This window comes from Pinus tabuliformis, chromosome 4_2 (assembly GCF_031772625.1).
Source record: "Pinus tabuliformis cultivar Carrire ecotype Pingquan chromosome 4_2, CPIR1, whole genome shotgun sequence".
Classification (NCBI taxonomy): Eukaryota; Viridiplantae; Streptophyta; class Pinopsida; order Pinales; family Pinaceae; genus Pinus; species Pinus tabuliformis.
This window is the reverse complement of record NC_142304.1, coordinates 226,102,705-226,174,793: the sequence shown is the minus strand read 5'-3', so window position 1 is coordinate 226,174,793 and position 72,089 is coordinate 226,102,705.

The window sequence follows — 72,089 nt, the reverse complement described above, 5'->3', positions numbered from 1 at the left end:
GGGGACATTGGCTTGACTTCATCTCCAGACACAAGCATCCATATATGTCTTCCATTAAACCTGCAGCTTAAAATTTTAATTTGCATAGTTTTCACCATCTAGCTTGTTAGAGTCAAATAAATAAAATTCCCCCATTACATTAGCCATTGTCTATAAACTTATGAATCCTCAAGTGCCAACCACCAAGATACTAATTTTCACAAATAATGACCACAAGGTTATTTCATGACCACAATTTAATTTTTACTTAGTTAGATATTTCCATGAATTTAGGAACCCATAACAACTACCACAAACTTATTTCACAAACTTATTTGAGGTAGTTCGAACTTGCAGTTGTGTACTAACCATAAATATTAATAAAAATACTTTTCACCAGTTTGTAAAATAAGCCACTTTAAAAATATTGACTCCAATCACCACAAATAACTCCAAAATATAAAATATCACACTTTTAGAAAATCGAATCTTCAAAACCAAAAAAAAAACTTGGATTTTTTTTCCTTTTAAAATACCAAATTTATCACCCAATATAACATAAGTTTTGGATTAAATACTCTGCAGCGAATTTATAAAAAAATTGGGAATATAGTTTTACCCTTACAAACGACCTATACCAGCAAAGGCTTCTTTAAGCATACAAAACATATTGTGATCACAGGCCTCCTTCAGATCTCGCCTTCTTGAAACTTAGTGGAACAAAAAACTCCCCCTCCAGCCAACATGCCCTCTTCTACCAGCACACAAGTAATTTTTCCTTGCAGCGCCACTTACAGCGAAAAGCTCTCACAACAATCTTTTCCTTCGGCGACTCTCTCAAACTTCTGGTCAATGCCCCTACACCCAAACTTCAATCACACTCTGCTTCTCCTTGTAACTCCTTCCTCCAAAGCTTAATTTGCTCCACACAATCCCTTTGCAACATGGACACTCTACAACAGACACTATGCAAGTTAATGTCTTGCACACGATCACTCTGCAAAAGAGACACTCTGCAACACACCCTCAGTGATCTCACACTCTGATCACTCACAAAAGAACCTTACATTCTGACCACTCAACCTCACCTCACTCTGATACCGAATCAAAGAACACAGAACTGAACACAACACAACTTGAACTTTACATGACCACCAGATGACTTTTATACCTACTTTATGAACTTTCTTGATTCTAGTTGTCGGTGATAGTGACTTCTGTTAGAAACTGCTATTAGAAACAGCAAAAGGCTCATTGCTTTTTAATGTTAAAGCAGTTTCTAATCTTAATGTGACCCGATCTAATCTTAAAGCATTTAGATTTTATCCTAAAGCAGTTTCTAATCTAAAGCATTAGATCTTAAGCGTTGAATTGGTATATGATGGACGTACCAGATTAGAGTTAAATAATATATAAAGGATTGGGTCCTCTCTCTCCCACACACAAGAGTTGCATTCTTCTCCATCAAGAAGCACATAAAGAAAGTGAGGGCAAGAGGAGAGAAACCGAATTCTGAAGAAGAGGAACAGTCAAGAGTCAGATCAAAGTAGATGGCAGCCATTACATCTTCCGCTGTTGATCAAGGTATGTCATCTCACATAAAGTTCTGTTTGTGAAATATTCGGTATTGATGATCTTTGGGCTGTAAGTTAAGACTTTTACATTTGGTATCGGAGCAATGTTAGAAACTGCTATTAGAAACATCAAAAGGCTCATTGCTTTTTAACGTTAAAGCAGTTTCTAATCTTAATGTGACCCGATCTAATCTTAAAGCATTTAGATTTTATCCTAAAGCAGTTTCTAATCTAAAGCATTAGATCTTAAGCGTTGAATTGGTATATGATGGACGTACCAGATTAGAGTTAAATAATATATAAAGGATTGGGTCCTCTCTCTCCCACACACAAGAGTTGCATTCTTCTCCATCAAGAAGCACATAAAGAAAGTGAGGGCAAGAGGAGAGAAACCGAATTCTGAAGAAGAGGAACAGTCAAGAGTCAGATCAAAGTAGATGGCAGCCATTACATCTTCCGCTGTTGATCAAGGTATGTCATCTCACATAAAGTTCTGTTTGTGAAATATTCGGTATTGATGATCTTTGGGCTGTAAGTTAAGACTTTTACATTTGGTATCGGAGCCAATCAATAACTGAATATTTCCTATGATTGCAATTGATCTGTTTTGAGCTTTACTCATGTGATTGAGCCTTCGGGAAATTGTGGGGTTTCATGAATGGTATCAATGTTGTTCTGTATGTACTAGAGCACGCCAAACCGTAAACAGCTTTTTGATTATTCCCAACAATGGGTTTCCTTCGTTTGATTTTAACACTATGAATTTTCATGTTTGAGGAAAGGATTTCTCATCAACTGGTTGCTTCCTCATTTCTGTTTTCCAAATGGCTTTGAGAATTCACGCCTTCTTGTGTCCACCCGGTATTCTCCCATTCATAGTAACGGCTAAAGTCGATTCCAAAGAGTCTTGCCTGGTAACAGCAGCGTATTGCTAATGTATGTTTCGACATTCACCCATCAAGGAAATGACTTGAATTTTTATAGTTATCTTCTGCATACGAGTGCGTGTATGACCATTCGATGAGGATAGTCCTTGCAGTATTTGTTTATGAGCTCCCATCCGAGTTCAATAAGGATTAGCTTGAGAACAGCCGTTGCGCCAGTCATTTGTTCGCTACAGAGGTCGCCATACACCGTGCTCTGTTGAATAGATCAGTGCGTGTGTTACTGTCTCTTATCATGTCACTAAGGTGGTCATTTCCTTGAGCTTCTCCATTGTAATTCGTTTGATAGCCCGGAGCACGCTCAATTTAATTCGACAATCATCGCCTCGAAGGAAAACTCATCCTTGGAACTGTATCATTGTTCGGTTGTCACAACCCTATTGCATGTCACATAACCATAACGTCAGAGCCTTTAGCTTCCATACATTGCACAAATTCTTGCTTGGACTAGAACTCTGAATTATGCTCCGCGGTGATCCTTGGGTTTCGATGCTCTTTGTATTTTCGAGATGCCATATAATGATGGATCCAGGTCACCTAGAAAATTGCCGCATCATTGTGTGTTCGCTGTGTATATTGGAATGAATATGCGGTGAATATACGTTATTGAATCCTAGTAGATAGTCAAATTTGTGCACTGTAAGAAGACTAACAAAGCAATCATTTTTGTACAGAGTTGAGTAGAACTCCTGTAGGAAAGTTACAGTTTCGATTGAATTTGAAATTTGGGCATAAAAGTAATTGCTCTATGACTGATTGTTTTGCATAAGGTATGTGCTATAAATTATTTATGCACATGAGATTTATGATCACCAAAGTGGTCAAAATCAGAATAATCATTTAGTGCATAATTGACATAACGATTATTGATAGAAATTGCGAGTTATAAAAATACCAATTAAAGCTGGCGTCACTAATGATAGAACCTGAGAACTTACCCAAAGGAAAGTCTTGTTCTATAACTAGTTGACATGAGGTTTAATAGATATTTTGATTAAATAAATATTGATCATCCAAAGATGTCAGTTCTATTTGATTGAATATATTTATTACCTCCTTATGTTTTGGTATTTAATTATGTTAAGTATAAGATAGTATCTACCCAAAGGAGTGCTATATTATACCATTATGTCTACATCTGAATCACGTTAGTTATGAGCTTATAGTGATTTCATTTTTAATTTGCAGGATTTACCATGAATACACATGCTTCATCTGTTACATTGTTCACTGGTGTTAATTTTTCTGAATGGAAAGAACAAGTCAATTTCCATTTAGGTATTCAGGATCTTGACTTGGCACTCCTTGTGGATAAGCCTGCTGCTCTTACAAGAGATAGTACTGAGGCAGAAAAATCACACCATAAAGCATGGGAACGCAGTAACAGATTGAGCCTTATGTTTATAAAGATGATTGTTGCTAACAACATCAAGTCAACAATTCCACAAACAGGAAGTGCTAAGGAATATATGCACTCTGTGGAAGAGCGTTTTCGTTCAGCTGATAAGTCACTCGCTGGTACTCTTATGGCAGAACTCACGACCATGAAGTTTGATGGGTCGCGAACTATGCAAGAGAACATTATAGAAATGACTAATATTGCAGCAAGGTTAAACTCCCTGGGACTTACAGTAGAGGATTCTTTTCTTGTCCAGTTCATCCTGAACTCGCTACCTTCTGAATATGGACCTTTTCAGATTAACTATAACACTATAAAGGATAAGTGGAATGTTAATGAATTGGCCAGTAGTCTTGTTCAGGAAGAAGGACGTTTGAAAAATCAAGTGAATCACTCAGTAAGTTTTGTGAGTAATAAAGCTGGTAAAGAAAAGAAAGGAAAATCAAGTCATTTCAAGAAGAAAAAGGCACCTGCTAAGAATGGGCAGGATGAGGAAAAGGAGGAACTAAAGAGTGTTCGATGTCGTATCTGTAAAAAGAGACTTATCGTCTAATTCTAGAAAGTGGATATGTATTAAACTTATACAGTACCCTTTATGTACCTTCATTATCTAGAAACCTTATTTCCGCAAGTAAAATGGATATTTCTGGTTTTAGATGTATGATTGGATCTGGTTGTTTCGATTTATATAAGAATGCTGATAATGTTGGTTCTGGTATTCTAATTGATGATTTATATAAATTGAAACTGAATGACACTTATGCAAATTCCTTGTTGAATGTAGTAAATAATGTTGGATGAAAACGTAGCATGTTGAATGAAAATTCTGCTTTCTTGTGGCATAAACGACTAGGTCATATATCCAAAGAAAGAATGATGAGATTAGTAAGTAATGAAATTTTGTCAAATTTGGACTTTAGTGATCTAGAATTATGTGTGGATTGTATTAAAGGTAAACAAACCAAACATAATAACATAATAAGAAAGGAGCCACTAGAAGCAGCCAGCTTCTTGAACTAATACACACTGATATTTGTGAATGTCCTTGAGACGTTTGTAAATGAAGTTGAGAGGCAATTAGAAACTGGTAATGCAAGATTCATTGAGAATGGTGAAGTCAGTGGGAGTACTAGAAGAGAAATAGTAGAAATAAAGGAAACAAGGGTAAATGTTACATTACCTAGAATAGTTCCTCCATCTACTATTACTCCAAATGTTGTTCCAGCTGTTGTATAACAGCATGATGATAATGAACAACATATAAATGAAGAACTACTTCCTGAAGTAAATGACTTACATAATGCTGATATGCATGAACCACAACAAGTAGCATTAAGAAGACCTCAAAGAAATCGTAGGTCAGCTATTTCTAATGATTATGTGGTTTATATGCAAGAATCAGATTATGATATTGGAATCAATAAGGATCCAGTTTCGTTTTCACATGCTGTAGAAAGTAAAGAGTCAAAGGAATGGATTAATGCCATGAAAGAAGAACTGAAATCCATGCAACAGAATGAAGTTTGGGATCTCGTTGAGTTACCACATGGCTGTAAAAGAGTCGGATGCAAATGGGTTTTTAAAACCAAACACGACTCTAGTGGTAATATCAAATGGTATAAAGCTAGACTTGTTGCTAAGGGTTACACTCAGAAAGATGGTGTTGATAACAAGGAGACATTTTCTCCTGTTTCGAAAAAGGACTCACTAAGAATAATAATGACATTAGTAGCTCATTATGATTTGGAGTTGCATCAAATGGATGTGAAAACAGCTTTTCTGAATGGAGATATTGATGAGGATGTTTATATGGATCAACCTGAGGGTTTTTCTGTAGAAAGTAAAGAACAATTGGTGTGTAAACTTAAGAAGTCAATATATGGGCTTAAACAAGCATCCCGGCAGTGGTATATTAAGTTCAATACCATTATTACATCTTTTGGTTTTAAGGAAAATACGGTTGATCACTGTATATACCGAAAGATCAGTGGGAGCAAGTTTATTTATCAGGTCCTTTATGTTGATGACGTCTTGCTTGCTGCAAATAATTTAAGTATATTGCATGAGACTAAGGAATTTCTCTCAACGAAAGATTACATGCTCATCCAATGAATCGGAAGTGATTGGATATAGCGATTCAGATTTTGCTGGATGCATCGATACTAGAAAATCGACTTTTGGTTACCTGTTTATGTTTGCTCAAGGTGCCATATCATGGAAAAGTGCGAAACAGACTATCGTTGCTTCATCCACTATGGAGGCAGAATTTGTGGCATATTTTGAAGCCACAATTCATGCATTATGGTTGCGGAACTTTATTTCAGGACTTGCGGTTGTCGACACCATTAGCAAGCCGCTGAAAATTTATTGTGATAACTCTGCAGCAGTATTTTTCTCAAAGAACGACAAGTACTCTAAAGGTGCCAAACATATGGAACTGAAGTATCTTGTTGTGAAAGATGAGGTTCAGAAACAAAGAATGTCAATCATGCACATCAGGACAGAACTTATGATTACAGACCCTTTGACGAAAGGGTTACAACCAAGAGAATTTAAGGAACATGTTCAAAGAATGGGTCTTGGTTGTATTAATGATAATTGATGTGTGACATTCTGAGCTCTTTTATGTGTTTCTGATATACAATCATGTGTTTCTTGTTTTAATTTAGTAATACATATTTTATGTAATTTTAAACAAGAAAGAGTCTTATAAAGATATTATGTTTAATCATTATGATATAAGACATTATGTGGACCATTATGCTGTTTTATATAAATTATGAGTATGAATTGATGGATTGCTGGTATTGTAGTATATGGAAGGGAATGCATTGAATTAATAGTGCACAACCGCCATAACTCTCAGCAATTTATCATAGTATGATGTTCAACACTTAATATTATGAATAGTCGGGTCAAGTGGGAGAATGTTAGAAACTGCTATTAGAAACAGCAAAAGGCTCATTGCTTTTTAACGTTAAAGCAGTTTCTAATCTTAATGTGACCCGATCTAATCTTAAAGCATTTAGATTTTATCCTAAAGCAGTTTCTAATCTAAAGCATTAGATCTTAAGCGTTGAATTGGTATATGATGGACGTACCAGATTAGAGTTAAATACTATATAAAGGATTGGGTCCTCTCTCTCCCACACACAAGAGTTGCATTCTTCTCCATCAAGAAGCACATAAAGAAAGTGAGGGCAAGAGGAGAGAAACCGAATTCTGAAGAAGAGGAACAGTCAAGAGTCAGATCAAAGTAGATGGCAGCCATTACATCTTCCGCTGTTGATCAAGGTATGTCATCTCACATAAAGTTCTGTTTGTGAAATATTCGGTATTGATGATCTTTGGGCTGTAAGTTAAGACTTTTACAACTTCTTTATGAACTTTCTTGATTCTAGTTGTCGGTGATAGTGACTTCTTCAGGAAGCTATTTGAAGTCTCCAGACACCTCAAGACAATCCTCCTACCTAATTCCATTCATGCATGACATCGGTTGATAGGAATTAATGTTTTCAAAAATTGTTTGGGCACTGTAACTATATGAGTAAATCAGTATAAGGAGATGAGTGGAAGGTTATCCTGCTTACCTCAATTAGTTGGGCAGTGTAAGTATACGAGTAAATCAGTATAGAGGAGATGAGTGGAGGGTTATCGTGCTTAGCTCACCATGGTCGAGAAATATTCACTTGAGTCTGTAAGAGTGAACTAGCGGAAGTGCCAACTAAGACAATCCTGAAACTACAAATAATCAACAAAATACAAACAATTTTAATACTTGTGAGAGGCATCCAATATCTTTACCAAACTAATAAATCTAAAAATCAATAATATTAATTTTTCCTATTTATAACTTAATTTTTTTATTAATTTTTTTTTTTTACCTAAAAACAAAAAGTAAACTACAACTCTAAATATTACAGTTATTTTATTTTTTGTTTTCACATTTCTATCCTCTCAACGCTTATTCGAATTACTCACACCAATTTCATCCATGGAAAGATGTTTTTGGATAGTCCATCATATCATTATCGACCAAAAATCGTGATATGTTTTTGAGAGAGAGAGTACACGGCCAAGAAAACATCTTACATTCAGTTAATTGTCGCATTATTCTGAAAATCAGAGTACGTACTCCCATTTGGAAGAATAATATCATATAATATAAAGGTTTGCATACCTCATAGCGCGTCAGCACCTTAAGTTAAGTTGGAAGAATACCATCATATAATTTTTTTATACATATATATCTCTCTGGTTATTTGGAGGAATTAAGGAAAAGTAAATAATCTAGTCGAAAATAGACCTAATCCGAGAATAAACCACGAATAATACTCAACAAACCCTCAAAGTCTACACGTGGACCCAAAACAACTTGGAATAAATTGCATGGGATGCTTCCTAATACCTCATACGTTTGCTTTACAAACCCTCTGATTATTTCCTTACGCGTTTTACAACTAAAACCCACACAGGTTAACTAAATAGGACTCTGCCTTGGCGAATAATCCTCTGGCATTTTACAACTAAAACCCACAGAGATTAACTAAACAGGACTCTACCTTGGCGAATAAACAAGATAATCCTCCTCACAAGCTTAGTTGATACCTTAGTCGCCTAATTACGAGGGTTTCTACTTGTATGGTTATGGTTATACAGCCCAAATATTTTAGTACGTCATGCCCGAATATTTTGGAATGAATTGGTGAGGACTACAACTATAGGCCGGTTGTGAGTCAAAGTGGACGCCAGCCAAGAACATATGATCAGCTCTTTCTCAAAGCACCAACAACGTATGATACGTTATGAGATTTTATTGCACGACAGCCGACGTCTATGGAAATTGGTTGAAAGTTCATGTTACAATATTCATATGCGATGTCTACTCTCGTGGAAAATTTGGAGATGTCTAAGCTATGGGTTCACAACCGTTTTTTTTTAAATTATTTGGATATGGAATTAGTGGTTTTTCTAGAAATATGTAATAGCTTATAAACCATATATTTCAAGAACTCGTAATTAAAGCACAGATTAACAAACGTATTTTTCTCCCGGCTTACCATGATAAGCTACAATTTTTAAAACTTAAACCCAAATAAATAAAATAACAAGCAACCATCCTTACCACTCAAACCAAACACCTATTTATTATCCTCACGTATACCATATTCCTAAATTAGACGCATCATCTCCCTTTTTTGGAGACTTTTCTGTCCTTGGAGTATGCCTTTTCCCTCCCTCCGGTACCTCCAGGAGGGAATCCGGAGTCCGGGGAAAATCTTTTTACTCGTAAATTATGTTTCAGTTTTATCTTGATATTGGAAATATTTTAAAGTTTAATAAATAGAAGTAACGTCAAATAATTAATTTAACTTTGACTTTTCTTAATAACTTAATTTTATTATAAATTATATTTCAAACAAATAAACACATTAATAAATATTACAAGTAGCGTGAATATATATAACAACATATATTAGAATTTACTTTGAAATTCATTGTTGCAGTTGGTAACAATGTGGCAATACTTTTTATCATATTTTTAGTTTTAAAAATAAAATATATAAGGAATTCTTAAAGTGGATTTGTAGTTTTAAGAGTGAAAAAGTTTATTCAAATTGTATATTTTATATAATTATATAAGTTTTAGAGTTACGTTATGAAGTTCAGTAACATTAATTTTTTATACAAGCTTTTAGGTGTAAAAATAACATGTATAAAGAATTGTTCAAGCGGCTTTCTGGTTTTAGGAATGAAAAAAGTATTATTTTATTGGTAGTTTTTATATAATCATTAATATAAAAATGATAGATAGATTTTTGAGTTGTGTTGTATAGTTCATTAAATCTGTTAATGGTATATGACAAAAGTTCTTATTTTCATTAATAGAATTGAATTTAAGAAAATATAATGGAAGACAGTTGAAAAATGATTGGTGAATTATGATAAGAGATTTAATGTATATTATTAAATTTAAAATAAAGAATATATATATATATATATATATATATATATTATTTTTTGGGTATGTTTTTGGTGAATATAAGTGGTTAGAAATGAGAAAGATGTTCATATAAGAGAATCATCTAGTTTTACCTTGTAGATTTTGTGATTTTCAAAGTTTTCAAAAATCATTACAAAATGAAATATGGGAAAAGCTAATTACTTTATACGCTTCCAAGTGTTTTTTCATTAAGATGTTTATATGAAGAAAAAGATGAAAAATTGAGCAAAGTTTGTTAAACATTTAAATGAGTTGAGCACATTGATTGTAGAGTTTGTTTCATTGGAGATCACTGCATTATGGAGGACCAATGTATTGTTCTCCTCAATAGTATGCAAGATTCAATTGGGAGAATCTGATATAATAATCAATAGAACTTGTGGGGATAATCTCGAGATTGAGACCATTGTGGGATCAATGGATTAATCTCATAAATAATATTTTAGATCCATGGGATAACATGGTATAATAATGAATTTAACTTGCAACAATAATCCCACGGTTGAGGGCATTATGTAATAACAACTGAATGATGAGACAAAGAAATTATTGTAAGGATTTTATTTATATTCAAATGATTATTTATAATAGGCCACTCTATATAGGAAATTCAATGAATTTCATGGAAATTAATGTCCAAACGTAGATCAATGAGTGAATAGGTCGAGGAAAGTTAAAGTGGTGTGCTAGAAATGAAATCAAAAGGGACATGTAAAGAATCACATCCCTCTCTGCAAAAGAAATAAGAAAGAGGATACCATTGTGGTAGTCTCTACTAACAAGGACAATGTGGAAAAAAAAGGGTACGCATTCTACCATATCTTATTTATCTACTCAATGCTACAAATAATCATGGTTTATGTAATCTAAAGTGTCATTCCATATGATTCCACATAGGGAATTGCTTGATTCCTATGAAGAATTAGAAGAAGAGAGCATTTTCTTAAGGAATGATAAAGATCCGTTGTAATAAGATATAAAGATCTAAGAACCATGTATTTTCATGTTATGAGACATGTGCTTGGGATGGAGATGAATCTTCTTTCAATAAGAGAGATAACCAAATGTTGGGGTTGCTATGATTTTCACAAGGCATACATATAAGTGTGTTGGAGGTGCATTAATATTTTTTAAGGGAATCATGGTTGGTGCTCCCTACATATTGGATGTTAGTACTCATGTTGAGCTTAATAATAATTATGAAACCATTGAGAAGAGTCAACACCTAAGGAATTATTTAAATTGTTCACGTCATGCATGCTTTGGCATAGGAGGATGGTACATTTGAATAAGTTACTTAGTCTACAAGACATGTAGAACAAACAAATAGTCAAAGGTATGAATTTTAGTCTTGATTAATTTGAGTTTTTTGATTCATACATATTGAATAACGCATGAAACGGTTATGGTGCTTGCATAATAATTGATCTAGGTGGCTCCAAACACATGCAGAAGTCCAAGAGGGCTCAGAAATGGTCAAAATTCAAAGTGGTCATATTTCTCTCAAACCAAAACCATATCAAATTGCTCGCCACCTTGTTTCCAACGGTGCAAAAGGTAACGAAATATGAGGTTGTATGGAGGAGATACGACCAATCAAAGTTGAGTGTTGCCCTGGACAAGTGGCAGACTAAGGAGGCAGCAAAGTGGTTGAAATATGGCCCCAAAATCTGTTTGGTTTCTAGGAAAAATTGTGGTATCTTCAATTTACCCAGTAACCTCTAGTTTCGATATTTATTTAAATTTGGGCTATAGTTCCAAAGAAAAACAAAAAAATACTTAAAGTTATGGGGTGGTGGGGCACCAACCCCACCACCCCCCCAACTGTCATATGGTATTATTTGATTGGGCCAGCGGGGGTTGAACCTGCCTAACCGATGTAGGTCGGCCCCCAATAAGCAAACCCGTAATACGTGCAACAAACCACCACGGAGACACCAAATTAAACTGTCAACACTTAATTTAAGTACCAAATAATAGGGTTGTTAAGATATGCACCAAGGTAGGCCATATGGTATTAGTTGATGGGACCTACGAAGGTTGAACCCGCTCGGCCCATGTGGGCTGGCCCCTAATGGGTGGCCCCGCAATACGTGCAACAAACAACCGTAGAGACAACAAATGAAACTACCAACACTTAATTTAAGTGCTAAATAATAGGGTTGTTAAGATATGCACCATGGTAGGGGTTGGTGTGGTTGGAACCCCTGACCTTCTCGCCACTTTTCAAATCTTTCTACCAACGGACCAAATGGTCCTCATTGTTATTTCTTCCTCCTCACAGGGAATTAAGTGTTGCATTATTTGCACATAGAAGAGGTGGAACAGAGAGAGAGAACATACAGAGCATGGAGACCAAAATCGAGAGGTGACGGAATGCAGCGGAATCATGGATGAATTTCGAGGTGGAACCATGAAAGTCTACAAAGGAAGAACCATGATGGAGGTAAATTTTCCATGGGGAGGTAAAAGATTCCATGGGGAGGTAAATTTTCATTTTATCAAAAGGATATGAAGTTTACAGTCATTTTTACTAGAATTTCGCAGGGAACGCAATGGTGAAATTAGAATCACCATCTGAGCAGCAAATTTGCAAATTCTAGGATGAGAATAATCTTTGAAGAATCTTAAAGGAATCTTCCAAATTCCTTGAATGTCGAAATTCGCCAGAGTCAGAATGCAGCCAACTTTATACTCAAAAGTCTCAGAATCTCGCAAGGATCATGATGGAAAGATTAGATTTTTTATCTGAGTTTCCAATCTCTAGTCATCCCAAAGAACAAAATCTTTGGAGAATCTAGGGGGAATCTAAAAGATTCCTAGAGGCCCAAATTTTAACGATGTGAGAATTTGACAAATGGATAGTCAATTTTACACATATCGATGGCAGAAACTCAGTGGTGTAGTTAGTTTTTGCAGTTGAGGCTTCCATTGCTTGGCCAAATTCAGAGGTGAAGGTACATGAATCAGTCATATCATGTTTTCCTTAATAATTGTTGAGATGATGTATTATGTTTTGAGATCCCTGTTTGATGTTATGTTGTGGGATCGATTTGCCACATTATGTGAGATGTATTTAGCTTGTCATGTTTCCTATTGTTTATCATGCACATATGCTCTTTTATGCTCTTTAAAATGAAATTCTAACAATAACGCATAAGTAAAAGATCTTTGATGATTCTGATAGCTGAAGGAACCTAGATCAATAATGATGACCCAAAAAGTGGCAATGGGCCCATCAAGAACATGCACCCATAGGAATTCATGACATTCCTAGGGAAGTGTTTGTGTTCCTAGACATCAAGATCATCAAGATCCCCAACTGCCAACTAGGATGTCACCTAAAGCACTAGGTATCCATGACTCAGGAACGCGCACATGTTTATAATAACGCACATGCATTCTGAGTGTGACATATCTTTTACACATATGGGGCCATTTTTCCTTCATTTTGTACCATGGGTCATGTTTTTAGAATTCCACTACGGAAAATATTGCCTCCCTAGTCTGCATTGAGTGCCAATTCAATGACATTAATCTTGTTTGGATTCTCGGTAAGCATTTCAATTAACATTATTTGATTTTTATTTTTAAATTAGGGACAAAAAAAGTGATGCCCTAAGCACAAGCAACTTATTGAATTGTAGGACACTTGGTTAAAATGGAGCATAATGGGAACCCAAACCCACCATCACTAAACCACAACTCAAAACACCCAAAATCTAACCTCGAACAAAGAAACCCCAATTCAAAAATTGATGAGTCATTGTATACATTGATGGCACTCATACATGACCTATAAAAGATTATACATCCCTCACGATGGACTCTGGATAGTTTTCTAAATTCAACCATGTCATCCATTTCTAATTCCAAATACCAACTAATTAATATTTCCAATGACAGGGGTAGGATGTATGATGCTATAGAATGGGTCTATGTAAACATAAAATTAGTCAACAAGAAATACACTTGTATGGAATGGTTCACCTATGAATCATTTTGTGACCATTAAATGGATAGGTAGTTCATGGTTTCTGATAAACGACCTTGTAATACTAGGGAGGCACCTCTATGTTTCTTGAGGAAATTGTGGGAAGGGTTCAAGCTCAAACTCCATCACAACTACTTTGACATGGAATAATTCAAGGTGGTGGGTCATGGGTATGTGCACGATAAAGAGAATGCTACCCCCCCTGCCCCCCCTAACATCCTACCCCCCCTGCCCCCCTAACATCCTCCAATTGTGAATAACATTATTGAAACCTAGACCACAATAGCCACCTTAACTCACACCCTAGTCCAACATGGCACCTTGGTAGCATTATCACGTTAATAGAAAATAATGAATGATGTTGTAAGAGGGGTTGGGCCATCAGATTCCAAAACAAATTTTGACTAAGAGAGGCCACATGGAGGCTGAAGTGAGCCTCATAGATGTACTAGATACAGATAGACTTGTTATGGGCCAATGGAGACTAGTAGACAATATAGTTTTATGGAGGTGGCTATTATATTGACTATCTCTACATTTTTCATTAAAACACACACACAGACACAATTTCTTATGTGTGTGTGTGTGTGTGTCTATATATATAGTATATACATACATACACACACACACACACACACACACACACACACACATATATATATATATATATATATATATATATATATATATTATTTGTAGTTTCTACACTCTTATAGGACTCCCTCTACCATGAAAAATGAATCAATGTCAATTTCCATCATTGATGTTGTAGCGAAGTATGCTTTTGAATTGATTTGCCACATACTCAGGTATGGTGAGCTAAAATCATCCCTCCCTACAAATAATTTCGTATGTTTTTAGTCCCTATTATATATTTTTTTAGATTTTGGGTATCATATTGATGTTTCTTTAATGTTTCTATATATTGGGGTTACCCTAGGTGAGGATTCATGCCCACCTCAGTTGGACATATAATATACTTCCTAGGTATCATGTGTTAGCATAAGTTTTGTCTAAATGTTTATTTTGTTACCATATGTTTGTTAACTAATTAAAATATTAGAAATGTATATGTAGGTTGGTACATTTCCCATTTCTCCACTATGTCACCATAATATCAATCAATACTATTCATTATTCCCCAATTTGTTGTCCCTCATTATTGTGACACTGCCCTAATTTCTTTTATCTATCATACCTCTCTTAAGGACTTCCAAAAATCATAGGGATTAATGTCCGCCCATTTCCACTATGTCCACCATCCCATCTACCCACAAAGTTTGCATCCATAGACCATCGAATAATAGTGTCCATTTTCAATACCATTATTTCAACCTTGATGTTTTCTCCACATAGCCACCCATGTACTCCTGACCATCATCCCATGATGGAAGCTTAGTGGATGCAATAATAAAAGTTTCCTCTAAGCATGTTGTGCATCCAACTGCTCCATCTGTTAGTGAATATCCATCATTTCCCAAGACATTAATAGTGAGATCATTCATTGATTAATTTCATATGTATCATGATTGGAATTGATTTTATGCATTTTTTTTAAATTAACTGCTTTGAATGTTGTAAATGCTACAGGGTGGTATAACAGAGCGGTTCAGGTTATGGTTGAGGGAAACACCCTCACCAAAAAATCTATCATTTGTGGTGAATTTTATTGGGTTTAATTATAAAGTATAAATTTTTAAGTGTGCTAATTTAATGTGGAAAATGTCTTATGATAATTTTGCTTCTTTGTGTTGTATCCAAAGAGATGAAGCATACCCAAAAAGAAAAAAACTCAAGCACCTTCTTCTAGTAAGAGGAGAAATATCAACTTATAGGATGCAAATGATGGTGGTGAGCATGGTATTGGTCAATGAGTGACCAATGAGAGCCATTTTGTATATATGGGATTATATGCCACACTTCCGTGTTTTCACATAAGTTGTCATTTTGTATATTGGGCACATTGTATCATATTATAAAAAAATGTAGGATTGGGATAATTTTAAGTGTGTGATATGTGTGTGCGCGTGTGTGTACATACAAACATTTCATGGAAATTTTTTATGAATTGAAGTATTTAATTATTTGATGTTGAAGTGTTAGATTGATAGGTCAAATTGAAATCTCTATTGTGATGTTGTAATATCACTTATGGTGAAGTGAGAGCTTTCACATGTTGCATAGTTGAAGGGGCTTGGCTTGGATTTTCTAGGACATGTTAGTTAGGCTTATTCCTGGTGATACATGTAGTTGATGGTCATGCAAAACTAAAAAGGTCGCACCAATGATGCATCGTGACTAGGCTTCTTCAATAGTATGGGACTATCAAGTGAAATGAAAAGTCTAACCTCATCCAATAAAATACGTGTTGTGTTTAACTTAAGTTCTTTACTCTTAATGTAATTTGAATTACCTTTTTCCAATAGTCATCATCTAGATCAAATTTTCCATCACTATTAAAATATTTTTTGAATATTTATCACTTATTTTACGACTAAGTGTAAGAAATTAAAAACAGCGAGGTAAGAAGAAATTACATAAAAGAAAAGACTTGATTTCAATAAGAAAATTTGTTTAAAAGTGGAATATATGTTTTATTGTGGGTATATATATATATATATATATATATATATATATATATATATATATATATATATATATATACATATACATATACATATACATATACATATACATATATATAGATATTAGTGCAACTTGTTTTTGATAAAGTAATAATATTCTGTATAAAATTTTCATGTACATTTCATGATTAATCATTTCCACACCTGAAATTAACTTTCTAGGATTAGATTTTATCATAAATAAAATAAATCTAAATTCAACATATGATGAAATAACTATTTGTATTAATAAGCTATAAAAGTTAACTATGTACTTTGTAAAGCGTTTTGAATCCTTTCATATAGAAGCACATTTTCTCTCAAAGAAAAATTGAACTCTCTATGAATTACAAATTGGAATATGATAATTGGTGGATTTAGATATTTCCAGTCCATATCCATGAACTATAGTGATATTTTCTGATGTGAGATATTTACTTCATGATGTTAAAATAAATTGTTTAAAGAGCATCACATGTCGGGGGGTGTAAGATCTGTTTCTCACATGGTTTTGAAAATGGATATGGTTATAACCACTGTAACATACAGTTTGGAAATATTTTGATTTTTAAGATTGGTGCATACAGTGATATATATAGATATATCTATATATATATATATATATATATATATATATATATATATATATATATATATATATATATATATATACACTCACATTTCCATAAGAATTTGGCTCCACATTACCATTTATGACCTTTTTTGTTGGCATAATTCTGTGGTGTCTGATTTTGTCTGCTGAGTTTGGGGGTTCAACCCCTAGGTAGTGTAACAATTTTTTATAATAGGGAAACCCATATAGGCATCTTTAGGGTCCCACATGGTGCGTAGTGATTAAGCCACATGGCACCTACATATTGTCCTACATCAATGCCCAATCAGACTTATGTCCTCCACCATCAACCGCCACTGGGATGCCACATCATGCCACATGGTACATCTAGTGGGTCACATGTGGTGCCTTATGGTTGATGTTGTTAGGTCCCTATAATACTAGTGATTAGACTCTGATATATAGAAATGAGGTTTAGTCATTTGTATCATCAAAATAATTGTTCATTAGTGTAATGTAAAGGAAGTTTCCCCCTCAAAGAGGTTGATTTTGAAGTCATTGATCTATCTTTTCTATACTTTTGTGAGTTGGTTCCATAACATTTGGTATCAGAGATTTGGATTCTAGGGTTTTGTTGCTCCAAACAAGTCATCGTGGCATTTTTTCTGTAAATTTTTTTCTGCGACATTTCAGAAGCTAAAAAAAATACCATTTGCGTTGAAATCTCTATGATCCTCGAGTTCAAATTTCAGATCTTGTCTCGCTATATTTTCCAAGATATGATCTAAGGAAGTTAGGGTTTGTGCAGGCTCCTGAATTACATCCCAAATAGGTGACCTTGGGAAAATTGTCATAACTTTCTCTCTAAGTATCAGATTGAAATTTTGTCCAGAGTTACAGAAAGAGGATGGAATTTAGTTTTTTTTGCATAATTTTCAAGTCCGAAGGTTGAAACTGTGACACGTGGCACTTCGTACAAGTTCTCTCTATTAAAGAAATGTATAATAAAGTCATCTTGGGAGATTGGGCATAAATCGTTCTTGGAGAATCCAAATTTGATAAGATTGGTGGCGTTCAAAATAGGAATCAGAGGGATACCATAGTTCTTAATTTTAGACCTTGGAGATTCGAAGTTTCAGAGATGCATCAGATTCAATATCGAGATCCTACAATGTGAAAAAAGGTGCGTATTTTTTTTTTAATCTTTGCATAAGTTTGATATGAAATTTTTTTGAAGGAATTGAAAGGGCTTGGTCAAGCATAATTATCATTAATTGATGCCCTGAAGAAAGAAAATGGAAAAAAACTAGTAAGCAACCTGAAATCTCTAGCATGACTCATGAAGAGGAGGTAGAAATGCAACATGATATATCAAAATTATGACAGCAAGTGCAACAAAATTCACTCTCACAAAAAGTAATAGAAGCTAAGATGGATGGTTTAAAGAAACACATGGAATCTAAGATGGATGGTGTGGAAGCTAAGATCAATGACATGGAAGCTAATATGGAAGGTAAAATGGAATATTTGGAGACAAATTTGACAAAGTTGCTACAAGAAATGTTTACTAATGGTGAAAGGGTAGTAAAAGAAACTCATGATGAGAACAAAATAAATGTTAATCATGATTCCATAGACACTAACATTGGATTGAAGACCCACCATGTTCCAAAGAAATATATGAGGAAGTTTGATGGCAAGGATAATGTAACATGGATACCACATATGGAGCAATACTTCGATCTCCATAATGTGAAAAACACACAAAAGGTACGCATTGCAACTTTATATTTGGAACCAAATCAGTTTGTATGGTATTGATGGATTTGCTCTCATAAACAAATTGTCACTTGTGCAATTTTTAGGGAAGAATTAATAGAACATTATGAGGATACAAAAAGAAACACCTAGTTTAGCCAATTGATAAATCTCAAACAAAACGGTTCAATGATGGAGCACATTGAGGACTTCCAAAAATTGAATATAAGGGTAAAATATATTCTAGAGGAGCATAAGATTTATGCGTTAATAAGGACGTTAAAGGATAACATCCAACATGAGGTTCGCCTTTGGGAACCTGATTCATTAGAGAATGCATTCAGCTTGGAAAGAAAAATGGAAAGAAAAATTATGGCAACCATGAAGCCTACCACTCACAACTATAAATATGGAAGTGTTTTTGTCCCTAGCCTTCCACAGCCTACAAGGTTGACACCACAACAATTCGAAGAAAAAAGAGCAAAAGAGCTTTGTTACAGTCAATGTGATAGCAAATAATAAAGGTCATAAGTGTGCTGAGAAGAAATTATTTTACATAGATTGTGAAGAGGAGGAAGAAAAGGAACAAGAAACATCAAAAGAAGAAATGAATCTGACCATATCTTGTAATGAATTGGTTGGAATTACCACTCCTCAATCTATCAAGATAGAAGGACATATCAAGAAGAAAAAGGTAATAGTGTTGATTGATTCGGGAAGTACCCATAATTTTGTTCATTGTAAGATAGCCAAGGAATTGAATTGCTTCCTATATCCAGCACCAGAGTTTCAAGTGATGGTTGCAAGTGGAGGAACCATAAATTGGTCTGGAAAGTGTCATAATATCAAGCTATCCATGGGATAATATGTATTGAATAGCCAAATTATTTCCATTCCAATGGGTGGTGTTGATGTTGTACTAGGAGTCTAATGGCTACAATCCTTGGGTACAATAGCTTATAATTTTCAATAACTTTTCATGAAATTTTGTTCAAAAGGAAAGGAAGTTGAATTAAAGGGTATTGTGGGTAAACCAGGAAAGATAATCATCTCTAACAGAATGAAAAAGCTTCTAAATAAAGGACAACAAGGCCTAATTTCACAATTATGTTCACTAGAGGTTCCCACATCGAAATCATTTATTTCTCCATATCTCCAAAAAGTCTTAGACAATCATTCCAAGGTATTTGAGACTCCCAAAGGCCTCCCACCTATTCGTGATCATGATCATACTATTCATTTGATTGTAGGAAGTGTTCCTCCAAACATTAGGGCTTACAGATATCCCTATGCCCAAAAGAGTGAAATTGAATGTATGGTTGCAAAAATTGTAGAGGTTGTTATAATTCAACCTAGTCAAAGTTCTTTCTCTTCTCGAGTAGTATTGGTACACAAGAAGGATGGATCATGGCACATGTGTTTGGCTTATGGGGAGTTGAACAGGCTCACTATTATATATAAATTTCCAGTCCTATCATTAATGAATTATTAGATGAATTACATGGATCAATTTACTTCACCAAGTTGGATCTTCGTTCAGGATATCATCAAATCAGAATGAAGACTGAAGACATTCCAAAAACAACATTTAGAACTCATGAGGGTCATTATGAATTTTTTGTCATGCATTTTGGCCTTACCAATGCACCTTCTACATTTCAAGGTTTGATGAATTTTCAAACCCTTAGAAAAAAATTGTTAGTATTTTTTTTATGATATACTAATCTACAATAAGTCTTGGAAGGATCATGTTCAACATGTTGACAGGGTGCTCAAACTATTGGAGGAGAAATAATTATATGCACAAAGCTCCAAATTTTTCTTCGAAGTACAAGGTGGAATATATGGGTCATATTTTACCTCATGAAGGTGTTAAGGTAGACCCTAGAAAAATTAAAGCCATTACGGAATGGAAAATACCCACATCCATAAAACATCTGCGAGGATTTCTCGGGTCGACATGGTATTATCGCAGGTTTATTAAGATTTATTGGAGAATAGTAGCTCCTCTAACAACATTATTGAAGAAAGATGCATTTTCATGGACTCCAAAAGCAACAAAGGCCTTTGAACATCTTAAAGAGGCAATGTGCCAAGCACTAGTCTTAGCTATGTTGGACTTCACAAAAACCTTTATTATGGAATGTGATGCCTTAGGAAATGGAATTGGTGTTGCTTTAATGCGAGAAGAAAGACCCATTCCTTTCAAAATTCATCCAATCAAAGGAAAGTATTTACACAAACCTATTTATGAGGAGGACATGTTGGCCATACTACATGCACTTAAGGTATGGTGACCCTACCTAATAGGAAGACACTTAAAGGTAAAAATGGATCATGATAGTCTTAAATAATTTTTAGAACAAATATTATCTTTAGAAGAGCAGCAAAAATGGGTGACAAAGATGTTGGTTATGACTTTGAAATAATCTACAAAAAAGCGAACCAAAATGTTGTGGCAGATGTATTCTCAAGAAATGATGACGATGTGGAAGCATTGCTTTGTGCCATTTCTATTATCCAACTAGATTGGATAAACGAATAAATGGATGAATGGAAGAATGAAGAAGAAGTATGGGCACTCATTCAAATGTTACAACAAGATCCTACTACCTTTGATACATTTAGCTGGAAAAATGATTCGCTATGGTACAAAGAGCGCTTATATCTATGTAAGAATTCCCAATTGAAAAAAATTATTCTTATGGAATTGCTCACATCTCCCTTAGGAGGGCACTCGGGATTTTTAAAAACTTACTATAGGGTTAAAAAAGAATTTTTTTTTTGGGATGGCCTTAAATCAGATATTCAAAATTTTGTGCCAGAATGTTTGGTTTGCCAACAAAATAAACTTGAACCAATTAAGACCCTAGGTCTATTACAACCTTTATCCATTCCAAGCCAACGTTGGGAGGAGGTTTCAATGGATTTTATCACAGTTTTACCCAAGTCCGAAGGAAAGAGTGTCAGCATGGTGGTAGTTGATAGACTTACCAAGTATGCACACTTTTGTGCATTACCTCATCCATTTAAAGCTAGTACAGTTTCTACTACATTTATGGAAACAATTCAAAAGCTACATGGAAACCCAAATATTGTTGTAAGTGATAGAGATCCCATTTTCACCCAAAATTTTTGGACAGAATTGTTTTCTTGGCTTGGTACTCAGTTAGCTCATAGCTCATCTTGTCATCCTCAATCTGATGGGAAAACTAGGACAGTAAAAAAATGTCTGAATGGATATATTCATTTCTTTGTCTTTGATAAATAGACACAATGGGTCAAATGGTGGCCTCTAGCTGAATGGTGGTATAACATTTCCTTCCATACTACAACAAAAATGACCCGATTTATGTCACTTTATGGATATCATCCACCATCCACCACATGATATTTAAGAGAAAATTCTAAGGTTCAAGCAGTGGAAGATCAAATCGAGCATCAACAACAAGTTCTCCAACTCTTAAAGGATAACCTCACTTTGGCGCAGAATATAACGAAACAACACGCAGATCAACATCGTAGCAAAATAAGTTTTGATGTAGGTGACTAGGTATTCGTATAGCTACAACCATATAAACAAAATTCCCTCAAAAAAGCTAAGAAGGATAATAAATTATCACCAAAGTATTATGATCCATACAAGGTGTTGCGAAGGATTAGTACTATGGCATACAAATTGGAGCTTCCTACAGCTTCCTGAGTGCACCCAGTTTTCCATGTTTCATGTTTAAAGAAGGTTACAGGTGACAAGCTACCAATTCAAACAATATTTCTAGAACTTGACGAGGAAGGAAAAATAATATTGGAACCTAAAGCAGTCATAGAAACATGAACTCGACAACTATGAAATCGATTAATTTCAGAGTATCTCATCAAGTGGAAAATCTTACCCACTAGAGATTCCACATGGGATGATGAGAATTTTATACAGAAGCATCCAGAACTACTCAAGCATTGAGGACAACACTTTTTGAAAGAGAGGAGCATGTTAGGTCCATATAATACTAGTGATTCCCCCATTACTATTGTCATTGTAGCCCTTATTGTTATTATTGTGTCGTTATTGTCCCCATATTGTTATTAGTGTGCCCCATAGAAGGCCAATATTATTATTGTTGTGCCCTTATATTATTATTGATATGTCGGCTTTGATTATATTGTAACCCCTTAGACTCCTATATATAGAAGGGAGGTTTATTAATTTGTATCATCCAAATAATTGTTCATTTGTGTAATGTAAAGGAGTTTTCCCCCTCAAAGAGGTTGATTTTGAAGTCATTGATCTATCTTTTCTATCTTTTTGTGAGTTGGTTTCATAACAAGTGCCATTTGGTGCCTTCTGGTGAGGCCATATGACAATATTAGTGTCCAAAATTTGATTGTTTGCCAAAAATGTCGGATGAGAATAATTTTTACATATAGAATGATGTGTCATTCATGCCATTGTAATCGTCTTGATAAGATCTATGACTTGATGTTGATTTTGTTGAGATTTTAGGACATCAAATTTTGAGTCCTTTTGGATCCTCCTAGATCAATCCTCCCCACTGAGAAGCTTTTGTGCCTCCAAAAATCCTTATCAATAAATAGGTAAGTGAAGGTATTTCTCCCTCACTTTCTCTTTTTCAATCCATCATGCCTTGTTGGGATGTATTCCTTTGAAACCCACTTGAAGATAATCCGCATCTCCTCGACATGAATTCCTAGTTCTTCTGTCTATGATGATGTCTTCTAGTATCTTATCCGAATACTTTGGAGAAAACCATCCACTGATGGAACTTGACCACTCTCCTATAGATCCATGATCATGGGAGGTTCATAAAGTTTCGAGTTCTCTATGTTTAGTACATAATACATTTTCATATAAGTTGAAATATCAAGGTGGAAAGAATTTCTTACAATATTTTCTAATATGGTGAATGGAAAAAATATGATTAGTTTTAACTTTTTTTCCTTAACCATTCATCCTTTCCTTACTATTATTAATCTATACTCAATATCCAACCTAGAATTGATGATCAACCCTATGCTTTCCATGCCAGGCTTTACATCATTCTTGACTCTTCTCTAAATTTTGGTGCATTGCTTGATGTATCATCTCAATCCTCTAAATGAACTTGAGAGCTCTATCTTCATCACATTGTTCATTGTAATCCTCATCTTACCCAAAGACCAAATCTAAGGGTGACTTTGGCAGGTACCTAAATCATGTATCAAATGGTGAAATTTGGGTGGAAGAGCGCAAAGTGTATTAGTTGTATGCATGTTGAATATAATGTATTTGTTCATCCCACAACTTATGATGGTTGCTCCAATACCCTCAAAGAAAATGAATCACTGTTCTATTCATAACCTCTATCTTCCCATTGGTCTATCGATGGGAACTCATACTCCTATTTAGCTTGGTGTCCATCATCCTCCACAAGCTTGTTCAAAACTCTCTAATAAATCTAGAATATCAATCCAAGACAATGGATATGGGTAGTTTAAAATGGACCCATACATGTTGAAATAAAATATGAGTAATTTGCTAAGAAGTAATCTTCTTTTTACATGGCATCAAGACACATGTCTTGCTAAACTTCTCTACTATTACATATGAGTAATCATGACCCATTTTTGATAAAGGAAACCCCCTACAAAATCCATGGAGACACTTTCTCAGGGATGACACGGAATTGGGGGTGGTGTGTACAACCTTAATTTTCTATTAGTGGGCTTATGATTATAACAAATCACACACCCCTTTACATACTTAGTTACAATTTATTTCATTTGAGGCTAATATCAAAACCTCTACAAATGATCCATAGTTTTTCGTACCCATAAATGCCTAGACACAAGAGAAGTGTAAGCTTCTTCAATTACATGGACTCTTTTACTTGTAGGAATAGTTTTTCCATGATGGCAAAGTAAATTTCCTTGCAAATGATAGTTCTCCACATGCCATCCATCAATTAGCATCTCATAAACACCTTTAGAATATTCATCAATAGCATACTATTCACCATAGCTATCAAGATATAAAGAAGCATTCTTCAAAACAATAGATGTAAAAACAAGAAGTGTATAAAGAATATTTGCCACTTTGTTACTTGTAGCCTTCTTGTAATTTATTGACAAATACAATTGTTGAAGGTCCCCATCCACCTGAAGGGATGATAATGTTGCAACTTGGTATGTGACAGGAGGTACTGTAAGGGATAATGGTCTGTATGTATGATAGTATCAATACCTATCAAGTAATGCTTCCATTTCTTGAGACTTTGAACTAAGGCACACAATTCTTTGTCATGCGTGGGATAGTTACGAATATCATGAGAGAAAGTATTAGAGTGGTAATAAATAGGCTTACAATGTTGCATCAATACTGCACCCATGGCATATCCGCTACCATCCATCTCGATCTTGAATTAATATTGAAGGTATCTCAAGGCTATTGTTGGCGTTGTGATGATCTTTTCCTTCAAATGTTCAAAATCATTCTAGTGATTTCATCCCTGCTAAAAGGACTTATTTAAACTGTTGAGGGAATGAAAAGGATATGGGATGAATGATAAGTTAGTTATGAATCTTCTCCATTATTGAATTGCTCTGAAGAAGCTTCTCACTTTTGTTGCATTTGTAGGTTTATGCCATTTTACAATTACATCAACTTTGTAAGGATCAATCTTTAGTTGACCTCCTCCAACAATATGACCTAAATAAACCAAACACATTTTTCCAAATTCAAATTTGGATAACATAATATACAATTTATACCTATGGGAAGTATCTAATGTTGCTTAACATGTTTTCCATGATCATCCTATGTTTTAATAAAGACAAGTATATAATCTATGTATACAAGAACAAAATCATCTAAGAATAGTCGAAATACATAATTCATTACATGAATAAACGTAACCGAGGAATTTCAAAGCCTAAATGGAATCACCAACCACTCAAAGAGTCCTTCCTTGGTCTTGAAAGAAGTTTTCCACACATCATTTTCTGCAATCCAAATTTTATGGTAACCAATGCATAATTCCAACTTAGTGAAATAAACAAAATTATTTAATTGATCAAGCAAATCATATATACAGGGGAGAGGATATCTGTTTTTCACCATAATCTTGTTGAGATCGTAATAATTAACATACACTCTCCATGTGCCATCTTTCTTTGACACTAACACAACTGCAAAACCAAATGGGGATGAGCTAGGTTGGATGACTCCTTGGTCCAACAAGTATTGCACCTACTTCTTTGTTTCTTCCATTTCCAAAATGGACATCCTACACATGCCCACATTTGGAATAGGGGAATCTTGTTAAAGATGGATCTCATGCTAAATATCCCTCTTGACACACAATCCACCAGTTCCTAAAAAATATCATCATAGTTAGAAACAATATCAAACATTTCTCTCCTATGAGAAGGATTAAAACCTTTGAATGAATCATATGCCTCAACATATTTTTCCCTCACAACCATGAGTGTACACTTCTCATTGGAGTGGAATAGTATCTCCATTTGTCCTACATTCATGAGAGTTGAATTTACTTTCATGCAGTGAGCTCCAACAATATATTTCACTCAGTGAGATGGTGCTTATTCTCATGAAAAACATAGTGCTTTCCTAAGTATATAAGATACAACTCTTATATGAAACAATTAACTTCTTTTTCTTTCATAATCATGATATTTATTTTCAAAACTTGAACTAGTATGAAAGGAACTTTTACCTTGTACCCCAATGACTATGATTTGTATCTCATCACTAGAGTCAGAACCTAGGTCATGTTGTATTGTAGCACCGTCTTCTACTTCCCTTTTCCACCAATCTTTTTAGGCTTTAACTATGGATGCAATTTCCAACAATGGTCCTCATTGTACCCATATTTCTTGCAATGAGTGCAACATGGATATTCTTCCTCTTTCTTTGTTGTTGTTGTCTTCTTTCCGTTTCATTTCCCTTCAAACTTGTTTTTCTAGGGCTTGGATGGAGGCTTCTTTGGGTGATATTTTTGTCCTTGCTTTCCTCTGTTTTCAAGATGAATTGCTTTCACACTAGATTAACCTAGATCATTGGGATCAAACAACAAAAATGAGTTATGAAGATAACTATGTAAAGATCCAATGTATTTCATCAAAATTTCCTGTGAGTCTAAAGAAATATTCAATTCCAATGCTTATCTCCTAAAGTCTATTGCGAAAATTTGAACATTCAGACCTTTACCATCTCTCAAGTTTTTCCACTCCATCATGGATTTTTTCCTGTAACCTAATGGTTAAAACAACCCTCTTAATGAACAAACAAATTGAGACTATGATCAAAGGATTTTATCATTATGCTTACTACCTTTCTGAATTTTTCCCTCCCACCTTACAAGATATTTGCCTCCCATCCAAAGAGATGACAACTGAATCTTTTACCATCCTCTTCGATATGTTTTGTACAAAAACAAGCATAGATTTGTATAATCCAATTGTTTAGCTTCTCTACATTCACTTCTCCATTAAACATGGGAAAATCAAATTTGACATCTATCTTTAACAATGGATTTTTAGAAGCATTTTTCTATGACTATTTGAATGATGAAAATGAGGAGAAGAGGAAGAGCTTGAACTTGAATATGGAGATTATTATGCCCCATAGAAGCCCACTATTGCTATTTTTGTTCCCTTATATTATTACTATTATGTCAGCTTTGATTATATTGTGGCCCCTTAGACTCCTATATATAGAAAGGAGGTTTTGTCATTTGTATCATCGAATAATTGTTCATTTGTGTAATGTAAAAGAGGTTCCGCGTCAAATAGTCTGATTTTGATGTCATTTCTCTATCTTTTCTTCTATTTTGTGATCTGGTTGCATAACAATTGGTATCAGAGCTTTGGATTCTAGGGTTTCGTTGCTCCAAATAGGCCATCATGGAATGTTATCTATAATGTTTTTTGTACGATGTTTCAGATGCTAAAACTAAAACCCATTTGAGCAGAAATCACAGTGAATCTCGGGTCCAAATGTCAGATCTTGTCTCACTATATTTTCTGACATAGGATCCATGAAAGTTAGGGTTTTTGCAGGCTCCCAAATTATATCTCAAACAGGTGACTTGGGGAAACGCGTGATAACTTTTTCTCTTAGTATCAGATTGAAATTTCATAAAAATTTACAGAAAGAGAACAACCTGAAGTTTCCTATGTATCATTCTTAGGTCCTAAGTTTGAAACAGTGACACGTGGTGCTTCATACAAGTTCTCTCTATGGAACGAGTCTATAATCAGGTCATCATGGGAGATTTGGCATAACTCTAGCTTGGGGAATCCAATATTGATCAGACTTGTTGGTTGGAAAGAGGACTCAGAGGGCTACCGCAAGACTGAAATTTCATACCTTGGAGATTTGAAATTATAGAGATACAACAGATTCAATATTGAGATCCTACAAAGAGAAAAAAAAAGTGTGTACTTTTTTTCAAATTTCGCATAAGTTTGGTTGAAAAAATAGTTTGAAGGAATTCAAAGGCCATAGTGAAGCATTATTATCATTAATTGATGCCCCAAAGAAAGAAAATGGAAACACCTAGTAAGCAACTTGAAATCTCTAGCATGACTCATGAAGAAGAGGAAGAAATGAAACATGATATATCAAAATTACGAGACCAAGGGAAACAAAATTCACTCTCACAAAAAGAAACAAAAGCTAAGATGGATGGTTTAAAAAAAGTCATGGAAGCTAAGATGGATGGTCTAAATAAAGGTGTAGAAGCTAAGATGAATGACGTGGAAGCTAAGATGGATGATATAGAAGAAAAACTTAAAGGAAACATGGAGGGTTTGAACACAGATTTGACAAAGTTGCTACAAGAAAGGCTTACTAATGGAAAAAAGGTAGTAAATGAAACTCATGATGAGAAAAAAGAAATGTTAATCACGATTTCATAGACCCTAAAATTGTATTGAAGACCCACCATGTTCCAAAGATCGATATGAGGAAGTTTTGGCAAGGATCCCGTAACATGGATACTACAGATGGAGAAATATTTCGATCTCCATAATGTGAAAAACACACAAAAGGTATGCATTGAAACTTTATATTTGGAACCAAATCAGTTTGTATGGTATTGATGGCTCTAGTTTCGTAAAAAAATTATCACTTGGGAAATTTGTACGGAAGAAATGATAGCACATTATGAGGATACAAAATGAAACACTTTTTTTAGCCAATTGATAAATCTCAAAGAAAAGGGTTCAATGATGGAGAACATTGAGGACTTCCAGAAATTGAATATAAGGGTAACATATATTCCAGAGGAGCATAGGATTGATGTTTTCATAGGGACTTTAAAGGATAAAATCGAACATGAGGTTCACCTTTGGGAACCTGATTCATTAGAGAAGGAATTCAGGTTGGAAAGAAAAACGGAAATATATATATATATATATATATATATATATATATATATATATATATATATATATGGCAACAAGTAAACCTACCACTTACAACTATAAATATGGAAGTGTTGTTTCCCCTAGCCTTCCACAACCGACAATGTTTACACCAAAACAATTGGAAGAAAAAATATCAAAATGGCTTTGTTACAATTGTGATAGAAAATACACTAAAGGTCATAAATGTTCTAAGAAGAAATTATTTTACATAGATTGTGAAGAGGAGGAAGAAAAAGAACATGAAATTTCAAAAGAAGAGGATATACACCAGGAACAAACCCTAGAGAAAGAAGAAATGAATCCAACCATATCTTGTAATGCATTGGCTAGAATTACCACTCCTCAAACTATCAAGATAGAAGTACATATCAAGAAGGAAAAGGTAATACTATTGATTGAATCAGGCAATACCCATAATTTTATTCATTGTAAGAAAGCTAAGGAATTGAATTTATTCCTATATCCAGCACTAGAGTGTCAAGTGATGGTTGCAAGTGGAGGAACCATAAATTTCTCTCGAAAGTGCCATAATATCAAGCTATCCATGGGAGAATATGTATTTAATAGCTCAATGCTTTCCATTCCAATGGGTGGTGCTGATGTTGTACTAGGAGTCTAGTGGCTACAATCCTTGGGTACAATAGCTTTTAATTTTCAAGAACTTTTCATGAAATTTGTTTCGGAAGGAAAGGAAGTTGAATTAAGGGGTATCACAGGGAAATTGGGAAAGATAGCCAACTATATCAGAATGATAAAGCTTCTAAAGAAAGAACAAAAAGGCATAATTTCACAATTATGTTCTCTAGAGGTTCCCACATCGAAATCATTTATTTCTCTAGATCTCCAGAAAGTCTTGGACAATCATTCCAAGGTATTTGAGACTCCCAAAGGCGTCCCACCTATTCATGATCATGATCATGCTATTCATTTGATTCTAGGAAGTATTCCTCCAAACATCAGGGCTTACATATATCCTTATGCCCAGAAGAGTGAAATGTAATGTATGGTTGGAGAAATGCTAGAGGCTGGTATAATTCAACCTAGTCAAAGTTCTTTCTTTGCTCCAGTAGTATTGGTTCACAAGAAGGATGGATCATCGCGTATGTGTCTAGATTATAGTGAGATCAACAAGCTCACTATTAAAGATAAATTTCCCATCCATGTAATTGATGAACTATTTGATGAATTGCATTGATCAATTTACTTCACCAAGTTGTATCTTTGTTTAAGATATCATCAAATTAGAATGAAGACTGAAGAAATTCCAAAAAAAACTTTTAGAACTCACGAGGGTCATTATGAAATTTTTGGTGATGCCTTTTGGCCTTACCAATGCACCTTCTACATTTCAAGGTTTAATGAATTCCTTTTTCAAACCCTTCCTTAGAAAATTTGTGTTAGTATTTTTTGATGATATACTAATCTACATCAAGTCTTGGAAGGATCATGTTCAATATGTTGATAGGGTGCTCAGACTATTGGAGGAGAAACAATTATATGCAAAAAGCTCCAAATGTTTCTTTGGAGTACAAGAGGTGGAATATCTAGGTCATATTGTATCTCATGAAGGTGTTAAGGTAGACCCTAGCAAAATTAAAGCCATTAAGGAATGGAAAATCTCCACATCCATAAAGCATCTGTGAGGATTTCTTGAGTTGACAAGGTATTATCGCAAGTTTGTTTAGAATTATGGGAGAATCGCAACACCTCTAACAATATTATTGAAGAAAGATGCATTTTCATGGACTCTAGAAGCAACGAAGGTCTTTCAACATATTAAAGAGGCAATGTTCCAAGCACCAGTCTTAGCTATGCCGGACTTCACAAAAACCTTTATTATGTAATGTTATTCCTCGGGAAATGAAATTGGTTTTATTTTAATGCAAGAAGAAAGACCCATTACTTTTGCAAGTTGTCCAATCAAAGTAAAGTATTTACAGAAAGCTATTTATGAGAAGGAAATGTTGGAAATACTAGATTCACTTAAGAAATGGGGACCCTACCTAATGGGAAGACACTTTAAGGTAAAAATGGATCATGATAGTCTTAAATACTTTTTAGAACAAATATTATCTTTAGAAAAGCAGCAAAAATGGGTCACAAAGATGTTGGGTTATGACTTTGAAATCATCTACAAAAAAGGGAAACAAAATGTTGTGGAATATGCACTCTCAAGAAAGGATGAGGATGTGGAATCATTTATTTGTGCCATTTCTATTATCCAACCAGATTGTATAAACAAAGCAAAGGGATGAATGGGAGAATGATGAAGAAGTGTGGGAACTCATTCAAAATTTACAACAAGATCCCAGTACATATGATGCATTTAGCTGGAAATTTATTTGTTATGGTACAAACATCACTTATACCTATGTAAGAATTCCCAAATCAAAAAAAATATTCTTATGGAATTGCACACCTCTCCCTTAGGGGGGCACTCGGGATTTTTAAAAACCTACTACAGGGTTAAGAAGGATTTTTTTTGGGATGGCCTTAAATCGAATATTCAAAAATTTGTGGCGGAATGTTTGGTTTGCCAAAAAAGTAAAGTTGAAACAATTAAGACCCTAGGTCTATTACAACCTTTATCCATTCCAAGCCAATGCTGGGAGGAGGTTTCAATGGATTTTATCACAAGTTTACCCAAGTCCGAAGGAAAGAGCGTCATCATGGTGGTAGTTAAAAAAATTACCAAGTATGCACACTTTTGTGCATTATCTCATCCATTTAAAGCCAGTACATCTTCGACTTCATTTATGGAAACAAATCAAAAGCTACATGGAAACAAAAATATTATTGTAAGCAAGAGAAATCCCATTTTCACTGGAAATTTTTGGACAAAATTATTTTCTTCTCTTCATACTCAGTTAGCTCATAACTCATCTTATCATCCTCAATCTGATGGGCAAACTGAGAGAGTAAATATATGTTTGGAAGGATATCTTCGTTCCTTTGTATCTGATAAACAGACACAATGGGTCAAATGGTTGCCTCTAGTTGAATGGTGATATAGCACTTCCTTCCATACTACAGCAAAAATGACCCCATTTATGGCACTTTATACATATCATCCACTGTCCATCACATCATATTTAAGAGAAAATTATAAGGTTCAAGTAGTGGAGGATCACATTGGGCATTAACAAAAAGTTCTCTAATTATTAAAGGATAACCTCACTTTGGCACAGAATAGAACGAAACAATAGGTAGACCAACAACGCAGTGAAATAATTTTTGATGTAGGTGATTTGGTATTCCTACGACTACAACCATATAAACAAATTTCCCTCAAGAAAGCTAAGAAGGATAATAAATTATCAGCAATGAATTATGGTTCATACATGGTGCCGCAAAAGATTGGTATTATGGCATACAAATTGGAGATCCTTGCAGCTTCTTGAGTGCACCTAGTTTTCCATGTTTCATTCTTAAAGAAGGTTATAAGTGACAAGCCCCTAGTTAAAACAATATTTCCAGAACTTGACAAGGAAGGAAATATCATATTGGAACCTTATAGTAGTCACAAAAACAAGAACTCGACATCTACGAAATCGATCAATTTCGGAGTATCTCATCAAGTGGAAGGACTTACCCATTGAACATTCCACATGGGAGGATGAAAATTTTATACAGAAGCATCCATAACTACTTAAGCATTGACGACAACACTTTTTTGAAGGAGAGGGGCATGTTAGGTCCCTATAATACTAATGATTCCCCTGTTAATATTGTCATTGTAGCGCCTATTGTTATTGTTGTGCTCTTATATTATTATTGTTATGTCAGCTTTGATTATATTGTGACCCCTTAGACTCCTATATATAGAAAGGAGGTTTTACCATTTGTATCATCGAAGAATTTCTCATTTGTGTAATATAAAGGAGGTTTCCCCCTCGAAGAGGTTTATTTTGAATTTGTTGCTATATCATTTCTTCTATTTTGTGAGCTGGTTGCATAACACCTGATTTGTCGCTTCAAGCAATGTAATTCATTTTTCTTGGACTAGTTACCTCTATACCTCCTAGAATTCCAACACATTCCTACATGGTTTTTCATTACTTTACAAGGCTTCCACATGGGAAAAAGTCCAACTCATTATTTTCTTAGACTCACCCAATCCATTCATGATCCCAATGGGTACGTACATGAATATTTGAAAACCAATTTATTCAAGTATCCCCTTCTTTGTAGGCATAAACCTTTCAATATCATTCATCCCCCTCTTTTCCTCGTTAGTTCCTTGGTCGATTTGTTCCTTCATAAGACTTCCTTGCACAAGAAGATTCTTGAAAGTTATGGAGTCGTATAGCCAAGGAATACCTTTGGCTTTCTATAGATAACACAACACATTTTCATTACATAACTCATGGTGATGAATGTATGGCAAAGGTTATCAGTGTCACCACAATGGATTTGTCCCTAGGATTTTCCACTTCAAAACAATCATCTATCATTCCTAGATAGATCATCATCTCACCTATATCACAAGCATATAGTTTCCATGAGATTAATAATAATAATTTAAATCAAATATCCTTAGTTTTTATTTTCTTTTCCAAAGTTGCTTCATATAGGAATCATATTTCATAATATGAGATTCTTCCGATGATGCTTGGCTCTTGCATATGGTAGTACTCAATGCCCCTTATCATAACCAAATTCATTTCAACTACAATCTATACTTTCAATCAACTAAACAGTGGTAGGTTATCATACATAAAATATTTTCATTGCAAGATTTATAACATCCCTTGAAGTGATCTTATAATTATTATACAAATAATAATTCAATCACTTTTAATTGATTTAAAATAAATTGAAATGAAGCTATCATTTCAATGTATATTTGCTTCACAAAGATTCCAATCTGCATTTTGTAATGCATTGAAACATTTATTCCAACAACTAAAGGGTAAAATATAGAAGATACATATCTTTAAATTCATGAGTAATTGACTTCCACTTTGCTTTGCAAGACGAGGGATTCATGTCGCTCATTCCACTACTAAAAAATTCCTCAAAATTATTAGAAGTTATTTGTTTTCATGACATTCAATCATGCAATTGATTATTTCATACAAGCATTTATTCACTCAATTCATCATGTATATGTACCATCATAATTCATAATATGAGTTTCATAACCAAATCATGCCATAGAAACTCATGGATGCCTCACAAACATTCTAGCACTCTTTCCACCCTGAAGGATTCTTTCCTTTGTTATAACCCACTAGGTATTAATGAAAACATTTTTTTCATATATCAATAATTCAATACAATTTTCAAATTAAATAGGAAAAATAAATCCTTCGATTTACATGATCCTTATGAAAAATATCAACATTTTATGATAGAATCACTTGTCTCAATATTAGAACCTATTGGGCCAAATACCCAGGGACTCATGAACACAATTGCATATTGTACATTTTCTTCATACATCCCACATATTCATGCGCTCTCTAGGTGCATCACTAAACATATTTTATCTCATCAGTGTATTATTCATTAATTTAATCTTTTCTCAACATGGAAGATCAATGCATCACTTATTATTAATATTTTACTAAATACTTGTGTGTTTACAATTTTGTTCCTTAACCATACCCCTTGTTTGGAATCCATGCAACATATACATTAATTTGGAAAAAAATAATATCAATTAGCGAGTTCAAAGGAATTCTTAACCAATTCCTTTACCTTTGTACCTTTCTTGCTACTTTCCCTACTTATTTTGTTGTCATCACATGCAATCTCAACTAAGAAATTTTTTACAAGTTCAACTAACTTCTTAGCATACTTGATGTTGCAACATTTAGCAACCCATGAAATGATATCAACCTCAGATATTAGTCACAACCCCATCATTTCATTTTCTTACACACAATTTTCAATGAATATTCATAAAGGGAATTTGCACTATGTATCTAATTTACAAATTCAAACAATGCCTTCAATGATGCACCCAAACATGTGCATATACACCTTGTCATTCACATGCCATACTTGCACATATTGCATGCTATTCAGTAACATATATTTTTAAAATTAATTCTCAAGCTCTCTTGTTTCCAATAATTCACATGAGAAGTCTTATAAGCATAAGCGCACTACTTTCTTTGAGGTGGTAGTTAACAACATGATATCCCTCTTGCACATTTTCCATATGGAAATTCCATGTGACATTGGATTCACTAGGTAACCTTACTATATTGCCCAAAACATAGCAAGTATCATCTTGTACTTTCTTACCATTCACACATTCATATTATTTTCATAGATCAAATATATCTTCCAAACAGATAAATGAAACTCCTTTCTTAAGCCATTTTCATAGATTTGACTTTATTATCTAGCAAGTTCATATTGAACCATTCAAGCCCTCCTTTACTGACCCTTTATCCACACATGCCCTCTAATACAACTCTAAAAGGTGGTATTTTGAGATCATTATGAATTTCATCACATGAATAAAAATAACAATTTGATCAAACAAACAAATATTTTTTTGTCAAATTCGTAGCAAGTTCACAACCCAAAATTATTCCTTGTAACAACTATGTGGTCCCTCTCCCTTGCACCCTTATGCATATCGGTTATATCAACACAAATTGTTTCAGTACAATGTCTTAAAACATGATCACAGCTTCATGAAATCTCACAAGAATATACTCATATCATGCACTTAATCATACATTTAAACAAATCTCTAAGTGTGAATAAAATTCAAGTGTCATAATTAATAATTTTTACAACACTTATCTGGAGAAAACCTTTACCTTGAAGAAAACCTCTTATTTTCTCTTAACCATAGGATATGTTGCTCCTATTTTTTTTAACATTGGGTCATTCTTAGTTTGGGCCATGACTCAAGAAAGAAAATATGATATATAACCAATATTTAATGCAAATAAGGTCAAGGCACCAACCCGAAAAATTGTTGAACAAAAGTGTAACTAGGTTTTGTTTTCATCACTAATTGTAATTATAAAGAAGAAACAAATATTTATATTATTCCTTTCATCATGGGTTTCATAAGAAAGATGTATTTACGATAGGTCAAATAATTCTTCTTGATGTCTTTAATATTTATTAATATAATCACAAAGTCATGTTACACATGTCAAACCCCTACTCCAAGACATTGTCACTATCTCTCTTATAGTCAGCTCAACAAACACATATATCTTCATAATGATATGTCAGCTCAGTTCATGGACCTCATGTCGACCTAGTGGAAACACATAAGTCACTATAAGAATGAATGTGATCCCACTTCATAATGAAAAGAAGGCTATTGGGTATCTCTATAATTTACATAGAAATCTCAACGAGGAAGATAAGTCTGAAATACATCCATCAAAGTTTCATACTAAGATTATCTCTGTCTCATATATATATATATATATATATATATATATATATATATATATACATACATATATATATATATATCTATATATATATATATATATATATATATATATATATATATATATATATATATATATATATATATATATATATATATATATATATAGATATATATATATATATATATATATATATGTATGTATATATATATATATATATATATATATATATATATATATATATATATATATATATATATATCAAGGTTTTGAATCAAGGATATCTCAGTCTCATCATTTGTGCAAAGAACCAGTCAATGTCCTATGACAAGGCTCATACAGTGAGAAGCCATGTTAAGCTTGGGTCCAAGATAGAGAAGAACTGAAGATATATAAGATATCTTGTCATGCGAAGAAGATTATCAGTAGCCCTGGAATGTGGACTATGTTGCGAGGAAGGAGACAAAGACTCTCCTTAAGAACTATGTCAAGGTAATGAAAGGAGACCGAGACTCTGCTTACAAAAATGCTACGATAGTAAGAAAGAGGAAAAATCTCAGAGACATGTGAAGAAGGATGACTGTGAATGAATGAGATAGTGACAATTATTGAAATTAAGTTTGAATCAAGGAATTTTGTCAATGGTCTTGTTATTTGGCAAATAGATCTCTATAGTAAGAGATTGAAGGGTTTTCCTCTCAAGAGGAGAGGTTTTGCCCTGGCTTGCAGCCTACATCTTGTGCACTTGTAATTGTTTGTTTTGTTTTGATAAGTTGTTTGATGATTGAAGGAAACACTAACATAAATAAGTTAATTCTAATAAGAATACATCACATCTAGTTATCCTAGAAAGTGGAATCAATAATGTTAAAAATTTCCCTAGATTTTTCAACATGGAATCAGAGTTATGGTTCGTATAGGGCCTGAATAAGATCAACTATACCACGAAGAGGCTTGCGAAGAAATTCTCATCATTAGTATTTAAGTGAAACTTATTCAGTTTGAAGGTTATCGTCAGTCTTGGATTCATCTACATTGTTGGTAAAGTATTACCTCAGTGCAGTAACATATAACAACTGGGTGCCACCATCAGACCTTAATACATGACCAATTCAGGAATTTTGGAGTTGGTCTCATTATACAAAGGATCTCTAATATCTCTGAAATCCTCGATAATAATAATAGTGAGTAAGTTCAAAAATATATTGCAATATCATAAGGTCTTTGTTCTTTGATGAGTAATATACTGAGGATTTTGGTGCAGGCATACTAAACGTAGTCTGAGCATACTAAATGCACTCTCGACATCCTAGATGCAATCTCTATATCATCTTAACATAGCAAAAAATATAAGGATCACATCACATTCTTAGCATTCAGTCTTGATCTTGGTGATACTCTCTCAGTGTTCTTTGTTCCTGCATAACTAAGAAGACACGGTGATACACTCTCAGCATACCTTGTCTCGACGTATATGTGATTCAACAAAATCATACTCTTGGTGCATACTCTCTCTCACCATACTGAACAAATGAAACATATCTATCATGATGAAGATATTAATGCAGGAATAAAATCAGAGTCTTGGCCTCGACATTTTGAACGCCCAACTATAATCATAGGCTTACTATCTTGGCATGTTTAATGAGGATCACACAAAAGTACACAAAGCCTTGACATACATATTACAAATAGGATCATATTTTCTTAGCATAATTATGATGATAAGGGTCTCGGTGATATCCTCTGTCTCGACATACAAGAAATCGTATAAACGCAGTCATGATCTTAATAAAGGAAGAGCTACAAATCTCAGTACCGATCTCATGGATAGATAAATTCCTCAATATAGATTTTGTTGGTATAATGCTGATCCCAATGACTCTAGTGAAGGTGTATCAACTCTCAGTGAAGCATGAAGTCTTAGAGATAACACAGTATGCTAAGTATTTCATACCACTTCGTGCTAGGTCTCAGTGCCATTTGAGGTACATAATAAAGACTTGATAAGGAGTCAATATACCTTAGGATTTAATATGATAAAGATGTTTCGAAAACTGTAATAACATATAGTCTGAAGTAGTTTTTGTCATGCTTTGTGTTGAACAGTGCAAGAAGGATACTGGTGATGGGCGACTCAAGCAAAGGAAGCATTGAGGTGAATATCTCCTCTTCACATGCCAAGTAAGTATCCTTCATGTTTAACCAATTTTTGGTTTAATGACTTTATTTTGCAAGGAAATAGAAATAATGGAGGAAATTCATAGTCGTCATGAAAAAGGTCCTTGCATAGAATAAGGAGGATTTCCATAATCCTCATAGAAAAGAGAAGTCATTGATGTCTATGGAAAGGTCTCTGTAGGTCAAGCGGTTCTTGAATGCATCAAGAGACTCATAGGATTCATATGAAATCACTCAAAGGTCCCCCCATGACTATTTATCAAGAATAAGAGACATAAAGAGATATATGAAATGCTAGAAGATATATTCTCTAAAATTATAGCAAAGAAGGTCACATCACTTAAACCTACACATAAGCAATGTTATCTAAGAACAAAGAAATATCTTCATGCGATCTCTATCGGGAGATCTAGGAAAGATGATAAGAAGAAGGGTACCTCATTCAACAATCTATGGCCTCTATGCTAGATAGAGAAAGATAGTATAATATTCAATACTATGGAAAGAATGTGAATAGAATCTCATATCACCAGAAAGATGGAGGAAGTTGAAGAAAAGGGCCAAAGAAAGAGGGAGAAACAAATCTCTCACAAAAAGGAGTCCTATCATAAGTTCCTAAATCTTTTGATATAACCATAATATTAAGATGCATCGTAGCATCATCAAAGTATTAGGAGCAAGAGCTTGTGGCACATCATTGGAATCATGAAGGACAAAATCCATGGCAGTCAAACATAAAGGATATAGTTCTTCGGAACCTCATTGGACATTGAAGATATGAAGACCAAGAATATTTTACTAGAAAATATCTCGGAAAGATATGAAGACTCTAATGAAAGTCTGTAAAAGATGAAGATTCTTGACAATTGATATCTTTGGGAGATATGTTAGTATGTGTGTAGGATGTTGATACTTACAAGAAGACATCCTGATGAAGATCCATCTCGTAACGTATGATTTTATTTAATATGATGTTTTTTTTCTTGAATAATATCTAGATGAATTCATGCAGGGCTACGAGAACAAGATTTGTAAGTACAAGTACAACCAACATTCACGCGGTGGATGGAAAATCCTTAAAGAAGCATGAAGAGAAAAGAAGTATCCATATGAAGAACGTTCCAGATATGTACCAAGAATGCCACTTTCCAAGAAGAAAGGAATGACATGATGTAATAAGAAAGTGATAGATGGATATTTCCCTTCAAGGAAGAAGCTCAACTAAATTTCATGACATCAAGGAGAGAAGTTAATAAAGCAACTGAAGGACCAGAAAGAAGAATTTGCTAATGTATAGATGAGTCCCCAGCTAAGAGGGAGCTCTGACAAGTTCCTGAGTAAAAGGGAGCTTGGGGAAGTTTCTTCTCAGAGGAAACTTAGGCATATCTTCCCCAAGTTCATAGGGAGATATAGACACAACATTCTTGTCTTCACTTGGGAAGAAAGAATGGAGGATTGGGTAATCATCTAGCATCTGGTGGTCTTTAAGGATGTGTAGGGCATCCACGATAAGAGCAGGCAAGAGGTCTAATATTCTTTGACGGCTAGGAACCCAAGATAAGAATAGTCCTAGAATGTCATACTTAGTGAATACCTGGGTGGGTATATACCTCGAGAGACAATGATGAAGGTGTCTATAGTATTGGTCTCCGCAACATTTTGCTCTGATCTAATGAGAGATAGAGTTGTCAGTCAAGGCCTTACTATGGAAACAATGTTGGTTACTATGATGCTATACATATGGGTTGCCAATCCAACTTTTTTTATGATATCTCTTCAATAATGAGAATATCCATGTACCATTTATGAAAACCTCCCTAGTTAAGAGGGAGTGTTGAAGAAAAGTGTAACTAGGTTTGGTTTTCGTCACAAATTGAAATTATAAAGAAGAAACAAATATTTATAGTATTCCTTGCATCATGGGTTTCATGAGCAAGATGTGTGTACCTTAGGTCAATGACTTCTTCTTGATATCTTTAGGATTTATTAATATAATTACAAAGTCATGTTACACATGTCAAACCCCTACTCCAAGTCATTGTCACTATCTCTCTTACAATAAGCTCAACGAGCACATCTATCTTCATAAGGATATGTCGGCTCAGTTCAAGGACTTCCTGTCGGCCTACTGGAAACGCATAAGTCACTATAAGTATGAACTTGATCTCACCTCATAATGAAAATAAGGCTCTGAGGTATCTTTGTAATTTACATATGAATCTCAACGATGAAAATAAGTCTGAAATACATCCATCATAGTTTCGTACTAAGGCTATCTCTATCTCATATATATTTGTCAAGGTTTCGAATCAAGGCTATCCCAGTCTCACTGTTTTTGTGAAGAACTAGTCATTGTCCTAGGATAGGACTCATACAACAAGAATCCATTTTAACATTGGGTTCGAGATAGAGAAGAATCGAAGAGAGGGGAGTTATCTTGTCATGTGAAGATGATTATCAGTAGCCCTAGACTGTGGAATTTATTGGGAGGAAGGAGACAAAAAATATGCTTAAGAACTGTGTCAAAGTAATAAAAGGAGACTGAGACAATCCTTACAATGGTGCTACAATAGTAAGAAAGAAGAAGAATCTCAGAGACGTGTGAAAAAGGATGACTGTGAATGAATGAAATAGTAAAAAATATTGAAAGTAATTTTGAGTCAAGGGATTTTTTCAATGGTCTTGGTATTCATCAAATAGATATCTATAACAAGAGATTGAAGGGTTTTCCTCTCAAGAGGCGAGGTTTTTACCTGTCATGGAGCCTACATCTTGTGCACTTGTATTTTGTTGATTTTCTTGTTTTGATAATCTTTTTGATGATTGAATAACAAACTAACATAAAGAAGTTAATTATAATATGAACACGTCAAAAGGAGTTATCCTATAAATAAGAATCATTAATGTTAAAATTGCCCTAGATTATTCAACAAAAACCTACAATGAATAATATAACATCCCTCCATCAGTCCACTCAACTTAAGGTAGTGCATAACCCTTCTATAACCAATAAATTCCCTTGGGTTGTGCCACTATACTTCTAGGGTATCCAATTTTGGTTGGCTAGGGATGTCTCAAATCTTTATGGCTTATAGAAGTTTCATCTACCTTTGGGTCTTTATGTACTCTCTAGATCCCACACACGAACGCTTTTCCCTATACTCCTCCCTCCATGTCACTAACCTTCCACAATACAACTCAAGGAGAAGTGCACTCACTAAATTGTGACAACATGCATAGGTTCCACTTGTACCATTCTCTCATTAACACCTTAACTTCCATATCCTTAATTCCACAAGACTACTTGCAACACATTCATTATGTTCCCAATCGTTATATCAACCTATTCCTTGTTACATGTTCACCATTAATCACTATAGTCATTTGAATCAAGTTATGAAAACAAATTTCTCTGTGTCTTTATGCATGCACATCCATTACTATATGCACCCAACATATCTTCATGCATATAGCATATCATTTCTTAATATCTATTCAAATGACAAGCAACCTTGAACAATTTCATCTCATGCTTTTTTATCATGCCTATGCTATTATTTATCACCATACGAAAACTTCTCAAAACATTAAAGAAATTTACTAAAACTAGCAAGAGATAAGTTAAGTCATTCCCCCTAATAGTTATGGTTGCATCACTTAGCCATAAATTCTAGCAATCATGTTGGGATGCTCTAGGGAATCTAGGTAGAATCCTACATGTTTATCTTGTTGCATGAAAATAAGCATATATGAACTATGATAATACTATCATACAATAACAATATCATCATCCCTAAAATAAAATTTTCATCAGGGCATTTAATCAAACAATTTGTATGTAGTGATTCATTAAAACATTTAGACATTTCTTCAAACACTTTCCATGCAAAATAATATAGGAAAATCCCTAGGGGATATCTCCTATTTATAGACTCAAACTTATGAAAATTGAAGTGGATGTTCATTGGGAGTTACCCACACAATTTTCTAACTTTCACCCTCTCTAAACCTCCAAGATGAAAATTTATAGTGAAAATTTCAACATGACTTTCTTGATGCATGATTTTAGGAAAATATAGCAAGCTCGCCTTCATATGATCATATCTCCTAAAAAATTACTACCCAAGATATGAGAGTTGGAGAAGATGTTCAAAAATATTTCTTCTCAATGTGGTCTAAGTTTTAGCTTCTGAAACCTCAAAAAAAGAAAAAAATGGAAAAATTAAAATAAAATAAATAAAATTATAACATGCATTCCAACATTATTTGTTTTATGCATGATTTTAGGAGCATTAAGGAAGCTCAAATTCCTTTTTTCATATCTCCTAAAATATCATAATCTAATATTTGAAAGTTGGACCAAGTGATCAATAGGATTTCCCCTCACTATGATCCAATTTTCAACTTTTGGAACCTCCTAGAAGAAATGCTATATAAGAAATCCCAAAATTTCCCATTTAAAAATGAATTTAAAGAGCCTAACTTCCTCTAGTTGTATTTTGTATAATTTCATGATTGAAGATCTGAAAATTGGATCATAGGATCAATGTGATATCCCCTCACTATGGTCCTAGTTTTAGCTTCTGGAATCTCCTAGAAGAAAAGTTATAGTAGAAATTCCAACATGACCTATTTAAAGAAGAATTTAGGATGCCTATCTTCTTCGACTAGTGCCATTGAAAAATTTATTACATATAGAGAGCTACATCCAAATATTATAACAACTACGATCATGATAAATTTGTTGAAGGTTAAATGCATGTACGTATAAACTTGCTGAAAATAAAAATTGAATAATCATGCACATTACTAAACCATATATGTCATAAATATATGATTAACGCAAAATAAATATTTATCTATTGCAACCAAAAAAATACTAGAAAATAAATTAGGGTGAGCCGCGTTCCACACCACCATAGGCTCATCGCTGCTACAATGTTTGTCAGATGGTGACCTCCATGCCAGATGTTGATGCTTTGAGGAGAACTTAACTCAGGGGTATTTCACACACTTAGATGTAGTCCGTATTTTAATACCAATAGTGAAGGACATTCTCCTTCAAACACACACATGAAAACTTAATGATCATCCTTTCCATCTTTGACAAGCCTCACATCAAAAAAATACCATGCAGTTCTTCATAGCATAAGGGAGTCCTTCTCTGATCTTTGCAGTCCCTCCCCCCTCCACTCTTCAGTTCCCAAAGCCATCTAGTCTAGAGAAAAAGTGTTGCAACACATTCATTTCTTGTCACATAAGTTGTCACTCACAACTTTTAACTAGTCTTAATGTCTGAACCTATCTCAGTTTTGTCACCAATCCTTTTTCTAATTCAAATTTTCTAAGTGATAAAGATATGTATGAGAAAGGAATAGAAGAGACAAAACTATAAGCTTAAGAATTAAAAACAAGAACCCCTTGATCTCTCCTCCCTCTTATTTTCACAATCACACTTTGATCCTTCATATTCCCAACCTTTCAAATTCTTGGGAAGACTAACCATCACATTAAACTCAAATATTAACCCAAGAGATATTTTTCCTCTTAAGTCAATTTTTCCCCCTCCCAAAGGCATCATAATATGTTGGTTGTCCCCTTTCTTTTAGCTTTTTCATTTTTATTAATAAAATTATACATTACTTCATATAATAGTGTTTGAAATCATAGCATCAATGTTGACACCCCAACATTACATGTTCTTATTTACATTTAAAAATTTGGGGCAATGAAAGGGGTGTCACAATTTGGGCTACAAATACATGAAAGCATCAAGTTTTAAGAAAACATATATATCTCTCTATTTTGAAACTATTTTTCTATACGCTAGACAAATTCATTATCGATGAAACTATAGAAACATATAAAGTCATCCATGTGTATTCTAAATATATAATTGAGAAAATGGTGTTACTATTTTTAATATATTTTTCTCATAGGATGTATCAAAACCTTAAGTTACATCCCTCATTTATTTCCTCTTTTTGGCCTTAACCATTTGGAGAAAAAAAAAATGGTATTATGTACTAAAGGACATGAGATTTGCAATCTAGAAAAATGGGTTGTTTGATAATTATAAGATCCTTTTAGGTTGCACTAACAGAATGCCTTCCAATTTCAAGGATATAATGACTTACACACACACACACACACACAATAGTTGTGCACAAGAATAATCTATTGTCTACAATTTTTATAGCAAGATTCACTATTTAGATACTCAAGTATTGCAATAACATAAACATATTCATTATTTTTTGTATAAAAAATAACATACCAATGTTTTGAAAACTCAAAATTCACATAGTTAGACACAATTTTTATAAATGAAAAATATATGCCTAGAAAGTTATTTCATTTTCCTACATTTCATCTATTTAGAACATCTTTGAATTTAATCTACAAGTACCTCTAATCATCCCTACAATTTAATATATTGTTTCCTTTATGGGTTTGAATTGCGACTAACTCATCATGAGAGACCATCATTACCTTGCACCCACTTGTTAATATTTCTTTAAGCTTGGAGAAATTGTTATAGTTATCGAATTTAGTTCATTCATAGATTTATGAGTGTATATATGCCATCTCCATTGACTATGATTAATATTCTACCACTTTTAGAAATGGAAATTTTAGTAGAGAGACATGAATTGTGATTATGATTATGAAAACTATGATCTTTAAAATCTTTAGGAATTTTGTTGCTATGGTGATAGAGAAATTTGGTAAAAAGAGTTTGGCATGTTGTTCAATAGCACCAGATTATAAGGAAAATGTTGTACCATATTATCCATAGAAAGATAAAGAAACATAAAGGGAAAATCAAATCCAAGTGGAAAATTCAAGGCTAAAGATATCCAATGCAAAATTGATAAAGCATTTTGCAATGAAGCACTTGCAACCTTGTGTCGATTGGTCAATTCGTTACCTAATTTACCCATGGGTGACAAGGCAATAGAGGAAGCTTGAGATGGGAGAGGAAATTAATTTCCCACTTGATATTATTTGTTTGCAAGGATTATATCCACATATATAGGAAAAAGAAGAAAAAGTTGGATGAAAAGAAAACAATGTTTTGTGATGATTACATATTTTAGAAATATATGCTATAATCAAGTTATACAATCTATAGATTCTAGATTAGGATGAAAATCTTATAATTGAGATGTCATCTTCAAAGAAGAATAATATGGAGATTTGAATAAAAAAGGAGCAACTTGATGAAAGATCAAGTGATACAAATAGTGTTACAGAATCAAATTTTGTTATTGGTTGAATAGAAGTATGCTTAGGAACATTCATATTTTTTTAGTGTAAATGAAAATCATTGTGAAAAAATAAGGCTTAACAAAGTGTTTATTTAGAAGCCCATAATGCAAGATCCATTACTATTGTATAAACTAGACTTTGGTGCAACTCTGATACAAAATAAAATCGCACTAAAGTAATAACAATTTAAATCACAATCATGCTAATGGAGGAGAACATGGAAGGTTTCCCACAACTTATCAATAGTTTAAAATAAGACATAAAGCTAGGGGTCAACTTGAAAGATATGGTTATTGTAGTGAATATTATCTCTTCCATTGTATTCAATAAGCACGTAGGATTATAACATGAATCTTTATTCATTTAGTATGTTCTCCTCAAATCATAAATATTTGTTAATTCCTCTACCAATACCTTACTCATTTGCTCAACTTCCTGACCCACCTCACATAATATGCGCTTATCTTATAATTCATAATGTTGAAATTTTTTATCAAATCCTTAATAAAATTCATTATAAAATCCACCCTACTATGAGCTTATCTTATAATTCACAATGTTGCAATTTTTTATCAAATCCTTAATAAAATTCATTATAAAATCCACCCTACTTTTCAATGTGATATAAGTAAAACATATAAAACTATAAAACATGGATTTAAATAGAAAAATTGCTATCACTATTGTTGCTCTCTTATGGATGTTATCTGCACAGTGATATACTTAGATTACATCATTCTTATAGTCGATATTGGACCATTGTAATATTATAGTCCCCATTGCTTAATAGGTTGCATCTCCAAGATGGGGTAAATGGATGAGAATCTCCTACCTATCACTTTGTAAGATATTTTCTAGCACGTCTCACTCTGGAATGTGAAATGTTCTTTGAAATTTGTTAGCCACCATATTCATGAACATAAAATCTTATGTATTTTCTTTTTTTTAAGAAAAGTGTTCTTCCATGACTCCATAGTATGCTTCTGTCATTGAATTTTTAACGTTTTATAGACGGATATATATTGATAATATTCTAATTATTCTAATGTTACATAAGACGAATACAAGAAGCTAGAATTGTATTGTTCTATTAATTAAACTTCTCTTAGATGTTATAGACATTCTATTTGGTTCTTATCCATTCAATTTTATTCTCAGGAAAAATACTTGCATCAAAATCTAAAAGATGCTTTCCCACATTCATGTATGAGATCCCTAGTAAACCTATTTGTACAAACTAGTGTGCCTCTAAGAACATTACTTTAAGTCTCCTTATTACTGGCGTTTTTTCCATTAATTTTTAGCTATAATGAATTGATAACACATTGGAGTAAGTACAAAGAAGTGATATTCTCTATAGAGTTACTTGGGGCCTTTAACCTCTATGGCTATTACAAAATACTAACCCCAGATATTTTACTCACTTACTTCTCGCTCCCATCTTCTCTCCTCAACTATCAAACAAAACACAATAACATCAAATGGAACCCCTACTCTTCCTAATGAACTAGAATATAACACAACTCAATAGCCAAGTAGAGTTAAGGTTTGACTTTCTTAACTAGAATTATAATGTTGAACACTTTATAGTGTTCTTTAGTGTCCACATGTGGGTGGTCGCATATTCATGTTAACAAGGATTGTGTGGCATACACTCATACCATGGTCATCAATCACAATAAGTTAACTTGGAGAGGCATAAATTTTTCATACAAACTCTGTTTGACATGATTCTCACACTGTTGGAAAGGATTTTGAGTTTAAAACAACGATAGGGTGTTAGGTGGAAGCAAGAGTTTTCACACCCAATTTTTTGTTTGTTTAATACCTCAATATGCCTTTCGAATTTTTTAGACCCCAATTATTTAAAGTAATACCCTTGGGAAAAAATGACCTTGCAAACTAATTCCTCGAATTTAAAACAATTGTTAGTGGGTTAGGTGTCAGCTAGAGTTTTCACACAACAAATCACTTTGTTTAAGACCTCATAATTCCTTTGGAACGTTTCATACGCCAATTCTCCAAAGTAGGGCACTTAGGAAAAATTGACCCTACAAACTAATTCCTCTAATTTTTAGGTTCTAAATGATTCAAAATAAATGAAAAATTATATAATGATCCAATTTTCCTTCTCAAAATTAGTAGTGAATAAGATAAATAAGATAACCCTCCACTCATATCCTCGAGATTTTGGTTTATATCTTAGTCACCTTGTTATTGGAGTTTGCTTCATTTCTTTTTAACTATAATGAATTGATAACACATTGGAGTAATATGGGCAAGGCTTGTGATCAAATTTTCTAGTTGCCACTATAACATGAAGAATATACCCAACAATCTGCAAGCTAGATATATCAATAACTTATGGCTTAAAAAGAGTTGAGTGAGAAAGAATTAGAAAAAACATGGAGCAGAGATTTTTCTTCTCAATACTCAAAATGGTTAAATAGATTACATTGTAAACATAAACAATAAATGACTGAAGTAGAACTCGAAACTTATGGAGTAGAACTGAAGTAAGATTGAATTGTCTATGACAACTAGCAGGCAACAAAATCAAATGAGATGACACCTAACCGACAGTGGGATTAAAATCTCAACATCCCCTCCTAATCTCAATTGTTACATTTAGAGAAACTTACAATGCCTAATTGTTCTCTTTAAAATTAAAATACATTCTTGCCCAATGGCTTTGTGAAAATATCTTCTAGTTGATCTTTGGAACCACAAAAATAAAGTACTATATCCCCATCATTGACAAGCCCATGGATGAAATGAAAATGGGTGTCAATGTGCTTGCTCTTTTTGTGGAAAACATGTTTTTTTGATAAATAAATTGTTGAACTATTATCACAGTAAATAGGAGTTGGATCCTTCTGAATATTTGAAATATATTTCAATAATCTTCTCAACCACAGAACTTGACAAGATGTTGAATTTGTTGCTACATATTTTTCCTTTGCAGAAGATATTGAAACGATTGATTGTTTCTTGGATGCCCATGAAATCAAATTGGTTCCAAGATGAAAAACATACCTTGAAGTGCTTTTGCGATAATCTAAACTCCCTGCATAATCATTGTCTATATAACCTGAAAGTGAACAATCTTCAGAATGTGTATAGAACAAGCCATAGTCTATTGTCCCTGCAATATACCTTAAGATCCTTTTTGCAACCTTCCAATGAGTGATCTTAGGTGATTACATAAACCTGGAGACAAAACTTGCTACAAACATAATGTCAAGTCTAGTTGTAGTTAGATACAACAAACTACCAACTAGACTTTTATACATTGTGGAATCAACTGGTGGTGCTACATCTTCCTTGCTCAATTTTGTGCCTTGAAAAATTGGTGTATCTGCAGGTTTGCAATTGGTCATTCTAAATTTTTGGATGATATCAGTGGCATATGTTTTTTGACTAACAAAACTACCATTAGCAGATTGGTGAATTTCAATGCATAAGAAGTATTTCACGACTCCTAGATATTTCATATCAAACTTTGTTTACATTACTGCTTTGAAATATTCTAACATTATGTTTCTTCTATAAAGAATATCATCTATGTAAAGGAATACAATAATAATTTTACCTTCATGCATTTTGGTATACAAAGTTGGCCCATGATTTCTTTTGCAAAAACCAATTTTGATGACATAGGTGTCAATGCAACTGTACCAAGCTCTTGGAGCTTGTTTCAAACCATACAAAGCTTTCTTCAATATGTACACCTTATGCTCTTGTCCTTAAACTTCAAAGGTAAGAGGCTACTCTATGGAAACTTCTTCCTGCAATATACCATTTAGGAAGGAAGATTTTACATCATGTTGATAGACTTTCAATTTTTTTTGAGTTGTTGTGGATAAAATGGTTCTAAAAGTATCTAACCTTGCCACTAGAGCAAAGGTTTCACCATAATCGACACCAAACTTTTGTGAGAATCCTTTGGCAACCAACCTTGCCTTATATTTCTCAATCTCTGATTTTTCATTTAGCTTGGTCTTATATACCCATTTTACACCAATTCTAGTTTTGTCTTTTGGGAGATTAGCTAATTCCCAAGTCTAGTTCTTCTCTATGGTATAAATTTATTGATTCATTGCATCTACCCAATGCTTTTATTTAACTTCTTCTTCAAAATGAGTTGGTTGAGATGAAAGAAATGCAAACATATTCTTTTAGTCAAACTCATGCTCCTGCTCATATATTTCTCTAATGCTCCTTGTTTTATGATTTTCTTCTGAAGATCTTTAATCACTGGTGGATTCACCACTTTAAGATGTAGCATTTTCAAAATGGTATGGTTCTTCTTCAACCCGCAATCTTGGTGGTTTTGGTGGATAAAAATATTGATTTGAACCTTCATCAACTTGATCAAACCAAGATTTATTTTTTAAAAAAATTACATCTCTACTTCAAACAAACTTGGTAACTAGATTATACATCCTGTAGATCTTTGAATTCTCACTATAGCTTACAAAAATACATCTTTCACTCCTATTGCCAAGTTTCTTTCTTAGCTACTTAGGAACATGTGAAAATGCTATTGATCCAAAATTCTAAAGTGAGATGCATTTACCTTTTTACCATCCTATGCTTCTTGAGGTACTGTATCTTGGAGACTGGTTGTTGGATATCTGTTGAGAACATACACTGTTGTCGAAACTGCTTCAGCCCAGTAGTTATTTGACAACTTCTTCTCACGAAGCATACATCTGACCATATTCATGATTGACTGATTTTTCCTTTCTACTACTCCATTCCGTTGTGGAGTATATCTTGTTGTATTCTACATTATGATTCCTTTTTGTTGACAAAAAGCTTTGAAGTCATTGGAGTTGTACTCTCCTCCTCTATCAGATCTGAGTACTTTCAAAGGCTTTCCACTCTGATTTGTTGCTTTTGCTTTGAATTCTTTGAACCTTGAGAATGTATCTGATTTATTTTTGAGAAAATACACCCATGTCTTCCTGCTATAATCATCAATGAATGTCAGAAAATAAAGACTACCACCAATGGACTATGTCTGCATTGGACCACATAAATATGTATGAACAAGCTCTAAAGGTTCTTTTGCTCTATAGGAAGATGTGGGAAAGCTATCTCTTTAATACTTGGACATAACACAAATTTCACAATTATACTCTTTTTCATTCATAGTAGGGAGACCAATGATGATTGATTTTTTCTGAAGTTGACTGAGAGTCTTGAATGGGATATGGCCATATCTAGAATGCCATAGCTGAGATTCATCTATTCTTGACACATTGTGGACTAAAGACTATGAGATATTTCGACTTCTAAGAGTAAAAGGAAACATCCTATTCTTGGTTTTTTCAACCTTTGTTATCAGTCTTCTATTGGTAGGTTTGTCAAATATATAACATATGTTTCCTTGAGATATTACATCATAACCATGTTCCATCAGTTGTCCTACACTAATGATGTTATGCTTCATATTTGCAACATGATAAACATCAGGAATGTATTTATGTTGATTCTATTTAGTAATAATAGGGACAATACCTTTTCCTTCAACTTTAATGCAAGAATGATCTCCAAGAGTAATTTTTGATGTTGTGGATGCGTCAAGATAAGAACGCAGATTTTTGTTACTTGTCATATGATCGCTGCTGCCACTATCCAACAGCCAAAGATCCTTTTTGTGTGTGTCTTCAAAAGGATGGCGGGAAATAAACATTGTTTGAGAGGATTCTCCTTCATTCTTGGATAGATGGGCATTGCCTCTTTGCTGATATGACTATTTCTTTCTACATTCGTGTTCATAATACCCAAATTTCTTGCAGTAATACCATTAGACATTAGATTTTCTCCATGGTCTGCTTCTCTAAGTTTGGTTTTGTGGATGTCTCCACTTCTTTGTTGCATGATGATGCTATGATCTGCCTCGTTTGTTTTTTCCTCTATATTCTCTGCCTCTACCTCTGCCAAAAGATAGTTGTGCTTTGAAATCTTGTTTCATGGAATCTTTTGCGAAGTTGAGTCTTGTTTCGTGTGCCAGAAGTGATCCTATCAATTGTTCTACTGAGAATGTTGTAAAATCTTTAGATTCCAGAATGGTTGTGACAATCATGTCATATTTCTTGGGAATACTTTGAATGCATTTTCGAACAATTTATGATCTTAAATGGTTTCAACGATGAACTTCGTCTGATTGACTATTCCCACGACTCTAGTCATGAATTGATCCACATTTTCTGTGTCAGTCATCTTTAGGGTTTCAAACTGTGATCTAAATGTCTGTAATTTCACTGTCTTCACTATATCATTACCTTGATACGCAACTTTCGAGATTTACCAAGGGTCATGTGTTGTTGATGCGCCAGTTATCTTGTCGAAAATAGAGTCATCGACTGAGTTTTGTATCCAACATTTGGTTCTGTGTTCTTTCCTTTCGAGTTCAATAGTTGCATTTCTCTCATTATTGGACATGGATGCCAGTGTGCTTCTTGGGTCGGCTCTACATAAGCAACCTCAAATTTATCCCAACACTCTTGGGCTTGTAGAAATGTCTTTATTCTCAAAGACCAAAACTAGTAATTTTTGCCAAGAGATTCAAGATCTGTGACAAAGCAATGGAGTCATTTCTTCAAATACGAATGTGTACCTCTTTTAAAAAAAAAACTTTTTTTCAATAAAATGGACCCTGCTCAACTCCTCCTTGAAAAATATTCTTAAACATTTTTTTTAGACACCTCTTTTACTAAAAAAAATCCTTTCACAAGAAATCTTTTTATAAAAAAAAGCTCTTCGCTCCACTCCTCCTCCAAAAATATTCTTAAATAAAACTTATTTGTTTAAAACACCTTAAATCGTTTGCCAAGAAATCTTAAAAAAAAAAAAACTTTTACGGGTCTCTTTGTTATGCAACCACTCATCAAATTCCTTATATTTTAAAGGTATTTATAAAATAAAAAAATAAAATAAAATAAAATAAACAAAAAAAACCAAACAAAACAAAAAAAACAACATTCCTTTTAGAATCATTCAAAATCTCACTTTTTTAAGAATTGCGAAAATCCTTTTTAAAACAAATTAAAAGAGGTGCGAATCCTTCATATAAATCGTTAATTACAAACCTCTTTTAAAATCGCTCCCGTGCACACACGAACCTTGCTTCGACCAAATTCTTTCAAACTCGTTTGTCATTTTGCACGAGTTTTCGATTTCGGTGAGCCGAGCCTTCAAAATTTTAACTTTTGCCGTGTGCGCAGCTCCGACGGGATGTGCTGCGCCCAGTTGTGCGAGTTCTTTAACGCACTTTTATGATTTCGTGCGTAGTTTGTTTTGGCTAACCTGCGAATACGACGGGTTTAGATTTTTTTTTTTACGATTGCACAATTGCTTTTTTCTATTCGGCTTCTCACATTTTTTTTATAATTGTTTCTCTCTCTTCCGCTTCTCACGCTTTTTCTTTGCACGTCCTGAAGATTGGAAACGCTGTTATTTGTGGAGTCTTATGCCATTCGGTGTTTTGATTTCGTGAGAAATAATAAAAAAGTGGAAGAGAACTTGGTTTTCACATTGTAAACATTAACGATAAATAATTGAAGGAAAATTTATAAATAAAGTAAAACTAAACTGTTTATCACACCTAACAAAAAATAAAATCAAATAAAATAACACATAACCCACAATGAGATTAATATCTCAACATTGAGATTTAATATGGATGAAAATGCTTCCAGCCTTCTCAGAAATACGTAAAAAAAATCCTTTGGAATAGAATATCACACCTACGTAAAAAAAATCCTTTGGAATGGAATATCACAACTACGTAAAACAAATCCTTGAATCCAGATAAATGAAAAAACAAATGGTACTCCAACCCCATAAACAATTCTTTTATAAATGAATTAGTGATGGCTACAGCCATAGGCCGCCTGTGAGTGAAAGTGAGCTCCAGCCAAGAGAATGTGACGACCTATTGTTCACCGACGACACATGATAAGACATGAGATTTCATGTTACATGCGATGTATCTTGCCTACGAAAAATTGCGAGATGATAAGAAATGAACTGCACTGCCCAGTGCCGGCAGCCTCCTGATCCTCAACTGTACGATATTCCTAACATCATCTTCGCCAATTTTTACACATTTTTTCCTTTTAAATCGCCATTTCCCTTCCTCCTCTCCCTCGAATCCATTTAAATTGCCCTTTCTCTTCTGGGTGGTTACAGCACTCATCATACGTTGTCCCTCTGCCTTCCTTGCGGGAGTTTCAGTTTTAGTGATTTCTCTGCACTAATCTTTCTAGAGTCAGCCAACTACGGAACATTTGTATGGCATTTTTTCCCCGAATTTATATGTACTGGTTTAATCCTTCGGCATTGACCTTTTGGAGTATTTAGATTGAGATTAATAGTGTTTAGAGAACTGTGTTATAAGTTGCTCAGATTTTTGTTGAGAATATGATTTGTGAGGGAGGTGAATTTCTTAGGTCACAGGCAGAGCTGGGAAAAAAGGCTCTACAAAATAGAGTGTGACGTTGTTGCTTATGACTGGAGTGGTCATTATATTCACCATCGCCATCACTTTGCTTCTCGCAGCCCCCGGTCTCGTGTATCCCACGGACGAATTTGTTTTGCTGGTTGTTGCTCCCGGGCTTTGGAATTATGTGTTCACTTGGATCATTGTTCCTTGCTTGTACTTTCTTCTCAACATTGTTCTTGCCACTGTAGGTTTCATATCCCGAGCTCCCCCAATACCCAACCACGATCGATTTCATAATTTCAGCATAATCGGTCACGCCCTTACACTAGCGGTAATCTTCCAACCACTTGTAGCTAGGTGTGGCACCACTGAACACTTTCTTTTCACCAATACTTATGTTCATGGACTACGCCTAACCATACTTAGTTTATTTTTCGTTACCAAGTATTATCTTTGTCTTTTATACAGATGAAAACTTTCGTTACCAAGTATTATCTTTGTCTTTTATACAGATGAAAACCTATACACATTCATCATCAACAATAATTAACACATATACAATTGCAGAACAGTATAAAGGGAGAGGCAAGTCCCTACAATATGAGTTTGCGCAAATCAATATACATAATATTCTTTTATAAGTACAAGTTAAATATTGGGAAACCCCAAATTTACAGTTAGCCAAGTTTCTAACTTCGGCAAACTCGGTTGCCCTGCTCGTCAGCGCCTCTCGATGGTCGCCGCACGACTCACCAACCCTTCGTTCAGCGCGTCACATGTCTTCACCCGACTCGCTCTCCCTTTGTTCAGCAAATTCCCAAATCGTGCTATCCTGCCCGACCTTGTTCGGTGGACCACATGCAGTCCCGCTTGCCCGACTCTCGTTCATGACCTTCGTTTCGGCCTGAACGACGTGCCCTCACCTGGTCGCCCATCTACACGTTCACCTGCGCCTTCACACGACTCACCCGAGTCACCTTCTCATGACTCACCCGAATCCGCTCGAATGCCTTCACCCAAACTCGTTCACCCGAGTCGCCACACGACTTCACCCTAGTCGCCCGACGACTTCACCCGGCTCACCTGAACGACGTCACTCGAGTCGCCCGACGACCTCACTAGCTCACCCAAATGACTTCACCTGGGTCGCCCAACAACCTCACCCGACTCACCCAAACGACTTCGCCCGGGTCGCCCGACGACCTCACTCGGTTTGCCCGAACGACCTCACCTGAGTTTTCTGCCCGAGTTTCTTGCACGGGATTTCTGCATGAGTTTTTTGCACACTAATTTTTCCTGAAGTGCAGGCACATCTCCCTGCGCCCTTCGCACTTCTCAACCTGTGCCTAACTCGCTCCCCAACCTTAGCTCATAGATGAACTATGTTGTTGGAATAATGGTTTTCCTCCACAAACCGTTCACCTATGTATATGAGCGGGTGGCAGGTTGTGTCACCCGGCTGAGCCATGCCAAACGCCCATCCGACTTATTCACAATGTGTTGTCTCGTCGAGGAGGAGGGTCAGCCCGCCCAACTCGTGGGACCGCCCCCTCAACGCTCGCCCAACGCCTATATGAACTCATCCAAGGCTTTCACTTCACATTTTTCACAAGTCCTTCGCATGGTCGAGTTGCCCTACGTGTCGCATGGACCGCAGGTCCTTACATCCTTCCCCACTTGAAATCATTGTCGTCCTTGAAAATATCTCATCCTGACAATCATCTGTTACCAAAATATCCATACCAAGGCATACACCCCATCGGTATGTCATATATCATAAAATAAGCTCAATCCATGATCGTCAACCACCTCGTCACAATCTCCACATGCTGCTCCCATCATAGAAGGTTGGCCCCTCCATCTTAAGCTACATGCCCACTGCAACATCTTGTGTCGATCTCATCATGTGTTGTCGTCGTGTGAACTGTTGTCATGATACTCCAACATAATGCTAACACATCTATGTACATTGTCGACCTCCATGACTCGAACTAGTCGGGTGATCAGTTCAACTATCATGCTCAAACCATGAGGATGCACATCCTCATGCCATCATTATTCATTTCTCAGAACATCCTGTCACATCATCAACTCAATCAAGAATCCATCTCTATATAAGTGTAAGCCATGCTCAGGTCCATGAAGTAAACTCCATCTCATCTGCAACATGTTGTCCATGATGTTTGGTGTCAATTTGCTATATGAAATCAGCCGCATCTATCCCAACATCATCCATATGTGTATCTCCTCAATATGAAGAGACCATCCCATCAAACTCTGACTCTCGATGTGCCACATCCAGGCCCATGAAGCAACCCCCATCACATATGTAATGTACCATCCCTCAAGTCTGCCATAGAAACAAGTATACACATATCTCATCTATCCATGTGCTTCCCATGATCATAGATCAATCAGCTCCCATGTGTCAAAAGTGGTTAAGGCTCGACTCAACCCATGCCCAAGTGTTGCCACTAATGCATCATCATCGTTGTAACTCCATCACTCCAAAGTGTCTCATATCGATCCTCCACATCAATTAACTCTTTCAAGTGACACCCATACATGTGCTCGAAAGTATGCACCCCATCCTACATCAAAGTCTCTGACCTCAGCTCCTCAATGCATCAGATCCTCCAAGTCCACCATATATGAAGTCTCCAAAAGTCACAACCTCATGTCATCATAGGCTCCATGAATCACCTCCAACCAACATCCTAGCAAGCATACAAGTCTCGGCCTAAGGGTCTCTGCAAGATGCCTCAGCTCTCCAAGTAGTAGGAATGCTCCATAGTTTGCTCACAACTCCATCGAAGTCCATGGCCTTGTTGTACAAGAGTGCACAACCTCTCCATCGGCTCACAAACAAAACATTTCCATGTCACACTAGCAAATCTACCTGCACAACATCCCTGCCTTGGCACTCCTCATTGGATGCCCATAAGTGACACCTCTATAAGTGCTCCTGCACAATGTCCCTGCATAGACTACCAAGCTCCATGTCTCCAACATGATGTCCATGCCTAAGTTGCCCATGTATTCCAACCAAGTAGACCCATCACAACAATTGGTCATCCTCTTACAAGCCTGCAATCTTTGGTCGTGAACTCGGTCACCCAACCATATCATCATCACATAAGTCTCTCCATCATAGCTCCCCCACTAAAGGATCCACCAAGACTTGCTCCTGGTCTCAGCCATGAGAAGTTCACCCAAGCAACTCAAGCGTGTGCCCTTCTCCAATTTGTCCATGAGTCATGCCAGGCAATTAGCCAATTCTCCATGTGGCTGAAGCATGATCCAATCCTCCGCAATGATCATCATGTTCCTCCCTTGTCACAGGCCCTTGTACCTTCTACCATAAGGTCACAAAAACCCCAACAAGTTCTGCAACAGTCAACAATCCTTGCTTCTCCATACAAGGTCTTATTGTAGACATCCATCATAATATGCTCCCTTGCATCGAAAAACTGGTGTTGCTCTTCCCTGCATATGGTTCATCTACCAAATGCTCAAGTGAAACACAAGTATCAATAGTACTTACATCATCATCATGAGGCTCCTCCATATGAGTATCCTCATCCATCCATGTCTACAAATTGCACAATCCTGGTCCAACTTGATCAATGTCAAGTTCAACCTTCATCGTTGTCACATTTGTAACATCCTTGTATTGGCCCTTGAGTTCTTCAGGTTCTTCTTTGATCTTCGAACAACTCTCCTGAATCATCATGTTCTCATCCTTCATCGAAGCCCATTCAAAACTCCATCTGCTCATTTGTTCCAATACCTTATATTAGAAAGCTTCACCTGAATCATGGCTAGATTCACCTACCATAGGTTCTCCTACCGTCTTGGCCATCCACTTTCCTACAACCTGAATCACCCTTCAGATTTCTTCATTCACCAAGTTCTTCTGGCAAAATCGAACCAGCTCTTGATTCCACCTATCGGTGAGATTAGCTTCCTTCACTTGCACTCCACCTGAATCAGGCTCTGATACAACTTGTCACGAAATGACTGTGGGATAAGCTCCTTCCGCAAATCCCCCTTGCACTTCACCAGGTTTCCTGCAAAACCTGGACCAGCTCTGATACCACTTGTCACGAAGTGAAAGTGTGTATCAGCTCTTCGTCATATGCCAGCTTCACCAACTATGAACCTACTTTGATACCATCTATCACGCCCCTACACTAGCGGTAATCTTCCAACCACTTGTAACGAGGTGCGGCACCACCAAACACTTTCTTTTCACCAATACTTATGTTCTTGGACTGCGCCTAACATTCCATACATAGTCTTTTTTCGTTACCAAGTATTATATTTCTCCTTTATACAGATGAAAACCCATACACATTCATCATCAATAGCAATTAACACATATACAATTGCACAACAGTATAAAGGGAGGGGAAACTCCCTGCAATATGAGTTTGCTCGAATCAATATATATAATCTTCTTTTATAAGTACAAGTTAAATCTTGGGAAACCCCAAATTTACACTTAGCCAAATTTCCAACTTCGGCAAACTCGGTTGCCCAATTCATCGGTGCCTCCGCACGGTTGGCGCACGACTCACTAACCCTTCGTTCACCTCGTCGGACATCTTCACCTGACTCGCTCTCCATTTGTTAAGCAAACACCAAAATCGTGCTATCCTACCCGACCTTTCTTCGGTGGACCACATGCAGTCCCCCCTGCCCAACTCTCATTCACGACCTTCGGTTCCAACCTTCATTTCGGCATGCACAACGCGCCCTCACCCAGTTGCTTGTCTGCATGTTCACCCGCATCTTCGCACGACTCACCCGAGTTGCCTTCGCAAGGCTCACTCGAGTCCACCAGAACGCCTTCACCCAAACTCGTTCACCCGAGTTGCCACACAACTTCACCCTAGTCGCCCGACGACTTCACCCGGCTCACCCGAACGACTTCCCCCGGGTCGCCCGACGACTTCACCCGGCTTGCCCCAACGACTTCACCTGGGTCGCTCGACGACCTCACCTGACTCGCCCGAACGACTTCGCCTAGGTTGCTCAACGACCTCGCTCGGTTCGCCCGAATGACCTCACCCAAGTTTTCTGCCCGAGTTTCTTGCACGAGTTTTCTGCATGAGTTTTCTGAACGTTAAGTTTGCCCAAAGTGCGGGCACATCTCCCTGTGCCCTTCGCACTTCTCAACCTGTGCCTAACTCGCTCTCCAACCTTAGCTCGTAGATGATCTGTGTCGCTGGAATGATGGTTTGCCTCCACAAACCATTCGCCTATCTATATGAGAGGGTGGTAGGTTGTGTCATCCGGCCGACCCACGCCAAATGCCCAGCCGAGTCATTCAAAATGTGTTGTCTCGCCCAAGAGAAGGGTGGCTCGCCCAACTCATGGGACCGCCCTCTCAACACTCGCCCAATGCCTATATGAACTCGCCCAAGGCTTTCACTTTGCATTTTTCACAAGTCCTTTGCATGGTGGAGTTGCCCTGCCCTTCGCAAGAACCGTAGGTCCTTACATAATCAGTGCCGAAACTGAGGCTATTGAGAACAAACTTGATGCTGATGGCCATCACAACAATATTATTGGTCACCCTAATGATTTTAGCCCAGTTGCATCTCCAGTTGAATTTCAGAAACCAGCTGCTGCACTCGTTGTTAAACACAAAAGTAGAAGTTTCAAATATTTGAAGGCCACTTTGATCCTTGCTGCTACTTTATATCCGAAGAAATTAGTACTGAGAAGATCTACGACAAAGCTTTCCAATCTTTCCAAAGAGTCTACCGCATTGTGCACTCTGGCGGCACCCAAAACATCTCCTCCTCAATTGGTTGTTTTCGAGATTTCAACTGATGTGGGAAATGAACCACACCTTAATGATGAAGTAGCAATGGTTGAAGGTGATGAAGAGTGTAATATATTGCAACACGAGGAAGAGGCAATGACATTGAGCATCGAGGAACTGTATGTGAAGGCTGAGTCATTCGTAGGAGATTTCTACCGTCAGCTAAAAATGCAACGAGAGGACTCTTGGAATCACCTCTACGGAATCTACAGACGGAGTTGCTAGCATCATGAACAATTCACAACATTCCACAAATTCATCTACAATACTAGTTTGTTTGAGTATACTACAGTTACAGATTCTCTTGTTGATTGGTGGATTGCCGATCATATTGGTCGTGAAAAGAAATTAGGATGACATGTAGTTATCAGAGACCAAAATAAAATTTGAGTTTATATAGTTGTTACACAAGCATGCAAGTGTGATGATTAGAAGGATTACCATTATGCAAATTAACCAATGTTAGATGTGAATTATTGTTAGTGTACAAATGGTTCAGGCTATGCATTTGTGTCCATCATGATATAAATTAACATTCTGCATGGCCTTGGGTGTGTCTACCTATAATCATAATACCACTGATCATAATGCACTGTCCTAGGTTTCTTTGTGGCACTTGTAATTGGTTCAATACTCCCAGCAGTGCCATTGGTCATCAACCAATGGGGTTTTTGGGAGACCACATTGGAATCAAAAGATAAAGACATGGGTTGTAGAACGACACATAAGTATCTATAATAGAGATGGAAGGTTGAGAGCAGGAATAAGGTGAAATTGAATAGTAGAAAGTAGTGTATTGGTACAATATATAGGGGAGATGAGTATTCATATAGAGTTGTTAATTTTAAAGAAGAAGATGAGGAGAAATTAAATAGGAAAAGGTATAATTTTATTATAGTATGGTTAAAAATATTTATATTTTATTAAGTATAGATGATAGTTTTTAAATAAACTAGATTTGATATGGTTTATTTAGAAGCTCATTATATAATATTTAATTTTATAGGTGAAACTACAGTTTAAGTTAACTCTAATATAAGGTATATTTGCATTTAAGGAGAATATGGAAGGTTACCCAAAATGTCTGTATAGTCTACTATAAGCCATAAAGTTAGGAGTCAATTTGAAAGACATGGTTATTGTAGTGAACATTATCTCTTTTATGCTACTCAATGAGCCTTTATGATTATAACATCATGCTTATTCATTCAATATTTTATCTTTAAATCTTCAATATTTGTTAATATCCCTACCAATACCTTATTCATTCATGTAACTTCCTACTTATTCATCCTAACATGATATGTATTTATTTGATGATAAATAATGTTTTAAATATTTATGAAATCTTTCACAAATGCATGTTTCTTTTGAATGTGATATTAGTTAAACATATAACTTATAAAACATAAATTTAAATAGAAATATTGCTATCACTATTGTGATTCCTTTATGGATGTTGATTTCTACAATGACATAAGTAGAATGCATCATTATCATGGTCAATATTGGACCATTGTAGCCTTATAGTTCCCATTGCTTAGAAAATTGCATCATCAAGATGGAGTGAATGGATGAAAATCTCCCACCTAGCACTATGAGATGCTTTTCGGCAATGGTTATTGAAATTTATTAGCCATGGTAGGCCTAAACATAAAATCTTATTTATTTTCTATGTCTTGGAGAAGTGTTCTTCCATAATATGCTTCCATTATTGAATTCTTGTTGTCTTATAGAAGGATACATATTCCATTTATTTTAGTCCTACACAAGGCACATACAATATTATTGTTATATTCATTGAACTTCTCCTCTATGTTATAGACATTTTATTTGTTTCTTTTCCATTCAATTTCTTATGAGAAAAAAAGTGACATCAAAACTTAAGAGATGTTTCCCCACATTCGTGTATGACACCCCTAGTAAATCATTTGGTGCAAGGTAGTGTGCCTCACTTTCGGATATTTGATGAGGCACATGGTAGAACAAAATTGAGGAAATTCCTAACAACATTGGTGGTGACCAATTAAGCTAATCCCTTGGAATTTATCCATTATATTTTAAAAGGAGAACATTATATATATATATCAACTAGGATATTGCTATATAAAAAATGGACTCACATCAAGAATTCCCCTTCCCCCCCTTCTTTCTCCTGCTCATAATTTTCTATGCAAGACATGTGGTTTAGTTCCACATGGGTTTTCGTTCTTTCGAAAAAAATCTTAATTTTTTTTCTCCTATAATAACATGAGCCAAATGCTTAGCCTTTCTAGCGACATCACCATACTCATGATATACTTCAAATCTTGATGGTTCACAAAAAAATGGAACTCATTTACAAGAAAGAAAAAAAAATCCTTCTATATTGCATACAGTACACATAAAGTTTCTTCCTCTAATATGGTGTATCTATTCTCTATTAGAACTAGTTTTCTATTGAGAAAAAAAAATTGGATGGCGCACATCCTTATCCCTTATCTATGATAAGTTAGATCCAATAAAAATTCCTTAAGGGTCTATATTGAAATGAAAAAGCTCGTTTCAATTAGGGAAATCAATATAGGTATATGGAAAAAATTATGCTTTCAAGTTTGAAAAGTTGCTTGACATTCAACTATCCAATTTAATGTTTTGTCCCTTTTCAAAAGCATGTCCAAGTTATATATATATATATATATATATATATATATATATATATATATATATATATCTAGAGAGAGAGAGAGAGAGAGAGAGAGAGAGAGCATTTCAAAAAAAATTGTAATATTTAATGTGTCGCAAAAAAATAATTCAAGAAAGGACACAACTCATTGATTCCTTTCACCGTATTTATGTTCACCAACCTTCCATCCCTTAAAATGACGTGTCATATAACACTTGAGACTTTTTTAGATCATTGACCACTCTCATTCATCACCGTTCTCAAGTCTACTATATATGATTGCTTATATAGACACGCAATTCCCAATCATCCATGTACACTTCTAAATACTAATGCATGAAGTACTTACAAAATCTTTATTAATATCTTTGAAAAACATGTTGGTGCATTGATGAGTCCAAGTACCATATTTCTATATGCATATTCTCCCCACTCAATCAAAAACATTGTGAGCAATTGATCTTTCTCTCCACTAGAAACTTGATTATATCTTGTTTTACCATCCAATAAGGAATGTATTTATCTTCTAAACACTTCTTCAACAAATTCATTTGTGAATAAATCTAGATATGGATATATTATCATCACTTGATTGAGCCTTTGGAAGTCCGCACAAGTATGAAAATTCCCATTTCCTTTCCTTACAGTGAAAATTGACGAAATCCATGGACTTTCATTGGTAAAATAGTAACTTGTTCAATTCTTTTTTAACCTTCACTCTATACTTTGTATCCATCTTGTATAATCTCCATTGTACAAATCTCAAATCCAACCAATTTACAAATTTTAATTCACTAAATTCCATTAAAATGTTGTTTAAGTCATGAGACATCTTAAAACTCCTTAGGCACCAAAACTACTTCAACAATAGGAATATGATCTCAAAACTCACCAACATCAATGTACTTAAGCTCTTCACATTTCTTTGCTATATTAATCTTCTTTTTCTTCTCTTTTATCTCACATATCTTATATTTGTATGTAGACTACCCTTCCATTCACTTATTTTATATTGTGCTTGGACATAACTTAGCTAACTTAGTTTGTGAGATGGGGTTCTTCCTCTTTTATTAAATTGTGCAATATTATTAACAATATCTTTCTTTAAATGTTCTTTGAACACTCTATACATATCTTATAAAATCATTATTTAATATTAAAACCATATACCACATTTCCTAAGAGTTTTATTTTATAAATAAACCTAATAAAAAATCTTGAAACTTAGAGTAATAAAAGAAACACATAAATCAATATAATTTTATTATTTTATTAAATATAACATAAATTAATTTGATAAAATATTTTTTAGTAATTATAAATAATTTGAAAATAAATAATTATATGTAAATCTAAAATATATTTAAAAATTATTATAATAATTTAACACATATTTATACTATTATGATTTAGAAGTCAAAATTCCAAAAAATCCATCTTAAAAAGTTGATATTAATAAATATTTAGTCATGATAAATATTATCTAATATATCATGTGACATTGAATGAATTCTAAAAGTTATATAAATTTATTATCAATTTTCTTGTATTCCTTGTCTTTTACTTTGTTTTCCAAATGAAATTATGAGATGGTTCATTTTAATAAAAGAAAAAAAAAATACAATATTTTATATTATTAATAGTTTTTATTTTTTAATGGAAAAACACACAATTTTTTTTAATATATATAATTGTAGTGATAGATTGGATATGATGAAAATATAGTCATATCAAGTTTACAAAAAAAATAATAAATCTATGTTCAAAAAATCTTAAATAAATGATGATGAGTGCTCTGTTAAAGCATTGCTTAATGTGAAGTCAAAAATTCAAATCCCCACCTTCCCTAATTAAAATAAAATATTAAACCTAATAAAAATATAATATTATCAAACCTAACACGCATATATAATGCACACAGGGAAAATACGTATTTCACATCCATCGATTTTCAAAAAACATTAAAATAGTGAACATTTCTATATTTTCCTTCCAGTCCATGGCCTCATCAATGGCCTCATAATCCTCGTGTATCATTAAAAAAGTTTTACATATAAAACCAAAACTTTAAACGTTTTCACTCTTAAACAAAAATGAATATGCCATTAAAAAAAATGAATATGCCATCAATTCGACTGAAAAGAGACATAGAAAAGCTCTAACAAATGTTAAAATAATAAAGATTATTTTCTTATATAATAAATATAACATATTTAAATATTTAACATAAAATATAAACTACATGGCAAACACGTATACTCATTTCACCAAAAGACAATCGAATAGTAATATCTATATATTTTCATTTGAGAGTTCATATCCTCATAATACTCGTGGTACCAGTGTAATAAAAAGGGTACGACACGAAAACCAAAACTTAAATAAAAAGGGTACTTATCCAAAATAATGAATGTGCCACGAATTCCAGTGAAAAGGCACTGAATAGAAACGCCTGAAAATGTAGGAAAAGTGGGCTATTCCTCTTAACGAATATAAATAATTGCCTGCTTAAATTTATACGACAGATTATCTTACATATCCTAAACCAGTGAAAGAAAAAGCCAATAAGCGTTTGACAGTCCATACTGGTGTTGTTGTTATCCACTTCTAGGTAGCGTAAAACCTACGCACTGCAAAAGGAGACTTCGAGGGTGGAGACGTGGGCCACATGTGCGTGGCAACGAGAAGCGACATGAATAAAAAGACATAGGGAGGCCCCTTTTTAATTAAATTTAGAATCCTAGCAGTTTACATTGGACATCCAATAGCGATCGATAGCTGCCTTTCTTTGATGTGTCATTTCTCATTTATACTAGTGGATGTGGATGATGCAAGTAGCGGAGGCTTTTCCAACGGATTACCTTCCAAATTGAATTAATGATTCATTGAAGGCTTGTAGATGAAGGCACTTCTACTTATGTAATATCCACGGCGGGTTATTGGTTTTTCAATAATTGTGCCATCTAATCCCACATTCTTTTGACTTACGTACTTTCGAAATTAAGGGAATTCTCACCGCATTCCTCATGGAGTTAGGAGGTAAGATTATCTCGCTCAAGGTTGAGGTAGTTGATGCCTCTTTCGAATATAATTTACTCCTTCGCGTAATGGATTCTACACAATGATAACTATAGCCTCATTAGTCTTATAAGTTCTTCACTTTGTACATTTGACTATCAACCAACTTGCTTTTTACATATCAGTTATAAGGACCAATGTTGGTATAATTGTATCATTGTTGAGTGACTCTTTACACTATTATGATAGTTTTGGGATAAGTTTTTTCTTCTTTTTTTTTTTTTGACTAATAAGCACATTCCCTCTTCCCTCGCTAAACACCTTTCACATTATCAAACTTATTAATATGATATCTTCTATCAACAATAAATCCCTCGAGGCTTGTAATCTTTGGGTGGTGCCCTCTTCATTAGAGGTTGATTCTTATAAAACATAGATGCCACTCAAAATGATCAAAATTTCCTACCAAACAACCTACTTGGTATTAGCTAATTATGATTCACTTCTCCACAGGATGTGGAGCTTGATTAATACTCTTTACCCTTGAGCATAGTCGGTTGTCCACATCCTATGTCCTCCTTGATATTATGATGTCTTCTAATGAGGCCATCTTAGAGGCCATGTTGATTCAGGAACATCCATGGGATGAGCTTCACCATCAATTATCTTTAGTTCCTCTTGCTTGGAAAACATCAATGACATTTTTAAGAACATTGTTTCACTCAGCAATGTCGAGTGTCACCAATCCCATCGTAAGGTTACATGACGTTTATTTTGAGATGATTTTGGCAAACATCTCAAAGACAATATCCATCAACATTTCAAAGAAGCCAAATGTCCTACGAAACATTCTAATAGATGTAGATTATTACTATACACTCACCTGTTTACTAAATTTCATGATGTATTTTCTTGGTCATACTATGCAATGTCAAGTACCGACCCTTAAATTGTAGAACATGAGATAAAGGTGTATGATAATGCCAAAACCTATTTAGCAAAAGTTTTGAATGAACCCTCACAAAGAAGCCACCATTAAGGAAGAGGTTAAGAAATTGCTTGAGGTTGGTTTCATTTATGTGGTTTCCTTGATGGAATAAATATCTAATCTCATTTCAGTCACCAAAAAATAGGGTACGATTTGTGTTTGTGTTGATTATCATAGCTTTGAACAAAGCATATCCAAAACATAATTATCCAACCCCATCCACTAACTAGATAATTGATGAATTCGAAGGTTAGTTCTCTCATGTAGAGATGGCTTATTTGGCCATAATCAATTAAAACTCTAATAAGAGGACCGACACAAAATGAATTTTATCTGTCCTTGGGGTACATTTTCTTATAATATTTTGTCATTTATTCTTAAAAATGTTAGGGACGACTTCTAGCATGCCATGTTGTATTCTTTCCTATGACATCAAATCAAACATTGAGGCATTTATTGATGCTCTTTCTACTTGGTATCAACAGTGTGAAGATCACCTTGCCCATATTCAAGAAAGTTTTAGATGATTTTGATACTATAACATTTGTTTGAACCCACATAAGTGCATCTTTTGTGTGGTGTCTAGGATTTTACTTGGTTTTATTGTGTCCAAGTATGGGACTCTTGTAGATCCCTTGAAGCTTGGCATTATTCTTAACTTTCCTCCTCCTCGGTCTCCAACTTCAATTTTTCTAAGGGAAGGAAAAAAATCTGGCGTAGATTCATTGCCAACTATGATGAGACAATGTAGGGATTCATGCACATATTGAAGAAGTTTATGCATTTCACATGAGATAACCAAGCACATAGATCTTTTGTTGTCTTAAATAATTCCTTGATTTAAACACTATTATTGATCCTCTTTTATTATATTTAAGATATTCTATTATATCTTGTGGCATCTAAATCCACCATAGATTATGATTCATGTTCAATAAGATGATATGCAAAAGGAACACATTATTGGACCCAAACTTCATTATTTACAAGTGAAGAAGTTGACATTAGTAGTTGTTCATCCTTTCCAGAAATTATGACGTTACATACTCTTGCAAAAAACATAGCCATTGCAGATTCCAACTCCATGCAACACATTCTTGTTCATAAGATCATTAGGGACAAGTACTAAAATTGGATTCTTGTCTTATAATGGTTTGATTTCAAATTTTGTAACTTCAAAGTCTAAGAAATGGTTTGATTTCAATGAGTTCGTGTTCAATATTCCCTAACTCACTGATGAAGACATGGTTAATGATTCATTTATTGATGATCGTTATTTTTAAAAGTGATCTACAACAAAGATGGTGTGATATTTTTGTTCATACATATCATTCACCAAACATTTGAATTAAAATCCAATGCCAACTAAAACGGATTCTGAGAGTAGAAGGAAAGAGAAAAATGATTAAAAAGAAAGGGTGTTGACAATAAAATTAGAGAAATTTGTGAGTAAATTGTCAATATACCTATTTCCGAAGTAGTCTAGTCCTACAAGCAATAATCCATCTTCAATCTCCCCGCAACACATGTTTGAGAAATGAAAAAACTTAAAGCCATTTGGGTATAGGATTGAAGGGTGTGTGATAAAGATGATATATTGTTAGATATAACCCCAAAATTTTACTAGTGAATCAAGAGGTTTGAAGCTTTTTTTGGTTTCACAATAAATAATATTTACCAAGTGAAGCATTTCAAGGCCTTTTCCAAAATTACTTATTCTTAGCAACAATTTTCCATTTATTCAAAAGAATATATAAATCTAAAATTAAAATTGATCCATACTCTAACAAGGATAATATTATATTTTTGTTCATATATGCCTTTTACCAAACATTTCAATTATTTAAATCCAATATCAAGTAAAAGGATTGTGAGAAGAGAATGAACTATATTTAAGTTATTAAAAAGGAATACCTGTTTTGGATTTTAAATTTCTCTGGTTAATTTTTGTTGAGTTAAAATCTGGAATATCCATTCTTTCAAGGAGTTCTGATGATGGATCCCCTTTGGGATTCGAAATTTCGACAAAATATGATCACTATTGTGGATATTACTCAAATAAAATAGGTGTTAGGAATACAATTATAATATTTGGAGAGTTTACTAAAGAAGCCATAGAGGGTGTCTCAAAAATGAGAAGATGGTGAAGATCTAGTAAAATTGGTGAACAAGATATTTTATAATAATTTACAAGGTTTTTGAACTAAAGACTAATAGAAATTAAGTTTAAATTCTCATATAGGAAGTCTAAATACATATTCCAAAGGGAATTATTACTTAGAACTTAACGATATGGTGAGTCCTTTGAATTTGAGAGAATGAGAGATTCTTGAATAATCAAGCTAGTGATTACCAAATTGAAGGGCCAAGTGTATTTCATGAGAGAAAACAAAATCTATATCTATAAATTTATACAAATTTAATCAAATAAAGATAATTTGTGACTAAAAAACCATATAATACACAAATACACACTCCATGATAGAATAAGGAACGTATTCAACTAGTTTTTAGGTATGTTAATATTTGAAAGCCTACTATACAAAATCAAATTAGTTAGAAAAGTTTTTCTTCATTAGAAGAAAAATATCATTTAGCGTTTCAAAAAGTGTAACTAAAATTACCATAAAGCAATAGTAAGAAGAAATTTATTGAAGGAAAAAATTATCATAACTATAAAGGATTTCACAATTCCATAGAAAAAGTGGAAGAAATGTGGGATGAGAAGTATGAGAAGGACTACGATATTGTTGATAAGGAAGCAAAAAGAAATGGAGAGATAAAGGTTTTAGTGGATTTAGAGAACAATGAAGATGCTTCAAGGTCTTATCAATAATGAATATGCATTCTTATAATCATTGTTATAAATTCAAGTTCGAGGTAGGGATCATCATTTATGATTCAAGGAACCATTGAATGTTATATACGATGATGAATGTTATGATAATTTAATGTTTTTATCTATTTTTAACAAAAAATGTCTTCTCAACATGCACATTGGAAGGAGGGATATTCTTGCTCCTTCTAGATCTTGACACATTTTCTCTCTTTTAACTCCTACAAGGATATTAAGCATTGATCAAACTAATGTTTATAGGTTCTGTGTTGAGAAATGTTAAAAAAGAAATTCCAGTTTAATTTGTCCTTGAATTAAATTGTGAATTAAATTCGAATTCTATTCTTATAGAAACTTAAAATTAGTTAATGAAGTTTATTAAACTTACTTAAATTAGGAAATTCGAGTTGGAAGTCTTTCTGTTGTCATGTCTATGTTCTCCCTACTTTGTAGGAGTCCAGTGTGAGATAATTGTGAGTTCTAAAATAGAAGACTTAGTTTCATGAGTCAATTCAGTTAAATTAGTTCTCAAACCGATTGAGAGAACTAATAGTGAGTTAGCAGTCAATGGTGTCACTAATGAACTCCGCTAGTGCTACTCTAGTTAAATGAATATTTACTTATCAGAAACTCATGCATGTCATTTCTAAGAAAGACCCGATTGAGAATAGAGTGCAGGGACAATGTACTATTTGTTTTAGATTTTTCTGAGTTGCACTAATAGTGCATGCAATCAGGTACTCATCCTTGAGGGATTGTGTAGTTTTTAGAGGCTTTATTTCCCTTCAAATACAAGCTATCCTCCATAGGAATTAGGCATTGGAATAGCGACTTGGAGAGCTTTTGAAGAGGCTACGATTTGGCCTTGATCTTTCTTATGAGTTGGAGATTGAAGTTGCTAAGTGCTAGGATTGTTCTAGAGAGAACAAGCATTGTAATTTCATCTTGATTTTCTGGATTAATACAAAACAAATAGTGGGGTTTTGAGTTATGGCTTTCCCCAGATATTTATTGTATTATGTGCTTTTGATTCTATTCCTCTATTGATTATTGTTTGCTCGATTTTTATGGGATTCCATTGTAAAGAGTAGAGGTAGATTCTTATCTCTTGTTTTAGTAGATTACATGAGCTTGTGAATCTACATGATTTTCTACATGGTATCAGAGCAAGATTGTTTTTTGGGTCGAGAGTTTATAGAGCATATTTGAATTTTTTTGTGCAAATTTTTTAGAAACAAATTGCAGATCTGGATTCCTTGGGAAAAGATACCCAAATTCAAAAAAAATTGGCTGAATCAGAGTTCGTATGAGGGAGATATCGCTGATTTAAAATCAGCTCTGTAGAGGAGATTTCGAAGTTTTGAGTTTCTGGGTTACTTGTGAAAGTCAAATTTGCAACACATACTTCAAGATCGGATGATGGTGTTCCATGGGTTGAAGCTTGAGTATGCCTTGGAAGGCAACTTGAATTTCATAGCCTAGAGGGACAAGATGGAGGTTGTGCTAGAGGACAATGGCTTGAAGCAATTTGTTGAAGAAGTAATTCCTAAGCTAGTAGCTATTGATGCACAGAACTTGGCCGAGTGGAAGAAGTGTGTGGCAAAGGCAAGGAAGATAATCCTTGGGGGAGTTCGAGATAATTTTGTCTTGAGTATCCTTTGAAAGGAAACCCCACATGCTATGTGGAAAACATTGATGAACTTGTATCAAAATAGCAGTGATCAAAGGAAGTTAGCACTGAAGGATAAACTTCGTAAAATCAAGATGGAGAAAGGCGAGACGATTCCAAAGTACTTGACCAAATTCACTCAAATGTCAGGATGAACTTGGAATTTTTCAAATCAGGATTGCCAAGGAGGATATGGTGAGCCTTTCTCTCCTTGGAATCCCAAAGAGCTGGCATAGTTATCAAGACTCTATCAATGGTCAGGAGAAGTTGCCAGATTAGGAATGACTATGGTCGGATTTGATGTAGGATGAGATCAGGAGGAACACCAGGGATGGATCTTCATAAAATACTGATGATGAACAGAACTATGCCTTAGAGATTAAGGTGAGGAAGGGGAAAGGTAAAATTTCTGATTCCAAATCAGACTCTTATCATGGAGGTAAGAAGAAGGACATGACGAAAGTTAAATGCTTTCATTGTCACAAGATGGGTCACCTTGT